Source organism: Oncorhynchus mykiss, chromosome 29 (assembly GCF_057628025.1).
Source record: "Oncorhynchus mykiss isolate SJ-2025 chromosome 29, ASM5762802v1, whole genome shotgun sequence".
In the NCBI taxonomy this organism is placed as follows: domain Eukaryota; kingdom Metazoa; phylum Chordata; class Actinopteri; order Salmoniformes; family Salmonidae; genus Oncorhynchus; species Oncorhynchus mykiss.
In genome coordinates this window covers 23,810,910-23,882,546 of record NC_143050.1, presented here as the reverse complement: position 1 = coordinate 23,882,546, position 71,637 = coordinate 23,810,910, and the positions used below count along the sequence as shown (strand labels likewise).

Sequence of the window (71,637 nt, the reverse complement as noted above, 5' to 3'; positions counted from 1 at the left end):
TTGTATTTTGACATCACTATCTTCGCCCTGAGAGCTCTGTATTAGAACTGTTACTCTCCTTTTTTAGTCCCACACCTGGAAGCTGGAGCTAACAGCGCCGGCAGACTCCCCGAAGATGGTGAGGTTGTTGGGGTCTCCTCCGAAGGCACGGATGTTCCTGTTTACCCAAGCAATGGCAGCGTGCTGGTCCCACAAACCATAGTTACCTGACATGGAAGACAGCTCTGTGAGCCAGCAGCAGTACTCTACCTACTAATTTCCCATGGGCAGATTCTGCATGTCAGGGCCGGCTCCAGGCATAATCAGTCGCTTATGGAACTCAGTCTGGGGTCTTAACTTACTGTTGAGAGTTTGATTAGTAGAATACATGAGGTGTGATTTCAAAATATTGTTGTGCATCAGCAGTTTTTCTCTTGTTATGTCAGTTACTGACAGTCACTCAATTAGCCAAGTCAGCTAAGAATGTATTGATTGGTAAGTTAGTCTAGACAGCTATCATTGCCGAATACTGATTAGGCATGCAGGGCATGTGCCCAGGGGACTTGACCTTCAGGGGGCCCCCATTGATTTTGTTTGTCGCTCTCACTCAGATATCATTAAATAAATTAAGTTTTGGCTAAATGTGTAGAAATTCAGGAAATGTTCATTAAAACTGGGAAAAAAAGTCTCTCCACACCATGGCCAAATGGGTAGAGTTTCTTTTTGAGTTACCTTTTGCGAGGTTGGAGACTTTGTTTTTGATGGAAGTTTCCATTTCTAACACATACAGTATGGACACGAAGTTAAAGCAATCACGACGCTGGCCAAATTACTCAAGATTTTACATCTGGGTTAAGAGAGATTATCTACCTACTAACATACTGTACATCTGCCTCCAACAGAATGGCTCAAGTTTCTGAAAGAGCCAGTTGATTACTAAAAGTTAAACAAACACAGTATTCTTAAACATTATTCTCATAAAGTGGATTCAGTCACCTGAGAATCAGTACATGAAGAAAAGATCAATGTCATACATCAGCTGATGTGACACCGATTGTGCCACGGCCATTTACCCACCCACCTAGCCAGCCAGCCAGCCAGCCAGGCAAAGCCTTGGTTGACACCTACCAGGTCCGCTGGCATCTCCAGAGCTGAGGAAGCCCAGGGTGCCCACACGGTAACCCAGGGTCACCACGATTACATTGCCTCTGTTAGCAATCTCCTCCCCGTCATACAGATAGTTATCCAGGAAGTTTGCGCCCATAGAGCCACCAACCTGGAAACCACCTCCATAGAGCCACACCATTACTGGCAGACCAGTGGAGACTGAAAGAAAGGAGGGATATTTCAATACATTTGAAGAATTACACCATATGGTCATATCATTATTAGTATTACTACACATCAGCAGGTCATACTGTATGATGTCTTGATATGTGGATGAAAGACTAGGGCTGACGCCTTATTATCTGGTGTCCTACTCTAGTGACAGGTAAAGACACAGGAACAGGTGTAGGATCTTAATTTGAGCCAGTTTGCTTAAGCAGGAAAATAATCCTGCAGCAACAGCAAATGTAAATTCTTATGTGGATTATAGTCAATGGACATTTTCGTTGAGGTTTATACAATTTTCAAAAGAGAAAATCAAGTCTGAAATTTCAAAGTGGAAATTACAAACTTGAGAAGCTTTTTTAACCTCAAATGGATTACAAGTTTAAGTTCACTACAACTGGGTGATCAAATTAAGATCCTACATTTGTACATAATACATACCGCTGCTGCCCTGAGGGACCCATATGTTCAGGTAGAGGCAGTCCTCTTGGCCACGGGTGTCTGACTGGAGCAGGTTCAGCTGCATACACCTCGGTTTGAACTTAGTGGCCTTGAGAACACCTGGAAGGAGACACAGGGAGAAGCAGTCAGTCAACTGAGATGAGTGTTAGTAAGAGTACGGTCTGATACATGCCTGTCCAATATTTATTATACAATCTGCTTCAGTATTACTACATTGTTTTGTACAAATAATATGATATTTCTTGCTGAATGGATAGACATCTGAGGCATTTCGTTTTTTGGTACCCACCATCCCATCCAGGGTGACGCTTGGGCTTCTCAAACTTGCCGGGCTTGTCAGCAAAGGGAATTCCTTTGAAGACGTCCATGGTGCGGAACAGTCCATCAGAATTGATGTTCTTCCCCTGCACCATGCCTCCCTCAGTGTACACCACTCCAAGCTACACATCCACACCCAAAGGGCAGATACGAACTCATTAAACATTCAGTAATATGTGCATGTGTAAAGTGTGAAACTGTTTTTATAATAGGCACCAATCTATTCAGTGATGCTGTTTTATGGATGTAGTGTCATTGTTTTTTGTTGTTTATTAGTACGAACTGTTGCAAAAAAGATGTTCAGCTGTTGAATTCACACTGCTTGTCAACCCATTGCTGATAAACATGTGAAAAAACACAAACGCAGGAGATGTTCTTAACTCTGATGTTTTAAGCCTTTGTGTTTTACTATTGTTTACCTTCTCAGTATAAACTATTTTATACTTAGTAGACCTTTTTTTGTCCAACTACATTTCTATAGTATCTTCTTCACCTCAACGAGCTGATCAAAACCACAGATAGTAAGAAAAAACATGGCTACATTAAAACAGCTACATTAACAAATATACTATTTGGACATTTGTTTCACTAAAAAAAACAATAATTAATTTAATTACAGTAAAGATCAATTGATAAAAACCAAATCAACTAAAATGGACTTACAGTGGCAGCAGAGGCGGACCCCAGGAACAGGGCAGCAGAAACCAAAATCCCCAGTGTCTTCATAACGGTCATCCAAAGACACCTGTCAGCACACCTTTTATACAGGAGGAGGCCCCTCCCATATTATACCATCACAGAGCTTTGTTTGTTGAGTTTTGTTCAAGTCCATAAAGGTGAAGTTTTTACTGCTCCTAGCAGAACTCGTTGAGGCAAAAGTGAACGTTTGTGCTCGCTAGAGCTGAGCGATTAGCGCTTTTTGAGATTGTTTTGGTTTGATTATGACATTCTTTTCACAGTTTTCAATTTCAATTATATATTTTTTTAATTATTATTTTGAAAATTAAATGTGTTATGCATTATGTGGGTTGAATGTTGTAACCCAGATTAAAATAATAAATGTTTAAACATTTTATTGGTCACATACGCATGGTTAGCAGATGTTATTGTGAGTGTAGCGAAATGCTTGTGCTTCTAGTTCCGACAGTGCAGTAATATCTAACAAGTAATCCAACAATTCCACAACAACTACCTAATACACACAGATCTAAAGGGATGGAATAAGAATATGTAAATCTAAATATATGGATGAGTGATGACCGAGCGGCATAGGCAAGATGCAGTAGATGGTATAAAATACAGTATATACATATGAGATGAGTAATGTAACATATGTAAACATTACTAAAGTGGCATTTTTTAAAGTGCATTGTATTAAGTGACTAGTGATTCATTTATTAAAGTGGCCAATGATTTGAGTCTGTATGTAGGCAGCAGTCTCTGTGTTAGTGATGACTGTTTAACAGTCTGATGGACTTGAGATAGAAGCTGTTTTTCAGTCTCTCGGTCCCAGCTTCGATGCACCTGTACTGACATCGCCTTCTGGATGGTAGCGGGGTGAACAGGTAGTGGCTCAGGTGGTTGTTGTCCTTGATGATCTTTTTGGCCTTCCTGTGACATCGGGTACTGTAGGTGTACTGTAGGGCAGATAGTTTGCCACCGGTGATAAGTTGTGAAACAGCGGTGAAACAGGATGCTCTCAATTGTGCATCTATAAAAGTTTGTGAGGGTTTTAGGTGACAAGCCAAATTTCTTCAGCTTAATGAGGTTGAATAGGCACTGTTGTGCCTTCTTCACCACACTGTCTGTGTGGGTGGGCCATTTCAGTTTGTCTGTGATGTGTACGCCGAGGAACTCTAAACTTTCCACTTTCTCAAATCAAATCAAATAAAATGTTATTTGTCACATACACATGCTTTGCAGATGTTAATGCGAGTGTAGAGAAATGCTTGTGCTTCTAGTTCCGACAGTCCAGTAATATCTAACAAGTAATCTAACAATTCCCCAACAACTACCTATTGCACACAAATCTAAAAGGGGTGAATGAAAATATGTACATATAAGTATAAAGATGATCGATGACCGAGCAGCATAGGCAAGGTGCAATACATGGTATAAAATACAGTATAATACATGTGATATGAGTAATGTAAGATATGTAAATGTTATTTCTGAAGTGAAAAAATGTGCAAGACTAGAAGTCCTTCGTTGACTGACAGCAAACACTTAATTGAGAAATCCCGTCCATAGTTCCTACTCCTACTAGGAGTAGTGGTGTTGACCAATCACCGACGAAGGGGCATAGACTTCAGCTACCGAACTTCCACTTGCATCATGAAAACATTTTGTGTGCACGAACAGCTGGAAAAAAAACCTGCTGAAGAGCATAACGGAAAAAAAAGATTGTGGACACATCTACTTATTCCAGGGTTTGTCTGTATTTGTACTATTTTCTACATTGTAGAATAATAGTGAAGACATGAAAACTATGAAATAACACATATGGAATCATGTTGTAACCAAAAAAGTGATAACAAATCAAAATATATTTTATATTTCAGATTCTTCAAAGTAGCCACCCTTTGTGTTGATGACAGCTTTGCATACTCTTGGCATTCTCTCAACCAGCTTCATGACGAATGCTTTTCCAACAGCCTTGAAGGAGTTCCCACATATGCTGAGCACTTGTTGGCTGCTTTTGCTTCACTCTGCAGTCCAACTCATCCCAAACCATCTCAATTTGGTTAAGGTCTGGTGATTGTGGAGTCCAGGTCATCTGATGCAGCACTCCATCACTCCCCTTCTTGGTCAAATAGCCATTACACAGCCTGGAGGTGTGTTCGGGTCGTTGTACTGTTGAAAACAATAAACTTGCTTCAAGAAAAAAATGTGTGTGCACAAACCGCCGAAAAGAAACCCGCCTAAGACCAAAACTAACAAAAACGTCACAAAATGTTGCCATAATATATGTGCCAACTGTTTTGACTGGGAGGCATACGGTATCGTCCCCTCTACCCAGAGAGTTGGGAACAGAGTAACATAAATATGGGAGGGACGTTGTCATTGTAGCTTCCATGGTGGGCCCTGGTATATGACATGTTTATTTTCAACTGGTTCAAGATGACAATGTCTTGATGTTCAAATCTTGACCTTGAAGGCATTTTTTAATTAACCAGGGACAGATTTAGACCTGGGATACCAGATGGTGGCAAAAATTATCAGGTAGAACAGAAAAACCTCAGGGTAGGATTTGCTTACCCCTGGTCTATAAGATGTTCAATCACATTACTAAATATTTTGCAGCTCATGTAACTCAATCTTTACAATCGATAGATTAGTTAGGTGTCAGAGAATATACAGACAGCAAAACAAATGGCATCCTGGTGGATGGTGTACTGGTATGTGACCTTGGGTATGGGCAGCAGTATGCATGGTGACAGAATTAGATAGCAGACATGCTATTTTTGGAGGTGTGTTGAAAGTGTTTCTTGTCACTTTTTCCATTGGTTATTGTTATGTGTACAATAAAGGAGGAAAGATCACTCCTCAACTTAAATACATTTATTCACACTAATTTGCAAATACACAAAAATGTAAGTTTTTGCAGTGAACGAAGCAAGTTTGTACAATTCTAGTCCATTTCTCAGGGCAGGGGTAGACCGTGTCCTTCCTCACATATAATCCAACATCTCTGTCTGCATCTCATTGTCACTCCTCTTCATCATCATGGACGGCTCTGACTTAGAATACGTGGACAACTACAAATACTTAGGTGTCTGGTTAGACTGTAAACTCTCCTTCCAGACCCATATCAAACATCTCCAATCCAAAGTTAAATCTAGAATTGGCTTCCTATTTCGCAACAAAGCATCCTTCACTCATGCTGCCAAACATACCTTTGTAAAACTGACCATCCTACCAATCCTCGACTTTGGCGATGTCATTTACAAAATAGCCTCCAATACCCTACTCAACAAATTGGATGCAGTCTATCACAGTGCAATCCGTTTTGTCACCAAAGCCCCATATACTACCCACCATTGTGACCTGTACGCTCTCGTTGGCTGGCCCTCGCTTCATACTCGTCGCCAAACCCACTGGCTCCATGTCATCTACAAGACCCTGCTAGGTAAAGTCCCCCCTTATCTCAGCTCGCTGGTCACCATAGCATCTCCCACCTGTAGCACACGCTCCAGCAGGTATATCTCTCTAGTCACCCCCAAAACCAATTCTTTCTTTGGCCGCCTCTCCTTCAAGTTCTCTGCTGCCAATGACTGGAACAAACTGCAAAAATCTCTGAAACTGGAAACACTTATCTCCCTCACTAGCTTTAAGCACCAACTGTCAGAGCAGCTCACAGATTACTGCATTACTGTCTTTCTCCTGGTAATAGAACTCTCAGGCCCAGAAGACTATGGTGCTGCAGAAAGCACAGATATACTGTATGATTGACATAGAAACAACTAAAACATTCACTGTGTCCTCATATTTGATTTAAATCTTACATCAACAAGTCAACAAAACAAACACTGTATACTCACACAAACACACTTATTTCATGTACAATTGTACAATTTCATGTACAATTCATTGATCCACATGTCATCTAACATACTAGATTGCACTCCTTATTGTGCCCACACCTGCACACCGGCAGTGGGGAAGTAACCAAAACCTCAGACAGACAGACTGTTGTGTCCAGAGCTAGAGGAAAGTATTCTCATGGTGACTGGACCTCATGGTTAATCTTGGACCACACTAGTTCACTTCACATCAGGGATAGCGGAAGTAGGGTTGCTGAAGGTGTGGCCGAACCCCCTGGTCAGCGAACCGTTGTTCAGAAAGTTCAGAAAATAAAGTGAAGTCAGGACATCAACTGTAGGCCTATAACCTCTCACATGTAGAATAATATAATATTAATTAACTCCTCCTGATTTAAGTCTTTCTTGCAGTAAATTCATATAGCAAATGATAATTTTGCCTAGGGAACAGGAGTGGAGAAATATGATTTAGTTCTTTCAGCATCTTGAGAGAATGTGACTCTGCGGTTAGGGTGTCACGTTCTGACCTTTATTTCCTTTGTTTTGTATGTAGTTAGTATGGTCAGGGCGTGAGTTGGGTGGGCAGTCTATGTTTGATTTTCTATGATTTGGGGATTTCTATGTTTCGGCCTAGTATGGTTCTCAATCAGAGGCAGGTGTCATTAGTTGTCTCTGATTGAGAATCATACTTAGGTAGCCTGGGTTGCACTGTTTGTTTGTGGGTGATTGTCTATGTTAGTGGCTTGTGTTCAGCACAGGTCTCATTTGTAGCTTCACGGTCGTCATTGGTTTATTGTTTTTGTATAGTGTTGCAGTGTTCAGTGTTTTCTTTATTAAAATTCACTATGAACACATACCACGCTGCAGTTTGGTCCTCTGATCCTTCTCGCCTCTCCTCTTCAGATGAAGAGGAGGAAGACCGTGACATAGGGACTGTGTATAAATGTTTTTCAGCAATATAAAAGCTGACAGTATTCCAACCAACCACATAAAATATGCATCCAAGAAGAACTTAATATTATCAGAAACAAGTTGGATCGTTTTCCCAGCCTTTAATTTCCTTAACCAGTCAAACTGAGGTTCTTTGGAAATTTTGAACAGAATCTTTCCGCTGTTTTAGAGTTATTGCATTTCCCCCCCAATCACTTAATTCCCTCGCTCCGTGAGAGAAGCAGAAATTTAAGAGAATCCAATCTATTTTACATTATCGGTCCTGGGTTTTTTTATTGTGGGTTGGGGGGCTGAGTTTAAGAAACTCCGGTCCAGTACAGAGAGAAATGGTAGAGAAGCTGCATCTATTTAAATAGAGGGGGCTGAGTTTAAGAAACTCTGGTCCAGCACAGAGAGAAATGGTAGAGAAGCTGCATCTATTTAAATAGGGGGGGCTGAGTTTAAGAAACTCGTCCAGCACAGAGAGAAATGGTACAAGAGAAGCTTCATCTATTTAAATAGGGGGGGCTGAGTTTAAGAAACTCTGGTCCAGCACAGAGAGAAATGGTAGAAGAGAAGCTGCATCTATTTAAATAGGGGGGGCTGAGTTTAAGAAACTCATCCAGCACAGAGAGAAATGGTAGAAGAGAAGCTGCATCTATTTAAATAGGGGGGGCTGAGTTTAAGAAACTCTGGTCTAGCACAGAGAGAAATGGTACATGAGAAGCTGCATCTATTTAAATAGAGGGGGCTGAGTTTAAGAAACTCTGGTCCAGCACAGAGAGAAATGGTAGAAGAGAAGCTGCATCTATTTAAATAGAGGGGGCTGAGTTTAAGAAACTGGTCCAGCACAGAGAGAAATGGTAGAAGAGAAGCTGCATCTATTTAAATAGGGGGCTGAGTTTAAGAAACTCGTCCAGCACAGAGAGAAATGGTAGAAGAGAAGCTGCATCTATTTAAATAGAGGCAAGTTGAGTAAAAAAAAATCCTACCAAATGTCGGAAATGATATGCAAAAAAACATCTAAATTAGGCATAACAACAATTTTTCCTGCACTACATCTGAACATTAATAAAAAGCAGCTTGACCTATGAGAAAGACTGTAGTCATCACTTGTTGTGTATTGTAACAGTTTTATCCCTCCCCAGGGGGTTCTCCTTCAACTCTTATGAAAGAACTGCAATTCAACACACACTCAAAACCACCTAAACACCATGAAGTCAAACTCTGCCAGGTCGATCATATGTGAATGCTGCACCAGTGTTACAGAGAGAGGTCTCACCTGGATTAAATATATATATATATATTTGTCCCTGGCCTTCACCCAATACCCCATAATGTCAGTGTAATTATATAAATATATATAAATATATATATTTAATTAAAAATGAAAAGCTGAAATGTCTTGATTCAATAAGTATTAAATTGGAAAGCCTAAAGAAGTTCAGTAGTAAACTTTCCCTTAACATGTCACATAATAAGTTGCATGGACTCACTCTCTGTGCAATAATGGCGTTTAAGAATCTGCCCTTTTGTGTTTAAGAATTTTGCCTAGAATGACATACCCAAATCTAACTGCTTGTAGCTCAGGCCCTGATGCAAGAATATGCATATTCTTGGTACCATTTGAAAGGAAACACTTTGAAGGTTGTGGAAATGTGAAAGGAATGTAGGAGAATATAGCACATTAGATCTGGTAAAAGATAATACAAAATAAATAACCAACCGTTCTTTTATACATTTTTGTACCATCATCTTTGAAATGCAAGAGAAAGGCCATAATGTATTATTCCAGCACAGGTGCAATTTAGACTGTGGCCACTAGATGGCAGCAGTGTATGTGCAAAGTTTTAGACTGATCAAATGAACCATTGCATTTATGTTCTAAATGTTGTATCAAGACTGCCCAAATGTGCCTAATTTGTATATTAATAACTTTTTATGTTAAAAATTGTGCACTCTCCTCAAACAATAGTATGGTATTATTTCACTGTAATAGCTACTGTAAATTGGACAGTGCGGTTAGATCAAGAAGAATTTAAGCTTTCTGCCAATATCAGATATGTCTATGTCCTGGGAAATTCTCTTGTTACTTACAACCTCATGCTAATCGCATTAGCTTATGTTAGCTCAACCATCCCATGAATGGGATACCGATCCCAAATAATTATTTTTAATGACTACCTCATCTCTGTACCCCACACATACCAGATACAATGTTATTTTACAGTAAACAAATTGACAACAGACGTTCAGCACTCTTATAGGCAAGGACATTCAACAAGCACAGCACTTACAAAAATGACTGATGATTGGCTGAGAGAAATTGATTGTTAAAAAGATTGTGGGGGCTGTTTTGTTAGACTTCAGTGCGGCTTTTGACATTATTGATCAAAGTCTGTTGCTTGAAAAACATATGTGTTATGGCTTTACACACCCTGCTATATTGTGGATAAAGAGTTACCTGTCACACAACACAGAGGGTGTTCTTGAATGGAAGCCTCCCCAACTGTAATGGCCCTAGGTGTAGCTGGTGTAGAGAGTCAGGCGCAGGACAGCAGATATGAGTAATCAAACGTACAAATAAACAATCACTCACAAAAACCATGGGGGGAACAGAGGGTTAAATAATGAACAGGTGATTGTGGGATTGAAAACAGGTGTGTGAAACAAAGACAAAACAAATGGAAAATGAAGTGGATCGGCGGTAGCTAGAAAGCCGGTGACGTCGACCGCCGAACACCGCCCGAACAAGGAGAGGGACCGATTTCGGCGGAAGTCGTGACATCAACAAAATCCATGTAGAATCAGGAATTCCCCAGGGCAGCTGTCTACTTTTTTTCGATCTTTACTGACGACATGCCACTAGCGTTGAGTAAAGCCAGTGTGTCTATGTATTCGGATGACTCAACACTATACATGGTAGCTACCACAGCGACTGAAATTACTGCAACATTTAACAAAGAGCTGCAGTTAGTTTCAGAATGGGTGGCAAAGAATAAGTTAGTCCTAAATATTTAAACAACTAAAAGCATTGTATTTGTGACAAATCATTCACTAAATCCTTAACCTGAAATACGTCTCGTGATGAATAATATGGAAATTGAGCAAGTTGAGGAGACTAAACTGCTTGGAGTAACTGTCATGGTCCAAACATATTGATACAACAGTAACTAAGATGATGAGAAGTCTGTCCACAGTAAGGTGTTCTTAACAGCACTATCAACAAGGCAAGTCCTACAGACCCTAGTTTTGTTGCACCTGGACTACTGTTCAGTTATGTGTCAGGTGCCACAAAGAGGGACTTGGCTCAGAACAGGGCAGCACGGCTGTCCCTTGGATGTACACAGAGAGCTAACAATAATAAAGTGCATGTCAATCTCTCCTGGCTCAAAGTAGAGGAGAGATTGACTTCATCACTACTTGTATTTGTGAGAGGTATTGACATGTTGAATGCACCGAGCTGTCAAACTACTGGCACACAGCTCGGACACCCATGCATACCCCACAAGACATGCCACCAGAGGTCTCTTCACAGTCCCCAAGTCAAAAACAGACTATGGGAGGTGCTCAGAGCCATGACTACAAGGAACTCTATTCCACATCACATTCCACAAATATTTCTGTATTTCATTTTCAATAAATGTGCTAAAAATACTAAAATAATTTTTTAGGACTTATAGGAAAAACAATACATTTAATTCCATTGTAATTCAGACTGTAACACAACAAAATACTGAATAATTCTGAATAGTTTTTGAAGGCAGTGTTGTTATGATGTTTTGAATCTTTCTGAATTGAAATCCATAGAAAGGTCCCCTGTGGGAAGGATGTTTGGCATATCATTGAAGTCTGTACCAAAAATCATTATTGAGAAATAAATGATTAAAGTTAGGTAATTTTTCACATACCCCAGCCTTCTTTTAGACACTACAACAATGATTATGTGGATGCTGTAGATGCCACAAAGCCATTCTTGGTGTCATGTGAAATCTTACTGTGTGCTCTGACCCATTTAATTATTGAAATTAAAGGCCAATCACAGCCCTCCTTTAGGATTGCATATTTAGTAAGTCACCAGCAGAAGGAGTTCCTTTGAATCCATTTTCCCATTCAATATATTGGTGTTGCTCATAAAATGTATCATAACTTGAAAAGTAGCAGAGCACCAACTCTGGAAATGTTATGTACTTGTAGAGTATATTGTTTAAAACAATATGCCAAATAATGAACATCAAAAAGGGTACTTAAGAAATGTAGGTTTATATTTTTAAAGAACCATAAACTAATGTACAGAAATTGTATTCTTAATCTCAACACTAGTCATATTTCAGAGCACACAGTACTGTTTAAAATGACACTACGTCTGGCTTTGTAGCATCTACTGACTCATTGTTGTAGTGTCTTAAAGAAGACCTGGGTAAATCCAAAAGGTAAAAAATGTCCCAACTTGAATTAGTTATTTCGCAATCGTTATTTTGGATACAGATTTCAAAAGGTACGCCAAACATACATCCCACAAAGGATCTTTCAACAGATTTTATTTCAGGAAGATCCAAAACAGAATAAATATTTTTTGGCCAATCTTGTCTGGAATCACCCATATACCATGTTGGATCTTACCTATCCACGTCTAGATCACAGAGCTGGTAGAACATCTGCCTGTGGGGGGGCAGGGTCCCATCTCAGAATTTGCATGAGGAATCCTGGACAAACAAGAGACATGGTAGAGGGGGGTTAGCATATGATGTCTTATTACTGTGACATTATTCTTGTGAGTACAGTGTATCGTGTAGAATGTGAAAAAGTTGTGGAGAAGTCTATAGTCTCTTACCTTGAGCTGGTATCTGGTTATATTTGCACTATGTCCACCAGCAGGGCCCTCAGGAGGTAAATCTGTCACATTAGCAGCCTGGGGCACTGAACAACAAAGAGGGACATTAGTGAGACAATCCTCACTAATACACACGGACACACACACGCAAGCACAAACCCAGTCACACACACCAGACATATACCCAGTATATGATATATTTGAAAGTTCTCCTCTTGGCCTTCACTGGCATGTCATTGATAGTATATCCTGAAGACAGTCACAGGGGGGGAAAACACAGTCTCATAAAACAACGCATGATTAACAAAGGCTGTGGAATAAATTGTCCCTCCAGATTAGATTGAACCAAACCTCCACCCTGCCCCCACTCCTCACCGTGCTTGGTACTGCAGCGGATCCTGAAGTCCAGCACCTGGTATTTCTTGGCCTCTGGTGTCATAGTCATATCTCACCTAGAGGCTCCTCCAGGGGAGGTTTTCGATGTATTTTGAATGGCAAATAAGAACAATGACGTGTTCCGTTGACTCAATCTTGATGTCGACCCAAACATCAGTGCCCAACCTCACTAATGCTATTGTGGCTGAATGGAAGCAAGTCCCCACAGCAATGTTCCAACATCTAGTGGAAAGCCTTCCCAGATGAGTGGAGGCTGTTACAGCAGCAAAGGGGGGGGACCAACTCCATATAAATTCTAATGATTTTGGAATAAGATGTTCGACAAGCAGGTGTCCACATACGTTTGGTCAAAGAGTGTATTGATCAAATAGATTTTCATGTTCATTTCAAGTCAAATGAATTGAATAGGACATGGCATGTAAATAGAGAGATGCCCTATTTCCCTTTATTGACCCCCTGCTGGTCTGGGTCTGCTCACCATATAGATTAGTTAGGTGTCAGAGAATATGCAGACAGCCAAACAATTGGCATCCTGATGAATGGTATACAGGTGCGTGACCTTGAGCTTGGGCTGTAGTATCCATGGTGACAGTTAGATAGCAGACATACGCTATTTGTGGAGGTGTGTTTCCTGTTGCTTTTTCCATTGGCTGGTCTAGGTCTCCTCACCATATAGTAGGCCATGATAGGGAGCAGCAGCTTCAGTTTATCAGGGTGGAGGTCCAGGTTGGCCTTGACCGCGTACCCGGACCAGATGGGCCGGCTCTCAAACATCTACACACAGTGTGGTTTGGGAAAAGTTAACACAGATGGGATATCAAAGCAATAGACTTAACATTTCCCATGTGCATATTTTCCATATCACATGTCTCAACAACAGCTTCTCTTTGACATATTTCTATTTCTCTTAAGGAGCCTTTATGAGAGAGAAGTCAGACATGAACGAGAGCTACATGATTCAAAATATATCCAATTTATCTCAGGAGATCAGAAAAATACCTTATTGAGCAACACATTTCTCATATGTGCAGACATTTGTCTTAGGAACAGTCTCTGGATATGGTGATGTAAAAAATATAGTCTAGGTGGGCAGGTAATGTCAGTGCTGTAGTGGTAAAACAATTAGGTGGGTAAACGCTCCCTTTATTTTCAATGCATTTTTTCCCCACAGAAAACCTCCTCAAGGCCTGAAAGCATCCATTGTAGTTCCCTCTAAATCCTAGAGATAAAATACAAACTAGCCTATAGGCTAGGGATCATCAACTAAATTCAGCCGTAGGTGGATTTTTATCTTCAGCTGTTCGTCAGAGGGCAGAAAGATAATGACAAATCATTTGTGGACTCCAAATATAATATTTGACTAAAACATAATCATTTAAAACCTTGTTTACATGTGTATATGATCACATATACTGTATCTCTCTATTATGTGTGGGGAATACTTTGTAACAGATTTCCAAAATTAAAATCACAGATGATTTGCTGGTGTTTTTACAATGTTTTATGTCAGAAAACTTTGGGGGCCAAATAAAATCACCTACTGGCCAAATTCGTCCCACGGGCCACCAGTCGGGGAACCCTGCTATTGCCTAACACCCAAGTAAATGTTTCAGTCTTAAAATAGCATTAGGATTAAAAAACAAAGGCTCAAACTGAAAAAAGCTATGTTCCTATGCATATGCAATTAACACGTCTGTGATTAACAATAATACAAATTGTATAAAACATCACCCGCTGTGTGTGACTTCCTGCAGTCTTCACAATAACCTCAGTAGCCCAATGCAAAGTATACTAACCTCCTTCAGTTGTTCCTCTGCCTTTATGTCACTGGGGTGAAAACACACTATCTTCTAGTTGACCTTGGCAGCCTCCAGGGGCTCCGTGGGGATGTTCTGGTCGTTAAAAGTGAGGAAGACGTTATTATGAGGCCGACGGGCTCGACTCAAACCAATCAGATTATCCCTGGAGACTGTTGGGGGACAATGGCCTTCTCTGCACGGAAGACACAAGACCACAATGGTTTAGCTAATAATTCCTACAGGTTGGCCAATGGCCAAGTCTATTAGCACCTGCATCTTTATAACTAAATGAGGGGCTTCCTGTCTTGCTCCTGTTGTTGAACACACCATTTTGTAAAGTTGTTGTTGGGAATTCTTATGCATAATTGCTGACACACATGTTGACTTCCATTGGCATATTTGTTTCTGAGCTGAACACACTTCCTCTGATGAGGGTGAAACTGTGTAGTGTAACACTGCTCCAATGCCCCTGCTTACTTGTGTTGGATTTCAGGTCGGTAGTTATAGTCCACAGCACTGTCCAGGCGAGAGAAGATGGGTGGAGGAAGGAAGAGGGGCACAAGCTGCTCAAAGAACTCATTATTCTCTGGTTTACGCAAGATGATCTTATCGTAGAGGGATGTGTGTGAGCCGTCCTTTGCAGAATGCACCGCAAGATACTGGAAGTCTGTCACCCCTGCAACAATTAACAATACAGAATTGCACTCCCCCCCTTGCCCTCAGAACAGCCTCAGTTTGTTGTGGCATGGACTCAACAATGTTTTGGAAAGCATTCCACAGGGATGCTGGCCCATGTTTGACTCCAATACGTCCCACAGTTGTGTCCAGTTGGCTTGATGTCCTTTGGGTGGTGGACCATTCTTGATACACACGGGAAGCTGCGTTGCCGTTCTTGACACAAACCGGTGCGTCTGGCACCTACTACCATACCCGTTGAAAGGCATAGAGATATTCAAGGTCAGATCTTTTTAATTTTACCCATCTACCAGCAGGTGCCCTTTTTTTTTCAAGGCATTAGAAAACCTCCCTGGTCTTTGTGGTTGAACCTGTGTTTGAAAATCCCTGCTCGACTGAGACACCTTACAGATAATTGTATGTGTGGGGTACAGAGGTGAGGTAGTCATTCAAAAGTCATGTTTAACATTGTTATTGCACACAGAGTGAGTCCATGCAAATTATTATGTGACTTGTTAGGCACATTTTTACTCCTGAACATATTTAGGCTTGCCATAACAAAGGGCTTGAATGCTTATCGACCATAAGATACCCAAAAGCCTTTTCTCCATCTTTGAATTGGCATTGCATGGGCATCTTATGGTGTGATATGGCAATGACACAAGATTATTGATATACTCGTGGCACACATGCCACAAATATTTACCATGCATTTTTACTGTTTAAAACTTGAATTATGTTCCCTCAAAGTTCACAGTAATAGGAGCTGGCAATAATATGGCAATATTATGGTGTGCCATGGTAATGACAATGGATTATTGATCTACCTTCTCCCACACATCTCACAAAATGTCTACCAGCCATTTTGACAGTGCCATTTTTGATTTAAGGCTCGTCAACATTCACTTTAATGGTAATAACTAGATTTTTTTTAAATGTAAGGAACGTGGAGATAGTAAAATGTTGTTATTTTACAATCATTTACTTCAAATGTTCTTTATTTCTTTAATGAAATACAAAGAAAACATAGAAAAACCTATCAAGCTGACTTATCTTGCTGTCAAGCTGTGTGTGTGTGTGTGTGTTTGTATGTCATGACCGTAAACACATATAAACACAATTTAACATTTGCTAAGCAGAACCCCGTGTAGTTTACTGCAGCTTCTAGTCTATGCTCACTCTACTGGTGAATTAAAATGATAAGGTGTGAAAAGGAAAAAAGCTTTGTTATCATTTCATTTACATTACAGCTTATTCTAAAATGGATTAAATATATTATAATTCTGATGATAATGGCATCAACGGAGAGGGCTGCCATGTTTCAAGCTCTAAGTAAACTTTGCAATATTTTGTTTTTATGTGTTATTGCTTACATTATTAGCCCAGGAAATGTTTTGTGTTATTACATACAGCCGGGAAGAACTTTTGAATATCAGAGCGACGGTAACTCACCAGCATTACCAGCAATGCGACCAGGAATACGAATTTCCCAGAACCATTTGTATCCCCCAGGGCAATTAAACTGATCCCAGAGGCTGTTCCAAAACTTTGCCAGCAGAAAAGACAGACTCAGAGCTAACTTTTAGTCCGACTCAGGAGGCGGGCACACCACCAACAGCTTCCAAGTATATTACTCGCTAATGTTCAGTCTCTGGATAATAAAGTAGATGAGCTCAGGGCAAGGATCTCCTTCCAGAGAGCCATGATGGATTGTAACATACTCTGTTTCACAGAAACATGTCTCTCTCGGGATATACTGTCTGAGTCCGTTCAACCAGTTGGGTTCTCAGTTCATCGCACAGACAGGAATAAATATCTCTCTGGGAAGAAGAAGGCCAGGAGTGTATGTTTCATGATTAACTACACATGGTGTGATTGTGATACCATACAGGAACAAGTCCTATTGTTCACCTGACCTAGAATACCTCACAATCAAACTGGAAACCACATTTCCTGAGGCTGTATTATTATTATTGTAGCTGGGGATTTTAACACAGCAAATTTTAGGAAAACATTACCAAAGTTTTATCAACACATTGACAGTAGTACTATCGCTGCTAAAACACTCGACTACTGCCACTCCAACTTCCAGGATGCCTACAAGGCCCTCCCCCGCCCTCCCTTAGACAAATCTGATCACGACTCGATTTTGCCTGACCAATCGGAATCCACGCTTGTTTTGATCACGTGAACTGGGATATGTCCCGGGTAGACTCCGAGAACAATATAGATGAATATACTGATATGGTGACTGAGTTTGTCAGGAAGTGGATAGGAGATGTTGTATCCACTGTGACTATTAAAACCTACCCTAACCAGAAACCATTGACAGAGGGCAGCATTCGGGCAAAACTGAAAGCGCAAGCCATTGCAAGGTGACTGGGAATATGGCAGTGTAGTTATTTCCTCCGTAAGGCAATCAAACAGGCAAATAGTCAGTATAAAGACAAAGTGGAGTCGCAATTCAACGGCTCAGAAACAAGACTTATGTGGCAGGATCTACAGACATTCACAGACTACAAAGGGAAATCCAGCCACGTCGCGGACACTGACTTCTTGCTTCCGGACAAGCTAAACACCTTCTTTGCCCGCTTTGAGGATAACAGAGTGCCACCGACGCGGCCCACTACAAAGGACTGTGGGCTCTCCTTCTCCGTGGTCGACGTTAGTAAGAGATTTAAGCGTGTTAACCCTGGCAAGGCTGCCGGCCGTGACAGCATCTCTAGCCGAGTCCTCAGAGCATACGCAGACCAGCTGTCTGGAGTGTTTAAGGACATAGTCAATCTCTCCGTATCCCAGTCAGTTGTCCCCACATGCTTCAAGATGTCCACCATTGTTCTTGTACCCAAGAAAGCAAAGCTAACTGAACTAAATGACTATCGCCCCGTAGCACTCACTTCTGTCATCATGAGGTGCTTTGAGAGACTAGTCAAGGATCATATCACCTCCACCTTACCTGACAACCTAGACCCACTTTAATTTGCTTACTGCCCCAACAGATCCACAGACGATGCAATCGCCATCACACTGTACACTGCACTATCCTATCCGGACAAGAGGAATACCTATGTAAGAATGCTGTTCACTGACTACAGCTCAGCATTCAACACCATAGTACCCTCCAAAATCATCATTAAGCTCAAGGCCCTGGATCTGAACCCCGCCCTGTGTGACTGGGTCCTGGACTTCCTGACAAGCCGTCCCCAGGTGATGAAGGTAGGAAACAACATCTTCACTTTGCTGATCCTCAACACTGGGGCCCCACAAGGATGTGTCCTCAGCCCTCTCCTGTACTCGCTGTTCACCAATGACTGTGTGGCCACTCACGCCTCCAACTCAATCATCAAGTTTGCAGACGACACAACAGTAGTAGGCCTGATTACCAACAATGACAAGACAGCCTACAGGGAGGAGGTGAGGGCCCTGGAAGTGTGGTGCCAGGAAAACAACCTCTAACCCAACGTCAACAAAACAAAGGAGATGATTGTGGACTTCAGGAAACAGCAGAGGAAGCACCCTCCTATTCACATCAATGGGACAGCAGTGGAGAAGGTGGAAAGCTTCAAGTTCCTCAGTGTACACATCATTGACAAACAGAAATGGCCCACCCTCACAGACAGTGTGGTGAAGAAGGAGCCTCAGAGCCTCTGGAACCTCAGGAGGCAGAAGAAATTTGGCTTGTCACCTAAAACCTCACAACATTTTACAGATGCACAATTGAGAGCATCCTGTCGGGCTGTATCACCGCCTGGTACGGCAACTGCACCGCCCGCAACCGCAGGGCTCTCCAGAGGGTAGTGCAGTCTGCCCAACGCATCATCGGGGACCAACTACCTGCCCTCCAGGACACCTACAGCACTTCAAGGACAACAACCAACCGAGCCACTGCCTGTTCACTCCGCTATCATCCAGTAGGAGAAGTCAGGTGCATCAAAGCTGGGACCAAGAGTTGCTCAGGTGCATCAAAGCTGGGACCAAGAGACTGAAAAACAGCTTCTATCTCAAGGCCATCAGACTGTAATAGCCATCACTAGCACATTAGAGGCTGCTGTCCTATAGATAGAGTTGAAAACACTGGCCACTTTAATAATTGGAACACTAGTCACTTTAATAATGTTTACATATTTTGCATTACTCATCTCATACATACAGTGGAGCAAAAAAGTATTTAGTCAGCCACCAATTGGGCAAGTTCTCCCACTTAAAAAGATGAGAGAGGCCTGTAATTTTCATCATAGGTACACTTCAACTGTGACAGACAAAATCCAGAGAGGAAAAAAATCCAGAAAATCACATTGTAAGATTTTTTATGAATTTATTTGCAAATTATGTTGCAAATTATGTTGGAAAATAAGTATTTGGTCAATAACAAAAGTTTATCTCAATACTTTGTTATATACCCTTTGTTGGCAATGACAGAGGTCAAACGTTTTCTGTAAGTCTTCACAAGGTTTTCACACACTGTTGCTGGTATTTTGGCCCATTCCTCCATGCAGATCTCCTCTTGTTGCTGGGCAACACGGACTTTCAAGTCCCTCAAAAGATTTTCTATGGGGTTGAGATCTGGAGACTGGCTAGGCCACTCCAGGACCTTGAAATGTTTCTTACGAAGCCACTCCTTTGTTGCCCGGGCGGTGTGTTTGGGATCATTGTCATGCTGAAAGACCCAGTCACGTTTCATCTTCAATGCCCTTGCTGATGGAAGGAGGTTTTCACTCAAAATCTCACGATACATGGCCCCATTCATTCTTTCTTTTACACGGATCAGTCGTCCTGGTCCCTTTGCAGAAAAACAGCCCCAAAGCATGATGTTTCCACCCCCATTCTTCACAGTAGGTATGCTGTTCTTTGGATGCAACTCAGCATTCTTTGTCCTCCAAACACGACGAGTTGAGTTTTTACCAAAAAGTTCTATTTTGGTTTCATCTGACCATACTACATTCTCCCAATCTTCTTCTGGATCATCCAAATGCTCTCTAGCAAACTTCAGACGGGCCTGGACATGTACTGGCTTAAGCAGGGGGACACGTCTGGCACTGCAGGATTTGAGTCCCTGGCGGCGTAGTGTGTTACTGATGGTAGGCTTTGTTACTTTGGTCCCAGCTCTCTGCAGGTCATTCACTAGGTCCCCCCGTGTAGTTCTGGGATTTTTGCTCACCGTTCTTGTGATCATTTTGACCCAGCCTTGAGTCTTCTTGCGTATGATGCTACAAGCTTGGCACACGTGTATTTTGGTAGTTTCTCCCTTTCTTCTCTGTAGATCCACTAAAACTCTGTCATGTTGGATAAGGAGTGTCGCTGCACAGCTATTTTCAGGTCTCTCCAGGGATGTTCGATCGGGTTCAAGTCCAGGCTCTGGCTGGGCCACTCAAGGACATTCAGAGACTTGTCCCGAAGCCATTCCTGCGTTGTCTTGGCTGTATGCTTAGGGTTTTTGTCCAGTTGGAAAGATAACCTTTGCCCCAGTCTCAGGTCCTGAGCGCTCTGGAGCAGGTTTTCATGAAGGATCTCTCTGTACTTTGCTCCAACGAAGGGCCATGTAAATAAGGTATTTCTGTTTTTTATTTGTACTAAATTATCAAAAATGTGAAATTCCACAAATTAACTTATAACAAGGCACATCTTTTACTTTAAATACATTCCAGGTGACTACCTAATGAAGCTGGTTGAGAGTGCCAAGAGTGTGCAAAGCTGTCATCGAGGCAAAGGGTGGCTACTTTGAATAATCTCAAATATATTTTGATTCGTTTAACACCTTTTTGGTTACTACATGATTCCATGTATTATTTCATAGTTTTGATGTCTTCACTTCTATTCTGCAATGTAGAAAATAGTTTTGACTGTTACCCTATATATCACATCTGTTGCTTCATTGGCCCGTGCTATTGTTTGAATTCAATACCAGATTGATCTCAGTTTGTCATTGTCAGAGTAGCCACTCATTTCAGTCAATTGTGTGGTATAAAAACAAATCTGTATCTGGTGGGCTCACTTAACCACGGTAAAACAAATCCTACTGATGTAATAGTTTGCAGGCTTTTCGTCAGATGTGGCATACATGTTCTGTAGGTCTTGAGGCAGAGTGCCTTGGAAACAAGCTGCAACACTTGGGAGATGGGCCACGCCTCCGACAAGTGAGAAGTCAAGCTTGGGATGAGTGCAACACAATCGTCTTTACAACATTGCTTTTACTTTCATCTCTCCTTTCTATACTCAGCATTGGTGGGTGCTTCTTATTGATACATGGATCTAAACTCTGATGTGTGAGTGGTTGTCTGAAGTAGGCTATAAAGATGCCACTGGTAAAGTTCCTATGCAATAGTTGCAGCTTTTCTCAGTTTCTAGGCTCAGGTTCTACCTGATCCTTCATCCCAACAAATGTCAACCTGCTCCTGGTGACTGTGAGCTACTCATCTAATGTCTGGCACACTATTGGAGGGATGCAACACCATTCTTCCATGATAAATTCCATGATTTGGTGTTTTGTTGATGGAAAACTCTGTTTCAGTCGCCACTCCAGAATCTCCCAAAGCTATTCAATTGGGTTGAGATCTGGTGATTGACTGACACATACGTTAAACCCCCTATGCTCCTTTGAGACCCCTTTTTCAAAGTCACTTAGCGCTCTTCTTCTAGCCATGGTAGTAGCCAAAACAATCGGTACATGGGTATTTTTACACATTACCCTAAGCAGAGGTGGAAAAAGTACTCAATTGTCATACTTGAGTAAAAGTAAAGATAACTTAATATAAAATGACTCAAGTAAAAGTGAAAGTCACCCAGTAAAATACTACTTGTGTAAAAGTCTAAAAGTATCTGGTTTTAAATGTACTTAAGTACAAATGGTGGAAAAAGTACTAAATTGTCACACTTGAATAAAAGTAAATGCTATACATCCAAATCCTTACAATAATATTTTATAATAATAATAGTTTTTTTTTTGACAGCCAGTTAGTGAAGTAAACGTTGTCAAAAATATAAATAGTAAAGTACAGATACCCCAAAAAACTACATATTTAGTACTTTCCAGTAATTTTACATAAGTACTTTATACCACCGACCCTAAGCATGATGGGATGTTAATTGTTTAATTTACTCAGGAACCGCACCTGCTTTCAACAAACTTTGTATCCCTAATTTACTCAACTGTATCCTTTATTTTGGGAGTTACCTGTCGCGTCAGTGATCTCTAGTGGCAAAACGATTTAATGCAACTAATCAGAGAAAAACAACACCAATGTAAATTCTGATGACAGAACTTCGATGTATAAGTTTACCCCAACATACTGTTTCTTTCACCATCGGGCTTGTGTATATTACTTGGTAGGAGTTTATAATGTCTATATAAGATAATGTCTTGACAAATACAAACAAAATACTTTTCACTGGTGGACAGAGTGGTATACTAGCAAGCAGGATCAAAGAGTTAGTCAGCAAACTTGCCTAAATATAAGTTTTATTCTTTTGAAAGATAAGCTTGAAATGGGCATAGTCTAATTGACTCAACAACCAAAAACACATGTATACGTTTAGATGTATTAATGAACCAGAAAATCTGGTTGTTTCTCAAAGTTAGCTGGATAACTCATTGATCCTGATTTGTCGTATACCCCTCTGGATAGTATTAAAAACAGAAAACAGGGTAGACTTCTTAATTGCATTAATTTAATTTGCCAATGAAAAAAATTGTTACAATCAGAAATGCATCTGGTGATACTGGTAACCTTGCATTTGTGACATGACAAGACCAATTTGTATAGCTGTGAATGATGCATCAGGGAGCCTGTGCTCAGTGAGAGCTTTCTCAGACGGAGGGCAGGCTGGGAAAAATGTTAGACCACCAGTTCACAAAGCGCACCCTCATCTTCTCATGGACGTAGTTCTTGTTCATTTGGGCATTGATCTCCAGGTATTTTTGCCCAGAGGTGGTGTATGCAGGCCAGGTCACAGGCACCTTCGACTCCCCGTTGTTGGGGACATAATGGTGAGAACATTAGATATATTATAGTTTTCGTGAGGATAACATCCCTTATACAGTAATCCCATCCAGTGGGGGAGACAAAAACATGATTGCATTGCAGCTCTTTTTTACCCAGTCCTGGCGAAGTTGGTCCAGTAGGCAATCAAGTATCTGGAGACGTCACGGTGGCTGGGCCAGTATGCCAGGGGTGTTGTGAAGGGCTTGCCGAACACATACTGCAGGTCATCAGCATGGTCAGCCTCCATCCAGCTGGGGTAAGGTTGGACTATCCCGGCCATGCGGCTGGGCTCCGAAAAGAGGTAGGAGTAGGTGCGTGCAGATCTGGAGTAGGGCAAGGACAGGAGAAATTACTAGATATCAGATATGTAATGCTAGGGTGGGAAACAAACTGGGTGAGAAGGGCGTGCTACAGTAACAATGAGGAAGACTAACTGGGCATTAGAGGCGTGCAGGTAGAGAGCAACCTGGGTAGGAACCAGGAAGATGTAGTCAGTTTCGATCATAACAACGGTCTTCTTGATTGTCTTCTGGCTCATCTCCCCAGTCAGCCGTGTACTCTGCGAAAGCGTTTTTTGTAGCGGCGTCTCCCTTCTTAGTCAAAGAACTCAAGAGCAGTTTCACATCTGACCTGTAGTGAGAAAGAGGAAGAGAGATGCACTATATATACAAAAGTATGTGGACACCCATTCATATTACTGAATTTGGCCATTTCAGCTACACTAGTTGCTGACAGGTGTATAAAATCGAGCACAAAAACATTTGCAGTAGAATGACCTTACTGAAGAGCTCAGTGACTTTCATTGTGGCACAGTTACAGGATGCCACCTTTCCAACTAGTCAGTTCATCAAAATGTATGCCCTGCTAGAGCTGCACCGTTCAACTGTAAGTGCTGTTATTGTGAAGTGGAAACGTCTAAGAGCAACAACGGCTCAGCCTCGAAGTGGTAGGCCACACAATCTCACAGAACAGGACAGCCGACTGCTGCAGTGCATGGTGCGTAAAAACGGTCTACCGAGTTCCAAACTGCCTCTGGAAGTAACGTCAGCACAAGAACTGTTTATCGGGAGCGTCATGAAATGGGTTTCCATGGCCGAGCAGCCTAAGATTCCCATGCGCAATGCCAAGCGTCGGCTAGAGCGGTGTGGAGCTCGCCGCCATTGGACTCTGGAGCAGCAGAAACATGTGATGAATCACGCTTCACCATCTGGCAGTCCAACGGATGAATCTGGGTTTGGCAGATGCCAGGAGAACGCTACCTGCCCGAATGCATAGTGTCAACTGTAAAGTTTGGTGAAAGAGGAATAACGGTCTGGGCTGTTTTTCATGGTTTGGGCTAGGCCCCTAATTTCCAGCGAAGGGAAATTGTAATACTACATTTAAAAAATGACATACTAGAAGATTCTGTGCTTCCAACTTGGTGGCAACAGTTTGGGGAAGGCTCTTTCCTGTTTACGCATGACAATGCCCCCATGCACAAAGCGAAGTCCATACAGAACTGGTTTGTCGAGATTGGTGTGGAAGTACTTGACTGGCATTTACTGGAGGCTGTTATAGCAGCAAAGGGGAGACCAACTCCATATTAATGCCTATGATTTTGGAATGAGATGTTCGACGAGCTGGTGTCCACATACTTTTGGTCATAGTGAATCTCTATATTGTTTTATGTCCTATGGGATTCGTGAAGAAATATGACGAGTTAACCGGGAAAGTGACCCTGTCAGGTAGCTTTCATTCATACATAGCACCCAGCCTAGCTAATGCGATGCTGTGCAATATTCCTTATTTTTTATAACTTTTTTTTCTCTTTCCTCCATTGATTTAGTCATCCTAATTTTAGCCATCCTACAAGGGTAAAAACACCAATGACTTTTGAATGGATGATGGTAGAAACAGGTTTGAGGTTTGGACCATTGGTTTTCTTGGAGGAGTTTCTACAAAATTGACACATTATTTTACCCATTGGTCAAAATATGCATTTCTGATTGGATACCCTAGAGATAAGGCCCAACAGATATATCAACCCCTTCTGAATCTCACTGTGTTAGGGACCTGGCTGAACTGATAACCCTGTCCTTTATTATTTGATTCTACTTCTACTTGTTAGACTCAGTTGGTTCTGTAAAATCTGCAGTTCCATTTCAGCTACACCATGCACATGGCCAACACCGAACAGAGTGCCATCTTCCTCCCAGGTAACCAATCAGCCCTCTTCCTCCCAGGTAAATAATGTCAGGGCCAGTGAAGAGGTGGGCATCCATGCTGTTGACCCCAGTGAGGTGGTCGCTGTCAACGGCATTGTGGAAAAGGTTGCCTGGGTGATCTGGCAGGAAGTCCCCATCGATCACAGGGGAGAGGGACCAGGTTGTCTACCATGGGGGCTAGAGAAGGCAGGCAGAGACAGACATACCTCTTGATGCTCTCAGCAGGACATGGTCATCACCAAATTACTGTGTAAAATGGTGGGCTGAGGAGACGTGAGCATCCGGCTAATGCTCATCTATACAGGTATCATTACAGGCATCAATGCATACAAATCACATCCTCCTCAGTGTCTTTCTCACAGCGTGCCACAGCCCCGTACATTAATCTCAGTGAATACTCACTGGAGGGAGAAACACCCAGGGCCGTGGTACCGGCCAGAGTGAGAACATTAGCATCAATAAGTTTCAGGCAGGCCATCATCTGATCATCCTTGGGGCAGCCCACCATTTCTCAGCAACCTAAAGAGACAGAAAGGGGGATGAGACATCCCTTTAACAGTGTTAAGAAACATATTATATTTTTTATCTTGAATAAAAGTGACTCCAAAATTACACAATACATTATTTACATTAGCCTGATGCTAAATTTATACTTAGTAGACCTTTTTTGTCCAACTACATTTCTATAGCATCTTCTTCACCTCAACGAGCTGATCAAAACCACAGATAGTAAGAAAAAACATGGCTACATTAAAACAGCTACATTAACAAATATGATATTTGGACAAAAAAAATTTGGACAAAAAAAAATAATAATAATTACAGTAAAGATCAATTGATAAAAACCAAATCAACTAAAATTAACTTACAGTGGCAGCAGAGGCGGACCCCAGGAACAGGGCAGCAGAAACCAAAATCCCCAGTGTCTTCATAACGGTCATCCAAAGACACCTGTCAGCAACACCTTTTATACAGGAGGAGGCCCCTCCCATCTCTCTAGCCATATTACACCATCACAGAGCATGTTCTGTTCCAGACAGACTTTCACAATGTCCATAAAGGCGCGTGCAGATTAGGTTCTTACTGCTTGTAGCAGAACTCGACGAAGCGAAAGTGAACATCTGTGCTCGCTAGTGCAGAGCAATTAGTGCTTTTTGAGTTTGTTTTCGGTTCGATTAAGAAAAAGTTAGCACGGTTTTCGATTTCAATCCTTTAAACATTTTTTATTAAATGCACTATGCATTATGTGTTAACAATCATTTATTCACATGACTTTAAATGACTTCACTTTAATAACATATTTCAGTTGTGTATATTACATTTAATTGAATTGTATTAATATTATTTCATTCCAAGTCATCATGTCATTTCTATAGAGCTACTGCCCAGTGTTTCTGCTGCAGGCATTTATTTATATGTGGCATTGTGGCATTGCACCACGGGAAAATGATTGCCGTCGCGGCAAAGTAAATATGGAACATAAAAAAATATTTCTGCAGAGGTGCACATTGAAGATGCTAGAACAGCTCTCATTTACTCAGTATTATCTGTAATTATGGCAGCATCCACATTAATGTAGAAGTGTTTAGAAACATATTACATTCTTAACTTGAATAAAAGTGACTCCAAAATTACACAACACATTATTTACCATTCATTTCTATTGGGCACAAAATGATATGAAACACAACCAAAATAAACAGTAAATGCATCCAAAAAGCTTGACATGATCATTGTGTACTAGGAATATGGGATCATTTTAAATCCAGAGCCAAAACAATGAAAAAAGTTGTCACTCTCCCAATACTTTTGGAGCTCACTGTATTTACCTAGTCAGCTTGTTGTTGTGTGTTTTATTCAAGATAAATATTCCTCTCGAGGCGCATTCAGGAGTGCCACAGGGAGGGAGACATGCATTCTTACAAGCAGTCAATGCACAACAATTCTTGAAATAGCGGAGGAAAAAACAGCAGTTTTAACAGCCTTTGTTGAAAGGAGGGGGATACCAGCTTTCCATTCCTACTTGATTTATTTCTCAACTCATAAATAAGCTGGAACTGCACCATCTTAAAGTAGGAGTTGTCAGCAGCAGCATGGTTGTGAGTGCATAGGGGAGAGTGGGTCTAAACAGGGGTCAATTGTAGAGTAACTTGGGTTAAAATACCTCCTACTTTTTTTTGCTGCCTATGCTGTCTGACAAAAATCACTATTTTAGTTGTTTTTCCAAAGTAAATAAGGCATACTTTTATGACAGCTGAATAAAAACTATCAATCACTTAGATCATGTATTTTCAGGTAGAGAATTCACGAAGCAACTGCTGTCTATTGTGTGTCTGCCTCCACACATACAGAACAAGTAAGAGCACAACTACTTATGGTCATTGTAGTTAATAACCATGTTTTTTTTCTCTCGCTACTCCCTACTATATTGCACAGGTCGGGCTTGATCTGATTTATATCTAGAGAAACTACACATTGAGCTCACAGAAAAAAAAATACGAAATGGAATTTAAATAATTGAACCCAATGTTGGTCAATTAATTGTTAAAAAAAAGAAAAAATCCTGACCTGTTCACCGGACGTGCTACCGGTCCCAGACCTGCTGTTTTCAACTCTCTAGAGATTCAGTCAACCTCCCAGGGTAGTTACAAACAGCACAGGAATGAAATCATCAACATGTATTGATCACGTTTACTAATACTGCAGAAATGGCAGAAACATATAGATCGGATGTAGTGATCACAATATAGTAGCCATATCTAGGAAAACCACATTTCCAAAGGCTGGGCCTAATATAGTGTATAAGAGGTCGTTAAATAAGTTTTGTAGCGATTCTTATGTTGATGATGTAAATACTATTTGCTGGTCTGTGGTGTGTAATGAGGAGCAACCAGACACTGCACTTGACACATTTATGAAATTGCTTATTAGTTACTAAAACATGAACCTACTGTATTAAGAAAATGACAAAAAAAACTTTTGAATCCACTTGGATTGATGAGGAATTGAAAAATGTAATGGTTGAGATGGATGAGGCAAAAGGTATGGCAAATACAGTGCATACGGAAAGTATTCAGACCCCTTGATTATTTCCACATTGTGTTACGTTACAGCCTTATTCTGAAATGGATTACATTGTTTCCCTCCCCAATCTACACACAATATCCCATAACGACAGAACAAAAACAGGTTTAGAAATTTTTGGAAATGTATTCAAATTAAACAACTGAAATATCACATTTACATAAGTATTCAGACCCTTTACTTTGTACTTTGTTGGATCACCTTTGGCAGCGATTACAGCATCGAGTCTTCTTGGGTATGACAGTACAAGCTTGGCACACCTGTATTTGTTGAGTTTCTCCCATTCTTCTCTGCAAATCCTCTCAAGCTCCGTCAGGTTGGATGGGGAGCGTCACTACACAGCTATTTTCAGATCTCTCCAGAGATGTTCGACCAGGTTCAAGTCCGGGCTCTGGCTGGACCATTCAAGGACATTCAGAGACTTGTGCCGAAGCCACTCCTGCATTGTCATGGCTGTGTGCTTAGGGTCGTTGTCTTGCTGGAAAGTGAACCTTTGCCCCAGTCTGAGGTCCTGAGCACTCTGGAGCAGATTTTCATCAAATCATCTCTCTGTACTTTGCTCTGTTCATCTTTCCCTCTTTCCCCAGTCCCTGCCACTGAAGGAAAAAAAACCATAGCATGATTCTGCCACCACCATGCTTCACAGTAGGGATGGTGCCAGGTTTCCTCCAGATGTGACCCTTGGCATGAAGGCCAAAAAGTTCAATCTTGGTTTCATCAGACCAGAGAATCTTGTTTATCATGGTCTGAGTCATTTAGGGTGCCCTTTTGCAAACTCAAAGCAAGCTGTATGTGCCTTTTACTGAGGAGTGGCTTCCATCTGCCCACTCTACCATAAAGGCCTAATTGATGGAGTGCTGAAGAGATGGTTGTCCTTCTGGAAGGTTCTCCCATCTCCATAGAGGAAATCTGGAGGTCCCTGACAAAGGCCCTTCTCCCCTAATTGCTAAGTTTGGCCATGCAGCCAGCACTAGGAAGAGTCTTGGTGGTTCCAAACTTATTCCATTTAAGAATGATGGTGGCCACTGTGTTCTTAGGGACCTTCAATGCTGCAGAAATGTTTTAATACCCTCTGTAAATAAGGTATGTTTTTTATTTTTAATAAATTACCTAAAACTTGTAAAACATTTTTTAAAGTGTTCTATTTGTCATTATGGTATATTGTGTGTAGATTGATGAGGGGAAAATGTATGTAACCAATTTTAGAATAAGGCTGTAACGTAACAAAATGTGGCAAATATGGTCTGAAAACTTCCCGAATGCACTGTAAGGCTGGCTGCACAACCGATTTTCAAAAGTACTGCAAATTTAGAAATTATGTGACTAAACTGAATAAAAATAAGAAACTATACGATGAAACAAATATAAATTATATAACGAATGATAGTAAAAAGCTTTGGAACACCTTTAATTACATTTTGGGCATAAAGGCAAACTCCGTGCCATCATTCATTGAATCATGTGGCTCATTTATGACAAAACCCACTGATATTGCCAACTACTTTCATGTTTTTTTCATTGTCAAGATTAGCAAAGTTAGGCATGACATGCCAGCAACAAAACGATGACACTATACATCCAAGTATATTTGACCAAATTATGAAAGACAAGCATTGCAATTTTCAATTCCATAAAAAGGAAGAGGTGAACATATTATTGTTGTCTATCAACAATGACAAGCCACCTGGGTCTGACAATTTAAATGGAAAATTACTGAGGATAATAGTGGACAATATCTTCAATTTAAGCCTACTAGAAAGTGTGTGCCCTCAGGCCTGGAAGAAGCAAAAGTTATTACGCTACCTAAGAATAGTAAAGCCCCCTTTTACTGGCTCAAATTCCCAACCAATCAGCCTGTTATCAACCCTGAGCAAACTTTTGGAAATAATTGTGTTTGACCAGATACAATGCTATTTTACTGTAAACAAATTGACAACAGACTTTCAGCACGCTTATAGGGAAGTACATTCAACAAGCACAGCACCTAAACAAATGACTGATGATTGGCTGAGAGAAATCGATGCAAAAAAATATTGTGGGGGCTGTTTTATTAGACTTCAGTGCGGCTTTTGACATTATCAATCATAGTCTACTATTGGAAAAACATATTTAGGACTAACTTATTCCTTGCCAGCCATTCCTTAACAAACTGCAGCTCTTTGTGAAATGTTAGTCATTTCAGTTGCTGCAGTAGCTGACGTGTATAGTGTTGAGTCATCTACATACATAGCAATATTGGCTTTACTCAGAGCCAGTGGCATGTCGTTAGTAAAGATTGAAAAAAGTAAAGGGGCCTAGACAGCTGCCCTGGGGAATTCCTGATTCTACCTGGATTATGTTGGGAGAGGCTTCCATTAAAGAACACCCTCTGTGTTCTCTTCGATAGGTAACTCCTTATCCACAATATAGTGGGTCTACCGGATGACTCAACACTGTACACGTCAGCTACTACAGCAACTGAAATGACTGCAACGTTTAACAAAGAGCTGCAGTTAGTTTCAGAATGGCAAGGAATACGTTCATCCTAAATATTTCAAAAAACTAAAAGCATTGAATATGGGACAAATTATTCACTAAACCCTAATCTCAACTAAATCTTGTAATGAATAATGTGGAAATTGAGCAAGTTGAGGTGACTAAACTGCTTGGAGTAATCCTGGATTGTAAACTGTTATTATCGAAACATATTGATACAATAGTAGTTAAGATGTGGAGAAGCCTGTCCATAATATAGCACTTGTCTGTTTTTTTTACAACACTATCAACAAGGCACTACAGTCCCTAGTTTTGTTGCACCTGGACTACTGTTCAGTTGTGTGGTCATGGTGCCACAAAGAGGGACTTGGCTCAGAACAAGGTAGCATGACTGGTCCTTGGATGTACACAGAGAGCTAACAATAATAATATGCATGTCAATCTCTCCTGGCTCAAAGTGGAGGAGATTGACTTCATCACTACTTACATGTTGAATGCACCAAGCTGTCTGTTTGAACTACTGGCACACTGTTCAGACACCCATGCATACCCCACAAGAAATGCCTCCATAGGTCTTTTCATTGTCCCCAAGGCCAGAAAAGACTATGGGAGGCGCACAGTGCTACATTGAGTCATGACTACATGAAACTCTCCCACATCAAATAACTCATGCAAGCAGTAAAATGATTTTAAAATAAAAATACACATTATGGAACAGCGGGGACTGTGAAGAGACACAAACACAGGCACTTGCACACACGTATATTTTGAGTCGTAGATCTGTGGTAGGAGTGGCCTAAGGGCACACAATGTGTTGTCAATGTATTGTAATGTTTAAAAAATTGTATAACTGACAATTTTGCTGGACCCCAGGAATCCATAATAAATACAAATCAGAGCTCATCTCGTTACTAAATATTTTGCAGCTCATGTAACTTAATCTATACAGTTTAGAGATTAGTTAGGTGTCAAGAGAATATGCAGACAGGCAGCAAAACAAATGGCATCCTGGGTGGGTATGGGCAGCAGTATGCATGGTGACAGAGTTAGACACAGACACATGCTATTTCAACATGTAAGTAGTGATGACGTATGCAGTGTTTCTTGTCACTTTTCCCATTGGTTATTGTTATGTGTACAGCCAGAACCTCACCAACTGATTATTGTTTATTGATAACTGATACACTTCTCCTGAATACATTTTTCCATTGTGGACAATAAGGAAAGATCACTCCTCAACTTAAACACATTTATTCACACTAATTTGCAAATACTTTTTTGTGTATGTTTGTATAGAGAACGAAGCAAGTTTGTACAATTCCAGTCCATTTCTCAGGGCAGGGGTAGACCGTGTCCTTCCTCACATATAATCCAGCATCTCTGTCTGCATCTCATTGTCACTCCCCTCTGAGGGATGAAACTCATCTTCCTCATTCTCCTCTTCATCATCCTCTCCACTTTCTGGAGTCTTTCGCCTGGTAATAGAACTCTCAGGCCCAGAAGAGTATGGAGCTGCAGAAAGCACAGATATACTGTATGATGGACTAAAACATTCAATGTCCCCATAATTGATTCAAATCTTACAGCAACAAGTCAAAAGATACACACAAACTCACTTATTTAATGGACAATTCATTTATGCACACGTTATCTAACATGCTATACTGAACAAAAATATAAAAAGCAACATGTAAAGTGTTGGACCCATGTTTCATGAGCTGAAATAAAAGATCCCAGAAATGTTCCATTCGTACAAAAAGTTATTACTCTCAAATGCTGTGCACAAATTTGTTTAAATCCTTGTTAACATTTCTCTATTTGCAAGTTAATCCATCAACCTGACAGATGTGGCATGTCAAGAAGCTGATTAAACAGCACGATCATTACACAGGTGCACCTTGTGCTGGGGACAAAAGGCCACTCAGAAATGTGCCGTTTGTCACATAACGCCACAGATGTCTCAAGTTGAGGGTGTGTGAAATCGGCATGCTGACTGCAGGAATGTCCACCAGAGCTGTTGCCAGAAATTGTAATATTAATTTCTCTACAATGTCATTTTAGAGAATTTGCAGTACGTCCAACTGGCCTCACAACAGCAGACCACGTGTATGGCGTCAAGTGGGCGAGTATTTTGCTGATGTCAACATTGTGAACCGAGTGCCCCATGGTGGCGGTGAAGTAATGGTATGGGCTCGGCCTAAGCTATGGACAATGAACACAACTGCATTTTAGCAATGGCAATTTGAATACACAGCAACCATAACGAGATCCTGAAGCCCATTATCGTGCCACTTATCCGCCGCCATCACTGCGTGCTTCAGCATGATAATGCACAGACCCATGTCGCAAGGAACTGTACACAATTCCTGGAAGCTCAAAATGTCCCAGTTCTTCCATGACCTGCATACTCAGACATGTTACCCATTGAGCATGTTTGAGACGTGTACGACAGCGTGTTCCAGTTCCCGTCAATATCCAGCAACTTCGTACAGCCATTAAAGAGGAGTGGGACAACATGGTACAGGCCACAATCAACAGCCTGATCAACTCTATGCAAAGGAGATGTGTCGTGCTGCATGAGGCAAATGGTGGTCACATCAGATACAGACTGGTTGTCTGATCCATTCCCCTAAGGTATCTATGACCAACAGATGCACACAAATTCAGCAAAAATAGAAACGTCATCCCACTGTTAACTGCGTTTATTTTCAGCAAACTTAACATGTGTAAATATTTGTATGAACAGAAGACTCAACAAATTTTTTATTTCACCTTTATTTAACCAGGTAGGCTAGTTGAGAACAAGTTCTCATTTACAAACAGAGTTACACAGGAAACAAACAAAGTCAATAATACAGTAGAAAAAGTCTATATACAGTGTGTGCAACTGAGGTAGGATAACAGAGGTAAGGCAATAAATAGGCCGTAGTGGCAAAATAATTATAATACAGTAATTAAACACTGGAGTGATCGATGTGCAGAAGATGAGTGTACAAGTAGAGATACTGGGGTGCAAAGGAGCAAAAATAAATCAAATAGATAACAGTACGGGGATGGGGTAGTTGGATGGGCTATTTACAGATAGGCTATGTACAGGCGCAGTGAGCTGCTCTGACAGCTGGTGCTTAAAGCTAGTGAGGGAGATATGAGTCTCCAGCATCAGTGATTTCTGCAGTTCTTTCCAGTCATTGGTAGCAGAGAACTGGAAGGAAATGCGGCCGAAGGAGGAATTGGCTTTGGGGGTGACTAGTGAAATATACCTGCGGGAGCGTTTGCCCGGCTGATTTGTAGGGGTCCAGGTTTTGCAGCTCTTTCAGAACATCAGCTTTCTGGAACTGAGACATACTGAACAAGTTCCACAGACATGTGACTAATACAAATGGAATAATGTGTCCCTGAACAAAGGGGGGGAGGGGGGGGGGTCAAAAGTAACAGTCAGTATCTGGTGTGGCCACCAGCTGCATTAAGTACTGCAGTGCATCTCCTCCTCATGGACTGCACCAGATTTACCAGTTCTTGCTGTGAGATGTTACCCCACTCTTCCACCAAGGCACCTGCAAGTTCCCGGACATTTCTGGGGGGGAATGGTCCTAGCCCTCACCCTCCAATCCAACAGGTCCCGGCCGTGCTCAATGGGATTGAGATCCGGGCTCTTCGCTGGCCATGGCAGAACACTGACATTCATGTCTTGCAGGAAATCACGCACAGAACGAGCAGTATGGCTGGTGGCATTGTCATGCTGGAGGGTCATGTCAGGATGAGCCTGCAGGAAGGGTACCACATGAGGGAGGAGGATGTCATCCCTGTAACGAACAGCGTTGAGATTGCCTGCAATGACAACAAGCTCAGTCCGATGATGCTGTGACACACCGCCTCAGACTATGACGGACCCTCCACCTCCAAATTGATCCCGCTCCAGAGTACAGGCCTCGTAACAATCATTATTTTGACGATAAACGTGAATTTGATCCCTGGTGAGACAAAACCGTGACTCATCAGTGAAGAGCACTTTTTGCCAGTCCTGTCTGGTCCAGCGACGGTGGGTTTGTGCCCATAGGTGACGTTGTTGCCGGTGATGTCTGGTGAGGACCTGCCTTACAACAGGCCTACAAGCCCCCAGTCCAGCCTCTCTCAGCCTATTGCGGACAGTCTGAGCACTGATGGAGGGATTGTGTGTTCCTGGTGTAACTCGGGCAGTTGTTGTTGCCATCCTGCACCTGTCCTGCAGGTGTGATGTTCGGATGTACCAATCCTGTGCAGGTGTTGTTACACGTGGTCTGCCGCTGCGAGGTCGATCTGCTGTCCGTCCTGTCTCCCTGTAGCGCTGTCTTAGGCATCTCACAGGACGGACATTGCAATTTATTGCTCTGGCCACATCTGCAGTCCTCATGCCTCCTTGCAGCATGCCTAAGGCACGTTCATGCAGATGAGCAGGGACCCTGGGCATCTTTCTTTTGGTGTTTTTCAGAGTCAGTAGAAAGGTCTCTTTAGTGTCCTAAGTTTTCATAACTGTGACCTTAATTGCCTACCGTCTATAAACTGTTAGTATCTTAATGACCGTTCCACAGATGCATGTTCATTAATTGTTTCATCGAACAAGCATGGGAAACAGTGTTTAAACCCTTTACAATGAAGATCTGTGAAGTTATTTGGATTTTTACGAATTATCTTTGAAGGACAGGGTCTTGAAAAAGGGATGTTTTTTTATTTTGATGAGTTTATGTATTCCCAGTTATGTGAAATCCATCGATTAGGGTCTAATGAATGTATTTCAATTGACTGATTTGAAACTGTTTGAAGTTGCCCGTTGCGTTTATATTTTTCTTCAGTATAGATGCACTCATTGTTCCCACACTTGCACACCGGCAGTGGGGAAGTAACCAAAACCTCAAACAGACAGACTGTTGTGTCCAGAGCTAGAGTAAAGTATTCTCATGGTGACTGGGCCTACAGCATGGTTAATCTTGGACCACACTAGTTCACTTCACATCAGGGATAGGGGAAGTAGGGTTGCTGAAGGTGTGGCCGAACCCCCTGGTCAGATGGGCGAAATAGACATCAACTGTAGGCCTATAACCTCTCACATGAAGCATAATATAATATTAACTCCTGCTGAATTATGCATTTCTTGCAGTAAATTCATAAACCAAATGTTAATTTTGTCTCGGGAACAGGAGCGTAGAAATGCTATCTTTTTCAGCAATATAAAAGCTGACAGTATTCCAACCAACCACATAAAATATGCATCCAAGAAGAACTACAATATTACCAGAAACAAGTTGGATCATTTTCGCAGCCTTTCATTTCCTTAAAACCAGTCAAACTGAGGTTCTTTGGACATTTTGAATAACAAAATTGCCTACCAAATGTTGGAAATTATATGTAAAAAGTATAGGAATAGCAACTATTTTTTCATGCACAACATCTGAACATTAATAAAAAGCAGCTTGACCTATGGGAAGGACTGTAGTCATCACTTGTTGTGTTTAGTAACAGTTCTATCCCTGACCAGGGGGTTCTCCTTCAACTCTTATGAAAGAACTGCAATTCAACACACACACTCAAAACCCCCTAAACACCATGAAGTCAAACTCTGCCAGGTCGATCATAGGTGAATGCTGCACCAGTGTTAGAGAGAGAGAGGTCTCACCTGACCTCTTGGCACGGATAACCTGCTTGATCATGGAGGACATGATATCTCGGAGGTCATCAGAGGTGTGGGACAGACACCAGCCATCCCTCTCGTCACACTCCTCCTCCTGGCCATCGTTCCGACTGATCACGTTCCTTATGCTGAGCCAGGAGCAGGGTCATAACATTTGACACAAACAGACAACATGCAGAGACCTTTGCCACTGCAATTCCAAAGGAGATTGGTCCAAATATACAGTGACTTCAGAAAGTATTCTCACCCCTTGACTTTTTCCACATTTTGTTGTTACAGCTGGAATTTAAAATTGATTAAGCTTAAGATGTTTTTTGTCACTGGCCTACACACCAAAACCCATAATGTCAAAGTGGAACTATGTTTTTCAAAATGTTTACAAATGAAAAGTTGAAATGTCTTGAGTCAATAAGTATTCAACCCCTTTGTTATGGCAAGCCTAAATAAGTTCAGGAGTAAACATTTGTTTAACAAGTCACATAAGTAGCATGGACTCACTGTGTGCAGTAATAGTGTTCAACATGATTTTTTAATGACTACCTCATCTCTGTACCCCACACACTCCCGAGTGGCGCAGCGGTCTAAGGCACTGCATCTTAGTGCTAGAGGTTTCACTACATACCCTGGTTTGATTCCAGGCTGTATCACAACTGGCCGTGATTGGGAGTCCCATAGGGGGACACACAATTGGCCCAGCGTCATTCGGGCTAGGGTTTGGCCGGGGTAGGCCGTCATTGTAAATAAAAATGTGTTCTTAACTGACTTGCCTAGTTAAATAAAGGTTAAATAAAAAATAAAAAAAAACATACAGATAATTGTAAGGTCCCTCAGTCGAACAGTGAATTTCAAACAGATTCAACCACAAAGATCAGGGAGGTTTTCCAAAGCCTCTCGAGGAAGGGCACCTATTGGTAGATGGGTAAAAAAAATAAAAAAGCAGACAATGAATATCCTTTTGAGCATGGTGAAGTTATGAATTACACTTTTGATGGTGTATCAAAACACCCAGTCACTACAAGGATACAGGCATTGTTCCTAACTCAGTTGCCAGAGGGGAAGGAAACCGCTTAGGGATTTGACCATGTGGACAATTGTGACTTTAAAACACTTACAGGTTTTAATGGCTGTGTTCCGAGAAAACTGAAGATGGATCAACATTGTTGTTACTCTACAATTCTAACCTAATTGACAGAGTGAAAAGGAGGAGGCATGTGGGAAATGAAATCACCTTTCAACAGGGCAATAACCTAAAACACAACGCCAAATCTACACTGGAGTTGCTTCCCAAGAAGAATGTGAATGGTGTGGCCGAGTTACAGTTTTTACTTAAATCTACATGAAAATCTATGACAACACCTGAAAATGTTTATCTAGCAATAATCAACAACCAATTTGACAGAGCTTGAAGAATTTTGAAAACAATAAAATCAGGAAATGTTGCACAATCCAGGTGTGGAAAGCACTTAGAGACTTACCCAGAAAGACTCACAGCATTAATCAATGCCAAAGAAGCTTCTACAGAGTACAGACCCAGAATTGTGAATACTTATGTAAATGAGATATTTCTGTATTTTTCAAAAAAAAAAAAATGTATGACTGTCATTATGGGGTATTGTGTGTACATGGGTGAGAAAAATAATACATTTAATTCATTTTGAATTCAGGCTGTAAAACAACAAAATGTGGAATAATTCAAGGGGTATGATTACTTTCTGAAAGCACTGTAGTTATGTTTAGACTGTATTATTAAATAAATCCAAAGAAAGGTCCCTTGGGGGAAGGATGTTTGGCATACCTTAGAATAATTAATAAAGTTAGGCAATTTTTCCACATTTTGGCCTTACACACACACCTTATTTTAGACACTACAACAATGACTCTATAGATGCTAAAAAGCCATTATTGGTGTCATGTTAAACCTTACTGTGTGCTCTGACCCGTTTAATTATTGAAATGAAAGGCCAATCACAGCCCTCCTTTAGGATTGCATATTTAGTAAGTCACCAGCAGAAGGAGTTCCTTTGAATCCATTTTCCCATTCAATATATTGGTGTTGCTCATAAAATGTATCATAACTTGAAAAGTAGCAGAGCACCAACTCTGGAAATGTTATGTACTTGTAGAGTATATTGTTTAAAACAATATGCCAAATAATGAACATCAAAAAGGGTACTTAAGAAATGTAGGTTTATATTTTTAAAGAACCATAAACGAATGTACAGAAATGGTATTCTTAATCTCAACACTAGTCATATTTCAGAGCACACAGTACTGTTTAAAATGACACTACGTCTGGCTTTGTAGCATCTACTGACTCATTGTTGTAGTGTCTTAAAGAAGACCTGGTAAGGCTAAAATGTTATACATCATTTTTTAAAAGGTATGCCAAACATCCTTCCCCCAAAGGACCTTTCTATTGATTCTATTTCAGGAAGATCGAAAACAAATGTATTTGGGCCAATCTCTAATGGAATCGCCCGTATACTATGTTAGATTTTACCTCTCCACATCCAGATCACAGAGCTGGTAGAACATCTGCCTGTGGGGGGGCAGGGTCCCATCTCGGAATATGTATGAGGAATCCTGGACAAACAGGAGACAGGGTAAAAGGAGGTCGGTCTCTGAGGTCTTATTACTGTGACATTCTTGTTAGTACAGTATAATATTTATAGAGTGAGTAAGTTGTGGGGAAGTCTATAGTCTCTTACCTTGAGCTGGTACCTGGTTATATTTGCACTACGTCCACCAGCAGGGCCCTCAGGAGGTAAATCTGTCACATTAGCAGCCTGGGGCACTGAACAGCAAAGAGGGACATTAGTGAGACAATCCTCACTAATACACACGGACACACACACGCAAGCACAGACACACCAGACATATACCCAGTTACCCACCTGCTTTGTTAAGTGTGATTGGCAGGGTATAGTTGAAAGTGCTCCTCTTGGCCTTCACTGGCATGTCATTTATAGTATATCCTGAAGACAGTCACAGGGGGGGAAAACACAGTCTCATAAAACAACGCATGATTAACAAAGGCTGTGGAATTAAATTGTCCCTCCAGATTAGATTGAACCAAACCTCCACCCTGCCCCCACTCCTCACCGTGCTTGGTACTGCAGCGGATCCTGAAATCCAGCACCTGGTATTTCTTGGCCTCTGGTGTCTTGCAAGGGTCGTAGCCAAATCTCACCCAGAGGCTCCTCCAGGGGCCTGTCACCTAGAGGATACACATATCAGATTTCAATGGAATTTGTATGGCAAATAAGAACAATGGGCTGTTCTGTTGACTCACTCAATGATTATATTGCGAGGACTCGTTCTGTTTTTCCCACTACACTTTTATTTAATATTCTATTGACCAAATAGATGTTCATGTTTGCGTCTTCTTTCTCTCTTGCCACCATCCACTTCTACTTCTCTCAAGAGGTTCATTTCAAGTCAAGTGAATTGAATAGGACATGGCATGTAAATAGAGAGATGCCCTATTTCCCTTTATTGACCCCCTGCTGGTCTGGGTCTGCTCACCATATAGATTAGTTAGGTGTCAGAGAATATGCAGACAGCCAAACAATTGGCATCCTGATGAATGGTATACAGGTATGTGACCTTGAGCTTGGGCTGTAGTATCCATGGTGACAGTTAGATAGCAGACATATGCTATTTGTGGAGGTGTGTTTCCTGTTGCTTTTTCCATTGGCTGGTCTAGGTCTCCTCACCATATAGTAGGCCATGATAGGGAGCAGCAGCTTCAGTTTATCAGGGTGGAGGTCCAGGTTGGCCTTGACCGCGTACCCGGACCAGATGGGCCGGCTCTCAAACATCTACACACAGTGTGGTTTGGGAAAAGTTAACACAGATGGGATATCAAAGCAATAGACTTAACATTTCCGATGGTATTTTTCTATGGAAATTGTACACATAGGAACATCCTTTATACATGGTGATGTGTAAAAAAAATTGTAAAAAAAAAGTTTTTAAAAAAATAGGTGGGCAGGTAATGCCAGTGATGTAGTTGTAAAAATGAAAATAAGCGGGTAAACTCTGATCACCGGTCGTGGTGAAAAAAGTAACGCTCCCTATACTTTCAATGTACAGTACCAGTCAAAAGTTGACACACCTACTCATTCAAGGGTTTCTTTATTTTTAGTATTTTCTACATTGTAGAATAGTGAAGCATCAAAACTACACATGCGGAGATCATCCGTTCACCTACTCTGCGTCTCACAAAGACACGATGGTTTGAACCAAAAATCAGACCAAAGGACAGATTTCCACTGGTCTAATGACCATTGTTCTTATTACCTGGCCCAAGCAAGTCTCTTCTTATTGGTGTCCTTTAGCAGTGGTTTCTTTGCAGCAATTAGACCATAAAGGCCTGATTCACGCAGTCTCCTCTGAACAGTTAATATTGAGATGTGTCGGTTACTTGAACTCTATGAAGCATTTACTTGGGCTGAAATTTCAGAGGCTGGTAACTTTAACGAACTTATCCTCTGCAGCAGAGGTAACTCTGGGTCTTCCTTTCCTGTGGCGGTCCTCATGAGAGCCAGTTTCATCATAGTGCTTGATGGTGTTTGCGACTGCACTTGAAGTAACTCAATGTTCTTGATGATGGACTGTTATTTCTCTTTGCTTATTTGAGCTGTTCTTGCCATAATATGGACATGGTCTTTTACCAAATAGGGCTATCTTCTGTATACCACCCCTACCTTGTCACAACACAACTAATTGGCTCAAGCGCATTAAGGAAAGAAATTGCACACATGAACATAAGGCACACCTGTTAATTGAAATGCATTCCAGGTGACTACCTCATGAAGCTGGTTGAGAGATGCAAAGCTGTCATCAAGGCAACGGGTGGCTACTTTGGAGAATCTCAAACATAAAATACATTTGTTTAACACTTTTTTGGTTACTACATGATTCCATGTGTGTTATTAGGGGCGGCAGGGTAGCCTAGTTGTTAAGAGCGTTGGACTAGTAACCGGAAGGTTGCAAGTTCAAACCCCCGAGCTGACAAGGTACAAATCTGTTGTTCTGCCCCTGAACAGGCAGTTAACCCACTGTTCCTAGGCCATCATTGAAAATAAGAATGTGTTCTTAAATGACTTAACTGACAAATAAAAAATTATTATTATTCTACAATGTAGAAAACAGTAAAAATAAAGAAAAACCCTTGAATCAGTAGGTGTGTCCAAACTTTTGACTGGTACTGTATTTCTCAACAAAAAGGTGGGTAAGCTGTTGGGCAACAACAACAAAAAAATTGGGTCAACTGTGTTCACCCTCCACTAGCACACTGGGTATCGTCATCAAGGTCTGAGAGTGTCCATTGTAATTGCATCTAAATCAGAGAGACCAAATACGAACTACCCTACAGACTAATAACGCTTAAGTAAACACTTCTGTCTTGAAATAGCAGTAGAATAAAAAAAACAAAGGCTCAAACTGAAAAAAAGCTATGTTCCTATGCATATGTGATTAACATAATAAAAAATTGTTTCAAACATGAAAACATGCCCCCCTGCTTTTGACTTCATGCAGTCTTCACAATGGCTTGTGAATAAACCTCAGTAGCCCAATGCAAAGTATACTAACCTCCTTCAGTTGTTCCTCTGCCTTTATGTCACTGGGGTGAACACACACTCTCTTCCAGTTGACCTTGGCAGCCTCCAGGGGCTCAGTGGGGATGTTCTGGTCATTAAAAGTGAGGAAGATGGCATTATGAGGCCGACGGGCTCGACTCAAACCAATCAGATTATCCCTGGAGACTGTTGGGGGACAATGGCCTTCTCTGCACGGAAGACACAAGACCACAATGGTTTAGCTAATAACCCCTACGGGTTGGCCAATGGCCAAATCTATTAGCACCTGCATCTTTATAACTAAATAAAGGGCTTCCTGTCTTGCTCCTGTTGTGGAACACACCATTTTGTTGTTGTTGGGAATTATTATGCATAATTGCTGACACACATGTTGACTTCCATTGGCATATTTGTTTCTGAGCTGAACACACTTCCTCTGATGAGGGTGAAACTGTGTAGTGTAACACTGCTCCAATGCCCCTGCTTACTTGTGTTGGATTTCAGGTCGGTAGTTATAGTCCACAGCACTGTCCAGGCGAGAGAAGATGGGTGGAGGAAGGAAGAGGGGCACAGGCTGCTCAAAGAACTCATTATTCTCTGGTTTACGCAAGATGATCTTATCGTAGAGGGATGTGTGTGAGCCGTCCTTTGCTGAATGCACCGCAAGATACTGGAAGTCTGCCATCCCTGCAACAATTCACAATATACACTGAGTATACAAAACATTAAGAACACCTTCCTAATATTGAGCAGCAGTATCAAGGCTTAAAAACCCTTCTTTAATCCATCTCCTCCTCTTCATCTACACTCACTGAAGTGGATTTAACAAGTGACATCAATAAGGGATCATAGCTTTAGCCTGGATTCACCTGGTCAGTCTGCCATGGAAAGAGCAGGTGTTCTTAATGTCAACAAATACACAATTAAGAGTAATAACAGCACAGAGCAGAGTAGGGAGGCAATGGGAAGGAATCATAAAGCGATATCAAGGGGTCACAGACACTCAAGTGTTTGAAGTTTAAGAAGTTGAACCTTGGAATTTGTATGTTGTCCCAATGACACCCAGGATGTCCATGCTGATTTGGGCTTCCTTGGGGTTGCCTTTACGCACCCTCCTTTTCATGCGCAGCAGCAGGTTGGTGGAGGGGTAACGGTTTCCACAGACAGGGTGACAGAACGGGTCCTGGGGACGAAAGCGAAGTTCCAACCGTCTGCTGGGGTCAGCATAGGTCTGTGGAGAAGCACTTCCTTTTTAGTTCATCATCAATATTATGAACAACACAAATAGTGGTGGTGATTATGGGAACAACAACATGTGAGTAGGTATGTATGTCTGAAATAGCTAACACCAGTTACCTACAGTAAACTAATATGGTGTGAATTATAAAATGTCTCATTAAAATATGTCGCTAGCTATATAAACATTGCAAGCAGAGTAACGTAGCAAGCTAGTGAATAAGTCGCGCATGCGCTGATCGGCGTGTGTAGCTAGCTAGAATTGCTTGCTCACCTTGGACATCCCTTGTATACCCCCAATACTTTCCAGCATCTTGTCCACATTGGAGATAATACCTGGATATTCCACACAGACGAGTTTATTGTCCTCTGATAGGGAAAGAGTCGACGAACTCTCAGGCACAACACTGGCAGTGAACGTCTCATCACTTGTGCTGCCGGAGCCAGTTATCTCTTTCATTGTAAAATTCAAATCGTCCAACCCCGATGCTGCCATCTCACCTTTGGATAAATAACTGTCACAGTTTGAGTTGATTGCGTTATTTGAATGCCTTTAAGTTGACTAAATAGCTAAACAATTTACAGATTGAAGTGTGGTTTTCTGATTCGTAAAAAGCTCAAACATTTCGACCAATAAATCCCTACGGGTGGAAACAATTGGACGTGTTTATAGTTCCGACCAGAGAGAATGATTAGACTTGACGAATATCGGCTATGGAAGAAGCATGTTTGATGTCAGCTCCAATATTTAGTTTATCCCTATAAACCTCTTAGGCTATATTCAGCCAGGTCTAATAATTCTCACTACGGTCAGTATTATGCGTGATCCTTGGAACAGCCCAAGTATCCTGATAGCACAGACCCTCAAACTAGATCTGAAGTCTAAGCAATTTCAAGCCAGAAGGGGGCAGGAGAGAGACAGACTAGTGTAACGATTGTCAGTCTGTACTGCAAGAAAAAAGGCTATACAATTAAGTTAAGGTCAGGTTTTGGTTTAAGCATCAGGGGTGTCCTTGTGGTCTCTCTCGTGCTGCTAACTTTCCTTCACCTACCAACTTCCCCATACTGGGCTTAAACTAGTGATCCTCTACTTGACATTCCAACAGGTTGAACCACCTGAAAGCTATCAACTGGATGGCTCCATCCAGGACATTTCAAGCTAACGTTGGCTGTGGAGTGAGTTTATGGCACGTTCTTAATTGCGTTACACTAGCTACAAGTCGAACGGACATTTCCACCACTTTATAAACAGTTATTAAGCTTTTAATATATATGCGCTAAAGACTTCATACACATTTTGATGTTTTATCGCTTTTGTTAGTCATACTGCACTATTCCTCGGACAGAAGATGGCGCCGACAGAGAAAGGCGATATCTTACGAGCTCCAACCCAACTTTGCCATTAAGTTACTTTTTTTCGTGTTTAGGTGGGCCATCTGGTACTCACTTCCGGTGTGCTCCCACGCAAATCAAGTACTGTACTTTGGTAAAAAGACAAATAAGGTTCCGTTTGCAACACTGATGTAAAAATGGTATCCACAAGTTCATTTGACTCTGGGGAAGTAGATAAAGGGACTCACTGTCAAAATCCTGAAATCTCCCTTTAATGTATACTTCGGTCTTACACATAAAATTGAAATGTTTGGATATTGTCTCAGATTGATAAAGCCACTTGTAATTTTCCTCACCCTATTGATACATTTTCTCTTGCCAACTTGAAATGCTATATCAGTTGTATCACCATTTTAAAAGTTTACTTTACGCTAAACTCCAATTTGGGATCCTGCCCCCAGAGTTTTCTTGTTATTTAGAAAAGGAGTGATCTGGTCTTGCTGTTAGAAACTTTGAAACAGTGGTTTGTGCATTTTGTTTCATGTCCTCCCTCAAGTGTGGTGTAATCTGTATAATCTCACATCCTCCATCAGAAAGAGAGAATCTGATTCTACAGAGGAGAAGTAATATTAGATCAGCAAAGCAAGTTGTGTTAAAATATGTTGGAAAGGCCTACAATTTAGCAATGTTCTATTTAGTGAAAGACATTTCTGTTTACTTTTTTAAAATCCGACTTCTGTGCCTTAAGGGCAATATAAGCTAATATGATGTGACTCAAGATAAACAGTATATGTTTTCCATTGGCTTCTTGTTTTTTTTGTAGGCTTGATGATGGCTGGTGTCCTTCTGATAGATAGTCAAGTCGTGAAACTTTTGTTTTGACGTCCTGTTTCAGTTTTACCACTTCAGATTCATTCCAACACAGTCACAGTGTATATTACAAATAACTATATTTCACTCCATCCCCTGAAATGGAGATGATTTTGGTGTGTAACGGCTGTTTGAATAAGAACCCTAGTGCCATGCTTTTCTAGAGTTGAGCAAGATAAGGCATTTGTACTTCCTGCGTCAGGACGTATTATGAAGTTCTGTGCTTTGCGTGAGATGAGACGGTAGAAGAGGTCATGCTGGGAGAAACAATTTGTCATGTGGTGTGGTGGAGCCGGGGTGTCACACGGAGTGGGATCTAGCACCTCTGTCTATTGGTCCGTGCTCCTGTGTCTCCCAGATTACGGCTGTGTTGGGTGCTATCTCTGTGGAGGGACTGCATTCCTCCCTGTCGAGCCGCTGGCATGTTTCCGACCGTTACAGTGTGGGGCAGCCATGATAAGACTATCACACACCCACCATTGCCCAGCAAGGCCTGCTGCATAGCCCCAGATTTCACCCTCTCTCTTTCCACCTCTTTCTCTATCTCTTTTAAATTTTCACTCTTTCCTTGTTGACCCTGCTCAGTCCTCACTCCTTTTTCATCTTCTCTCTCTTCCCTCTCTCATCTTCTCTCTCTCAATGCATCATGTGCAGTCAGAAGCCCATGCCTTGCAGCTGATTGTGTGGCGGTTGGAAAGGCAAATCCATTTTTGGATGATGAACTGCCTCAGAGCTGCATCGAAGATGGCTGCTGCCATTATTGTCATTCTGATCCACTGCACTCTTCCCCCTGCTAACTGTCATTCAAATGGTATCACCCGTCCGCCACTCTCATGATCAGAGACCTACGTTCTGTGTCTAGGCAAATGGAAGAAAGCTGCCTCAGTTTGGCTTATTCTTTAGTACACTAGTACAATAGCATTGAGAGTCAAGGCTAAACATAAACATGTACAAGTCAAATAAATTTAGCAAAAGGATGATATGAATGTTGTATTAGCAAAAGTAGATCAAATCAAACTTCATGCCTCTTCAATGTTTTACCTCTTCAGCTTTCCCAGCTGGGTTCTGGAGAAGAGCATGACTTTACCTTCATTTGATGCTTTACACAAACAAATAATCCACTCCCTGGATTTAAATAATGGTTGCCTTTTATCTTCTCTTCTTTGGTAATCTGCATGTGTTAGACTTGGCCTGGTCACTCCTCTCCTTCTCTGTCTCTTCTCTATCTCATATCATCCAGTACCTGGCTCTGAGGTCATAAACATGGATGATAGGGTTCTTTGTCCTTCAGTTGATTTGGAGTGGGGAAGTTCATGTAGCTAGGGATGTGTAACTTAAAAATATATATATATTGTCAATTCATACTTTCCATGGACTTTCTATGTCAAGCATTGCTAACTGTAAATATAATACTATATGACTGTACATCGATGTTATGGCTTCCATTGCTTGAAACAGAGTAAATACTCAGTGTATGCTAATTAAAGTAGTACATAAAATAGTACATATTTTTTAAGATATCCGTTCTTCAACATGTCTGCCCTAGCTTTTAGCCTCGGGCTGGCACACCTTTCCACCTTCCAACCCTTTACCAGGGCACAGACCAGGGATATTTTGCATACTCATTTGCAAGACAAATTTAATTAATCTTCTGGCTCTCCACCTGTGTGTGTGTGTGTGTGTTTGTGTGTGTGTGTGTGTGTGTGTGTGTGGTTAGGTTAAGAGTGTGTGCAGATGTGTGCCATGATTTTCTTGTGTTTTACAGGGTCTTTCTTGGCTGGGTGGAACAGATTTTGAGTTTTTTTCTTGTTTTCTGTTAATGTGTTTGTCAGTGTTAAGTCGGTTTCTGGTATCTGATTCCTCCATAAGCTTGCTGGCAAGGCAGTAGGCATGGGCCGTTAGACAAATTAGTGCTGCACAATTGAAAAGAAAGTAGTTTGCTTTGTTGATTTCACCTTTTGTTTCATTATCTTTTAGTTAAAAAAAAAAGAAATCAAACGAGGGGAAAATAATTTGTCTTGATTTAGCTTAAGTTTGTTGTTGAGCTGGAAGTGTTTAACGATGTTAATTTTAGCTTTACTTAGAGTGGACAGTTTTACATGGAAGTTCCAGAGAAACGTACAGTTTAGTGCTTTGAAGGATTAGGATGCCACTGTGCCCCAGGCCGGCACAGGAGATGCAAATGAAGAGGGGGAGGAGAGAGAGAGCATAAAAGCATACAATAATTAATATATGCTATTGAGACGTTACTATATTGTGTTGTTTTAATTAAAACCCTGCGTTGTGTTGTACTAAATGATAAAAAGCACTCACACACACCTGTATGCGAATGTTGAAAAGGGAAGTTCAGCTCAGGTGTGTGTGGGTGGACCTGGTCCCCTAATTGTCCCAGTTTCCCCCCAGGCTACAGTCTGGGCTCCACCCCTCCAATGCAGGACCCATGTCCTGTTTGTTTCGGCCCGCTCGTCCTGCTCCTCTCTCTGCCATTGGCTGCCTGTACAGCATTTTGATTTGCTCTGTACCCTCACACCAGGATGCAACCATAACTGTTTCTCCTGAGCACAACGGAACCTGTTGCCTGGGTTATATAAACACTAATTTGCATGGCATCACAGATTTGTTTACCAACTGTACCAGACAGTGGACAGGCTGTATGTTTCATTCCACAACCAAAACACTGATTTCTGTAACAAACTCATACTGCTGCTGTGACCATGTATGGGTGTTGTATTTTTCACCCCCTGAAATGACTTTCCTGCCAATTTCTCTGTGAGTGTTAATTTGGTGGTTTAAATCTGGAACCCTCCAAACAGGATTTCCGGAACACCAGGGAATTTATTGGAAGTTCATGGAATTCTGCTACCCTGCAGCATAAAGTGGGAATTGAATATATTTTTGTTAGAAATTAGAAAACAGTGGTAGGTCTAAAACCTCAACCTGATTTAACACATAGTTGTACTTGGCCAGCTACGTATACAGTATTTGATGACAGATTTTTACTAAGAAATGGTCTGATTTGACTGTAACAGCTTAAATGGCCTAACTGAATTTGGTGTTTGAGGAAGGTGTTGTGTCTTCATGAGAAGTGCAATGTGCATGTCAAAGCAAACCTGTCAGAATGGATGGGTGTGGTACAGTATGGGGACAGGCTGTCTGAGTACTCCATCCTCTGTCTGTCTGTTGTCATACAGTATATCCAATATCATAACACAGAGGGAATACACTTCTTCCCACTTGAAGACCAACAGTGTGACTAACTAGAGATGAAGTTGAATGTGCAGACCTTTGCTTACGGGTGTGAAGAACTGCATCATACATGGGGAAGGCCTAAGCAGTTTGTATATTAGTGATTGAGATTATGGAAGGATTAGGGGGATTGATCCTCCCTCTCCGCTCTTGGTGAGCATAATGGCATGCATGGACAGTCCATTCCTCTGTGTGACATTTGAAAACCCGGTGGACTTGAGATTTGCATGGTTTTCCAGGTATAGATTGGAATGATCTCTGACTGGTCATGCTAGAGATTTCAGCCCCAGACAACATGAGCTCAGCCTTGCAGAGGACTGCTACAGAGCCAGTTGGAAGACAGTCTGCATGCAATCTGCGCCATGAGTAAACGGTCACACATAAAGGCTTTACCATGAGCCATCTCATCTTACTAAGCTAACATGCTGCTTGCATTTGACCTTTTGACTGTTTTTTGCCCTTTTCTTCACAATGTTCGTCAACTTGTCACACGACAGTGAATGCATGATTATGTTAAATATGGGCGGAGTGCGAGTTGTCTTTTCTCCGCAAACCACAGTGATTACGAGGATTATAATAAAATCTCACCGTTATTTGGAGAGCATTTGTTCATTCGTACCATTGCTTCCTTTTATTTGACACAAGATTCATTTATAACTATAGTATGAATGGCAAACGCACTCTTTGTGAACATATGAAGCTTTTTCTTAAATACATTATGCAACAAATTCACGAGACCTATCTCTCTTCACATTTGACTTTAAAGGCCTCTGTCATAAGTATACAACATCATAATGCACCCAAAGGATATCAGTTTAATTATATTTTATTCCAAAGGGCTGTTCCTCAAGTGATAGCAAATACTTTATGAAAAAAATATCTTCATAATTTGCCTTGTCCAATTTATGCTGGTTAGCTGCTGGCTCTGATTGACTTAAAAATGTATTTTCACAAGAAGGATAAGATTCAATACGATATGTGTAAAACAAAATGATTGTGTCCGTAGTGGCCATTTTGTGTCATGATGCACCATGATGCTCACCACTAAGGCACATGTTTGGTCTTTCTTTCCCTTTCTTTGCTATGTTGTTTTGCTAAGGCACTCTTTCCTCTTCTTCTCTATCCATTGTTCTCAACCTCGTCACTTCAGGCCATGCTGGCTCTCATGGTGTCTGCGGAGGTCCACCTTGCGTTGGAAGCCCTTGGCACAGATCTCACAGCCAAAGGACTTAAAGCCTGTGTGTTTACGACTGTGTGTGATGAGGTTGGAGCTCTGGCTAAATGCCTTGCCGCACACCTGGCATTTGTGGGGCTTCTCACCTAAATAGACACATACAAAGACATGTTTAAACAGTGGCATTATCAAATCTATCAGAATCAAATATCACAGTTTCATTTTGTATTGATGCTCTTGCTGTACATGTAGTATATATCTGTACATGTTATGCATATATCTGTGCTGTAAAGTCAGTATCAGTGACTGGGAGGAAAGAATCGTGCCATTGTTAAGATTTGTCAAACATTCATTGTAGACATATTCCACCTGCACAGAGCTCCTTTCACAGAGGCCTTGGCAAAGTAGGAAAACCAGATATGCAAATCAGATGGACATTTGTTTAAGTTTATTTTTCTGATTCGTCGGCAGTTATATTACTCTAGGAAACCATTCATGTTAACAGCACCTAGAAAGCAGAGAAATACAGTGTGAGGCAATCACTAACATTGCTTTTTAGTTTTCTGAGAAATTACAGTACAATCAAATCAGTGGTTGGATCCCTAACGTTGATGCTCTGTGGATGCTCTTGTCTCCTCACCTGTGTGGATGTAGGTGTGTTTCTTCATGTCCGACTTCTGGTGGAACCTCTTTCCACAGTACTGACAGGGGTAGGGCCTGGTGTCGGAGTGGATGAGTAGAGAGGGTGGAGGAGCGCTTGAATGTCTTTCCACACATCTTGCATTCAAAACGTATTTTCTTTGTTTAAGGAAACATGTACTTAATTTATCATCTCCTCTAAAATATCATTGTCATGAAAGTATGTACCTTAGGCTACTTTTCTATGGAAGTATACACATAACTTAGGGCAATTTGGACAATGTGCCAGAGTACACATCTCTGGTTGTCTGTCTTGTCTCCTTAACCATCTCCAACAGGACACTGTGCATTGTGGGTACCTGTGAGTGAACGTTCATGTGTTGCTCCAGACTGACAGCATGACCAAAGGTTTTCCTGCAGATGCTGCAGCCGAATGGTCTGGTCCCGCTGTGGGAGCGTCTGACATGCACCTCCAAACCATGAGGGGTTGAGAACACCTGCCGTGGCAGAGGAGGACAGGGCTAGGAGGAGCTTACCATGAAGTCACAATGTCAATGTGTAGTCTTTTATTTATTTATTTATTTTATTTTTATTTCACCTTTATTTAACCAGGTAGGCAAGTTGAGAACAAGTTCTCATTTACAATTGCGACCTGGCCAAGATAAAGCAAAGCAGTTCGACACATACAACGACACAGAGTTACACATGGAGTAAAACAAACATACAGTCAATAATACAGTATAAACAAGTCTATATTGTCAGGTGCGTGAATGAGGACCCAAAAGCGAATTAACAAACAGAGTTTCTTTAATGATGAACACACGTGGGCTCAGATGGACAGGTAGATTCCGACAGGACAGGACAAGGTTGCAGCAAACACGATGATAGTCTGGTTCAGGCATGAGACACACAAACAAGAATCCGACAAAGACAGGAGCAGAAACAGAGAGAGATATAGGGACCTAATCAGAGGGAAAAAGGGAACAGGTGGGAAAAGGGGTGAATGAGGTAGTCAGAGAAGACAAGGAACAGCTGGGGGAAAGAGGGACAGAAACGGTAACCTAGTACGACCAGCAGAGGGAGACAGGGTGAAAGGAAAGGACAGAAAGACACAACATGACAATACATGACATATATACGATGTGAGCAAATGAGGTGAGATAAGGGAGGTAAAGGCAAAAAGGCCATGGTGGCAAAGTAGATACAATATAGCAAGTAAAACACTGGAATGGTAGATTTGCAATGGGAGAATGTGCAAAGTAGAAATAAAAATAATGGGAGTGCAAAGGAGCAAAATAAATAAATAAATAAAATACAGTAGGGAAAGAGGTAGTTGTTTGGGCTAAATTATAGGTGGGCTATGTACAGGTGCAGTAATCTGTGAGCTGCTCTGACAGTTGGTGCTTAAAGCCAGTGAGGGAGATAAGTGTTTCCAGTTTCAGAGATTTTTGTAGTTCGTTCCAGTCATTGGCAGCAGAGAACTGGAAGGAGAGGCGGCAAAAGAAAGAATTGGTTTTGGGGGTGACTAGAGAGATATACCTGCTGGAGCGTGTGCTACAGGTGGGAGATGCAATGGTGACCAGCGAGCTGAGATAAGGGGGGACTTTACCTAGCAGGGTCTTGTTGATGACATGGAGCCAGTGGGTTTGGCGACGAGTATGAAGCGAGGGCCAGCCAACGAGAGCGTACAGGTCGCAATGGTGGGTAGTATATGGGGCTTTGGTGACAAAACGGATTGCACTGTGATAGACTGCATCCAATTTGTTGAGTAGGGTATTGGAGGCTATTTTGTAAATGACATCGCCAAAGTCGAGGATTGGTAGGATGGTCAGTTTTACAAGGGTATGTTTGGCAGCATGAGTGAAGGATGCTTTGTTGCGAAATAGGAAGCCAATTCTAGATTTAACTTTGGATTGGAGATGTTTGATATGGGTCTGGAAGGAGAGTTTACAGTCTAACCAGACACCTAAGTATTTTGTAGTTGTCCACGTATTCTAAGTCAGAGCCGTCCAAAAATAAACATATCCAGGTGTTAGAATGGCCAAGTCAAAGTCCAGACCTGAATCCAATCGAGAATCTGTGGAAAGAACTGAAAACTGCTGTTCACAAATGCTCTCCATCCAACCTCACTGAGCTCGAGCTGTTTTGCAAGGAGGAATGGGAAAAAATGTCAGTCTCTCGATGTGCAAAACTGATAGAGACATACCCCAAGCGACTTACAGCTGTAATCGCAGCAAAAGGTGGCGCTACAAAGTATTAACTTAAGGGGGCTGAATAATTTTGCACGCCCAATTTTTCAGTTTTTGATTTGTTAAAAAAGTTTGAAATATCCAATAAATGTCGTTCCACTTCATGATTGTGTCCCACTTGTTGTTGATTCTTCACAAAAAAATACAGTTTTATATCTTTATGTTTGAAGCCTGAAATGTGGCAAAAGGTCGCAAAGTTCAAGGGGGCCGAATACTTTCGCAAGGCACTGTACCTTGTCACAGGTGATGCAGTGATAAGTTCCCGAGGTGGGGTAGTAGTGTGTGCTGCAGTCCAGAGGTTGCTGGGGTTCAGGGCTTTGGCTGACTTTAGCCCCAAACAGGCTGCTGGAGTGCTGCAGGAGGGAGTGGGGGAAACCCATCGGACAAAGGTCATAGGTACAGAGTCCCAGGTGTAGGAGGGCTTGTAGTATGCAGGGAGCTCTGCCATGTGAGCCTCTGAGGGTAGAAGTAATAAGAAAATTGACTCAATGAACACTTCCTCTGAAAAAACATTCCGAATCATATGTTGTCCCATTTAGGACCAATAAGGTTCTATTATATTATATTCCCAACGATTTTTGTCTCTTCACAACATCCCAGCCCAGTTGGAGGGTCTCTCACCTGATAAGTAGTATGGTGGTGGAGCACGGGTAACAGGTTGTCCTGTTGGGTTAGGGTGAAAGGGGACTGGCCGTTCAGGCTCCTGTTCATTTTTCATGTAAGAATAGGGTCGGGATGAGTGGGCTGACCCAGTGACTGAGGCCTGACTGGAGACTCTGGACTTTTTGGTTCTGACAAGATCAAATCAAATAGAATGTATTTTTTTTGTCACATGGACCGAATACAACAGGCATGGAGCCCTTTTCCAACAATGGAGAGTTAAAAAGTAATACAATAAAATGTTTTATATGAAAAACGTTTATCTGTGAAAATGTACATAAATGTACAGGTAACTGCGAAAATAAAGGAACCACTTGAGTAAGTGATGGATAGAAGGTATATTAAAAACAGGTTCTTCCACACAGATGTGGCTGTGGTTCCGGAGTTAATTGAGCAATTAAAACATCCCATTATGCTTACGTTCATGTATACAAATTCCCAGTTTCCCATTATGTTGGCAATCATGGCTAGAAGAAGACATCTCAGTGGTCATGTCCTAATAACCATACTAGCATACTAAATAGTAAGCAAAATAAAATAATTTTATAGTGTGCGAAATTTAGAAAATTATTTCAATGAACTGATTTCCTTATATGAACTGTAACTCAGTAAAACATTTGAAAATGTTGCGTTTATATTTTTTCTTCAGTATAGTACACTAGTATGGGTATTCGGACACGGCAAGTGACTTTGAAACAGGGGTCTCAAAGGGTTTAAAGTGTGTGTGTGTGTTGCCAGATCTCAAGCTAATGGAACACTATGGGAGATTCTGAAGTGGCGCCTGAGACAGACCAACAAACAAAAGACAAAATTATGTTATTTCTCGTGAAGGAATGGTGTCGCATCCCTCCAATAGAGATCCAGACACGTGTACCATCTATGCCAAGGCGCATTGAAGCTGTTCTGGCGGTTCGTGGTGGCCCAACGCACTATTAAAACGCTTTATGTTGTGTTTCCTTTATTTTGGCAGTTACATGTACAGTGCAAACTCTGACGGCTATTCTTCAGAATAATGTATCTTTTGCATATCCGTGAAACCAGCCCTAACCGCTCAGTTTCAATTGGACGATACTTCGTCTAATAGTTCAACAGGTGTTGCCTCTGTCCTCAATTTTATGTATTTTCTATGATGATGTTAATGAAACATACATTTATATAAGTCCCACCGCATGCTGCAACTCATAATTATGGATTCATTTTCCTCAAGTCAAATAAATGTAATTTGTTTTTCATTTTTTTGCAATAGCCTATAGTGGTGCAGATAATTTAAAAAAAATACTGATGTCTGTGATGCACATGTGAGTAAAGGAAATGTAAACTTGTCATTGTCAATTGATGAATTATAAACTGTGGCAATGCATGAAATAACTGGCAAATAATTATACACTTCTCATAATACACGTGTAAAGGTATTGATTGATGTGTCTCCATGATAATCTTGGCATTCTAACTAACCTGTAAATGCAGGGTCCCTCGGTTCGGCTTCATCTTCGTAAGATTGGTGCACATTGTAATAATTATGGCAAATGCTTATAGGCAACTCCAAATATTTGAGGTATTATGAAGGCCTAGGCCTAACATGTTATAATGCAGTTTACGAGTCTGTGAACTTTCAAAATTTTTAGGTGGGCTGATATAAACATTTTGAAGGAGCGAGTTTGAGCGAGGGAAACAATGGGCTAAATAAATTATTATATGTTTAGGTAGGTTGTTTGACTTTATGCTGACACGAATGTTTTAAATGTAGGCTAAATAAACTGTAGTCCTACATGAATTGTACATTTAAATTACCAAGCGATACCAACTCATTCCCAGAATATGCCACAAATAAATATGCTGTCAAGTCGAATACAACAGAATGATCAATCAGTATTTGAGTTACCTATTTAAGTATGTAGGCTTATCATGAAATAACGCTGAAAAAGACTGAAATAAAAGCATGTGATAGATAGGCTTGTGATGTTTAAATAATAATAATACATTACTGACTTGGATAGGCTAATTGTAAAATGCATTAATTTATTTATACCCTAAATTAATCTATCGTAATTTTATTTTTTCGAATTATCAATACAAATGTACATAAATGATATGCTACAGGAAAAAAATCGTTATAATAATATGCACTTGCTGCACTTACCGTTAGTTCATAACAAGTAGGCTAGGTAGGATAGTGGTCGTATTACTGTATATTACTGTATATATACTGTAAATATTTCCTAAAATCCTTTCGCAAAACTCAGAATCCAAACCACTGTAAGACATCGCACTTTTTGCTCTTTTCTTTTCCTCCCCTCCCTGATTTTCAATCAGATAGTGTTGTGGTGGAATCTGACTGTGGTTTCAACCAATGAGAGCCCCACTCACAGGTGGAAATTTGCGTAGAAAAACACATATGAACGTAGACACAGCTCCTCAAACTGTTACAAACGATTTTAAGTTTCAAACAGTTCACAAATAAATTGAAATAATTATTGAACATCATGTCTCCCACGTGATTATATTTTGTTTGGCATATAATGGTTTTCAAATTGGAAGGAACAAAGGTAATTTCACCAATTACAGAATACTTTACAGCTATTAAAATCGATTAGAGAAATACAAATAAATCCAATCCAAAAGTTTAACACATTAGCCTACAACTTGTAATATTTGATTTACAAGATTTACAGTAGTCGTTACATTCTCTGTGTTGTGTAAATAAAATTGGCAATACATTGTCTTGGGTGATTTAAGATTTAAATAAGCAAAACTAGACACCAGCTCCTCCATAGATACACACACCAAACCAGTCTCCGATTATTCATGTTTACACAGTCTTGTTTGCACTGGACTGTATTTGGTGTACCTGTCCATCAGTTACTGACATAGCTTAGATTTGTTTCTCATAACTTTTGTCAGACAGTAGGTCTACTCTATCCAAACTGTCATAAATATGTATATTAATGGATCAGTGCGTTGAAAATAATGAAAATATTATTTTGAATAAAACAAATACAATGAAGTTATTTTGTGTTACAATAACAGTAAAACAATGGATGTAAGATTTGTAAACGACACTAATATACTGAATCTTGCCAAGACGAGTATTTAAGTGCATGAACTCACACCGCAATGAAGTGCAGAGGCACACTTGCGACATCACGTGGCAGTTTCTGGTCAATACATTTTTCTCATGCAGGACCCTCACAGAGAATTACACAGATATCATGTTTGTTTTTGTCCCACTATGTCGAATTAGTCAATTTTCTACTACTTCTGATTTGGCAAATAAACTAAAAGAGTGCCTAGTGTTTGCTGACTAGTATAATTAATTGGCTAATCCCTCCTAATGACCCGGATGGAATCATGTGATCCTGCCTTAACCCAAAGGAAGTCCCACCCACTTAACTACTTTACAATTTTTGAAGCCCTCAATGGCGACGTTTATGCCAGAATAGGTTTTATTAATCTAAAGTCCTCTATCTAACTCTATAGAGCCTTCACAAGTCTCTAGTCTAGCGTCTAGATCACCAGTGGTGATAGTTTGTTAGCTTTCATTCTTGAAAGAACAGCCAGCTGCCACCCAATATAAGCCCAGGCAGGGTAAATGCACTCCGATATAGATCATGGTTTGATTAGAGCAACCACTCAACTTCAGGGGACAAATTAAACATAAAGAGAAATAAAATCAGCAGAGCTATGGCACCAAACTCTAGACTGAAGGGCTATCCCAGCAACCCCTGCGATGTATAGCCAAAGCAACAGTTCAAGTTCAAGATGGATTATTAATCATATATGATATATGTAGAATACACAGTGCAACGAAATGCTTACTTGCATCTTTACCTCTTGACAATGCAGCAACAGTAGAGTAGTAGACTAATTAAGTGAATAAAAGAGTACAAAAAATTAAAGCTCAATGGATAGAAATAGGATTAAAATGAGCTCAAATATAATACCAGATGGCACTCAAACGAATTTAAGATATTTACACGTGCCAGGGAATTGTGTAATAGATTGTGCGATATTAAATAGACATAGTGTTGTAAAATAAATAGGTGTCCAGTTGCAGCATTCATGTGGTGTGTGTGTGTTCGTGCTTATGTGAGGGAGTGCATGTGTGTAAAATGCAGGGAGTCAGTGCAAGAGACTGTTGTGCCTGTGGTCAGTCCCGGTTCAACAGCATCCGCTATCAAAATAAAAATCATCAAAATAAAAGTCATCCAATTACGGCCCCACAAAATGTACCTAAGATGATGATAATAATTTCGGGGGTGCTTACATTTGTCTTGTTACACATAATTGTGTAGTGGAAATGTCTTTCTTGCATATCCCAACTCCCCCAGAGATACCAAAAGAGAGTGGGGTCACAGCCAGGGTCCCCATTGTCCACCACCCCTGGAGCAATTGGGGTTTAATGCCTTGCTCAAGGGCACAGTGACATATTTTTTTCATCTTGTCAGCACCAGGATTTGAACCAGCAACCTTTTGGTTACTTGCCCAACGGTTACAAGCAAAAATGTTTGTGGTTGCTTATGTTTTTCCTACATCACACATATACGTATTATACATATCCCAGTGGGGTCAAAGCCAGAGTCTACCTGAAGAAATTTGGATTAAGTGCGTTGCTCAAAGGGCCAAGAGCAGCTCAAAAGATTTTTCACCTTGTCGGCTAGGATATATAACCTTTCGATCACTGGCCCAAAGCTCTAACTGCTAGGCTACCTGTCATCTCATACTGCCATTGTTCGTTCCATAACACGTGTGGACTGCAGAAACTCTAATAGGTAAACAGGACTGTGTATTTTATCCCTTGCCTACTTTGCACTTTTCAGGACACAATTTAGTTAATAAAATGAAGTGTCTATAAAAAGCTAATAGAAAGAGGGGAGGCATGGTTTACGGGCGGCAGGTAGCCTAGTGGTTAGAGCGTTGTGCCAGTAACCAAAAGGTTCCTGGATTGAATCCCAGAGCTGACAAGATAAAAATCTGCCCTTCTCCCCCTGAACAAGGCAGTTAACCTACTGTTCCCTGGTAGGCTGTCATTGTAAATAAGAATTTGTTCTTAACTGACTTGCCTAGTTAAACATAAAACCATGTCTTCTCTCTTTCCAGCTATTTTTTGGGTTGTGAAATAGGGGACCCTGTGTGAAATAGGTTGGGAACTCCTGAACTAGATTGATGTTCACAAGTCTTTCTTAATCATATCTGTAGTAACTGTAGTCAAGGAAATCCTAATGATGGGCCCCAAAAAGTAGTTTAAACTGCTTTGAGTGGAATGCTTGGTTTATGTTGGGTAATGTTTGATCTGTATAAATATGCCTATGTAGGCTAATAACACTATCAGCTAACATTTAGAAAATATTTCTGTGTTGCATATTTCAATTTGTGAGGTGAGTATGGGATATGGGAGTTATTCAATATAGTGCTACAGATAACGCCTAATGTGTCCATTCTGTTGAGCGCATGCGCTCACTACCTGAGTCACGCGAAAACGCATTACATATAAACTCATCCCTCCACCTGAGAAAAACAATGCTTAATTTCTCGTAGAGTGAGGAAATTAGTCGTTTGGTGCACTAAAATATGATTACAGCAGAATGGAACAATTTGAATAAGCGTAGCTGTAGCGTTATTTAGATAAATAGTGTGCAACTGCAGAGTCTGAATGTCTCAGGGATTACTTTGCGTGCGAGTCAGCGGAGGCTGCTTGCAGAGGAAGGGGCTGTGAGGTGTTCAAGATGGCGGCGCCCTGTGGAGTGCAGCGACTCTGACAGGTAAACAGGTCCATGTATTGAGGTACTTAAATATATAATGCTGAATTTCAGATGTTAAAATGTCATTAATATAAGGCGTGGGTATTATTATGTGTTTCTGATGTTCTTTCATGACTGTCAAATGCATGTTTAGTTTCCCTTCGCCGTAGCTGTTTATAATGACTTTTTTTGGACTGTCAGCTAACGTTAATTCTATTTCTGTAGACTATGACAATAATGGTTTGAGTCATAGCTAGTTAGCTACTTTCATGACCATGCATCTTTTGAAATAGTTTTCAGCTTGCCAAGATTAACTAATGTAAGATACTCGGATACAACAAACCGAGCCCTGCCCATTGTTCCCCCTGAGTTGTTTACGACAGTAAGTGGTCATTCCAGATAACGTTAGCTAGCTACAGTAGTCTGCTTGCTGGCGACGCAACTAGCTAGCGTTTAGCCAATAATACTCAACTCCTCGATACTGTAGTTGAGAATTCTTGGCTAGTTTGCTTTTGACTGCAGAGTGATTTTTACATGGCCAGTTACAGGTGAATGATGTAACGTTCGCTAGCTAGATACATTTGTTGTATTCAGCTGCAACTTCTTGCAATCTTGCAGCTGCTTTCAGTATCACATTTTGAGAAAAGCTTGGGGCGTAGGCGTCAGGTACTAATTTAGCTAGCTAACGTTATATCTCATTGCATTTTATATTACAGCACATTCCTACTTGTAGGCATATTCTGTTGTATAACTAGATGGTCATAGGTAATTCATCATATGCAACCGTAAATAAAAATGAATATCATAGTGTATTTGGTATGTAGCTACTATACACCTCTAAATTATGATACAAGTTGCATTACTAGGCTAGATAGGGTGTCCCTTTGCAGTTGGCTATTTAGTGCAATAGACTAACTCATTATCCTCCTTCCTGAGCACTGGCATCGAATAGTTCCTGCAATGCAACTTTTCAGGGAAGTCAGGAACCAATATACACAGTCAGTTAGGAAAGCAAAGGCTAGCTTTTTCAAACAGAAATTTGCATCCTGCAGCACTAATTACAAAAGTTTTGGGACACTGTAAAGTCCACCCGCTGCATAAACTGGCCTAAGCCCCCCCCCCCTTCACCCAAATCCAGACAGCTGATGTTCTAAGAAAGCTGCAAAGCCTGGACCTGTACAAATCAGCTGGGCTAGACAACCTGGACCCTCTCTTCCTAAAATTATCCACTGCCATTGTTGCAACTCCTATTACTAGTCTGTCCATCCTTTCTTTTGTATCGTCTGAGACTTTCAAGATTGGAAAGCGGCTGCAGTCACCCCCCCTCTTCAAAGGGGGAGACACTTTAGACCCAAACTGTTACAGACCTATATCTATCCTGCCCTGCCTTTTCTAAATTCTTCGAAAGCCAAGTGAACAAACAGATCACTGATCATTTCAAATCCCACCGTACCTTCTCCGCTATGCAAATCCAGTTTCCGAGCTGGTCACGGGTGCACCTCAGCCACTCTCAAGGTCCTAACCGATATCATAACTGCCATCGATAAAAGATAGTACTGTGCAGCCGTCTTCATCGACCTGGCCAAGGCTTTCGACTCGGTCAATCCCCGTATTCTTATTGGCAGACTCAAGAACCGTGGTTTATCTAATGACTGCCTCGTCTGGTTCACTAACTACTTCTCAAATTGAGTTCAGTGTGTCAAATCGGTGGGCCTGTTGTCCGGACCTCTGGCAGTCTCTGGGGGTGCCACAGGGTTCAATTCTCAGGCCGACTCTTCTCTGTATACATCAATGATGTCGCTCTTGCTGCGGATGATTCCTTGATCCACCTCTACGCAGACGACACCATTCTGTATTAGAGGTTGACCGATTAATCGGAATGGCCTATTAATTAGGGCCGAAGTTTTCATAACAATCGGTATTTTTGGACACAGACTTAAAAAAAAAAATGTTTATTTTATTTTAAACACTTATTTAATCTTTATTTAACTAGGCAAGTCAGTTAAGAACACATTCTTATTTTCAATGACGGCCTCGGAATGGTGGGCTAACTGCCTCGTTCAGGGGCAGAACGACAGATTTTCACCTTGTCAGCTCAGGGGATCCAATCTTGCAACCTTACAGTTAACTAGTCCAACGCTATAACCACCTGCCTCTTGTTGCACTCCACAAGGAGACTGCCTGTTACGCGAATGCAGTAAGCCAAGGTAAGTTGCTAGCTAGCATTAAACCTAACTTATAAAAATCAATCATAATCAGTAGTTAACTACACATGGTTGATGATATTACTAGTTTATCTAGCGTGTCCTGCATTGCATATAATCTGACTGAGCATACAAGTATCTGACTGAGTGGTGGTAGGCAGCCACAGGCTCGTAAGCATTCATTCAAACAGCACTTGTGTGCATTTTGCCAGCAGCTCTTCGTTGTGCGTCAAGCATTGCGCTGCTTATGACTTCAAGCCTATCAACTCCCGAGATGAGGCTGGTGTAACCGATGTGAAATGGCTAGCTAGTTACCGTGGTGCACGCTAATAGCATTTCAAACATCAGTCGCTCTTAGACTTGGAGTGGTTGTTCCCCTTGCTCTGCATGGGTAACGCTGCTTCGAGGGTGGCTGTTGTGTTCCTGGTTCGAGCCCAGGGAGGAGCGAGGAGAAGGACGGAAGCTATACTGTTATACTGGCAATACTAAAGTGCCTATAAGAACATCCAATAGTCAAAGGTTAATGAAATACAAATGGTATAGAGGGAAGTAGTCCTATAATAACTACAATCTAAAACGTCTTACCTGGGAATATTGAAGACTCATGTTAAAAGGAACCACCAGCTTTCATATGTTCTGAGCAAGGAACTGAAACGTTAGCTTTCTTACATAGCACATATTGCACTTTTACTTTCTTCTCCAAAACTTTGTTTTTGCATTATTTAAACCAAATTGAACATTTTTCATTATTTATTTGAGGCTAAATTGATGTTATTGATGTATTATATTAAGTTAAAATAAGTGTTCATTCAATATCGTTGTAATTGTCATTATTACAAATACAAAACATCGGCCGATTAATGGATATCGGCCTTTTTTGGTCCTCCAATAATCGGTGTCGGCGTTGAAAAATCATAATCGGTCGACATCTAGTCTATATAGATCTGGCCCTTCTTTGGACACTGTTAACAAACCTCCAGACAAGCTACAATGCCATTCAACATTCCTTCCGAGGGCCTCCAACTGCTCTTAAATGCTAGTAAAATGAAATGCATCCTCTTCAACCGATCACTGCCTGCACCCGCCCGACTAGCATCACTACTCTGGACGGTTCTGACTTAGAATATGTGGACAACTACAAATACCTAGGTGACTAGTTAGACTGTAAACTCTCCTTCCAGACATCCAAAATTAAACAGATTCTGCTTCCTATTCCGCAACAAAGCCTCCTTCACTCATGCTGCCAAACACACCCTCGTAAAACTGACTATCCTACCGATCCTTGACTTCGGCGACGTCATTTACAAAATAGCCTCCAACACTCTATTCAGCAAATTGGATGTAGGCTATCACAGTGCCATCCATTTTGTCACCAAAGCCCCATATACCACTGCGACCTGAGCAGCTTACCGATCGCTGGCTGTGTACAGCTGCAATCTGTAAATAGCCCATCCAACCAACTACCTACCTCATCCCCATATTTGTTTTAGTTGTTCTGCTCTTTTGCACACCAGTATATCTACTTGCACATCCTCATCTGCACATATCACTCCAGTGTAAATTGCTAAATTGTAATTACTTTGCCACTATGGCCTATTTATTGCTTTACCTCCTTACTTCATTTGCAAACACTGTATACAGATTTTTCTATTGTGTTATTGACTGTACGTTTGTTAATTCCATGTGTAACTCGGTGTTGTTTTTGTCACACTGCTTTGCTTTATCTTGGCCAGGTCGCAGTTGTAAATGAGGACTTGTTCTCAACTCTCCTACCTGTTTAAATAAAGGTGACATTTTAAAAAATCAGGTCCATTGTTGCAGATTGTGGTTAGGACTAGGGATCAATGACAGAATTATTATAAAATCCTAGTCCAGTTGAGTCCATAGATCTAGCCTAAGGCTTCAAATTGATTTTGTTTGTGAAATGATTTGTGAGAGAATGAGGGTGGCGCTTAACGGCTTGCACACAGCCAAATGTAATTTCCAGTGTTTACATGGAAGTGCATGGGGCTGCATAAAGGCTCTTTGTGTTCTCCAGAGCTGCTGCTGCTTGAGGTCACTCCGAGGGTTGTTCCTGGTTGTGCCACTGACTGAAAACACCCTAATTCAATTCAACACACCCGTTAGGCTCCCGAGTGGTGCAGCGGTCTAAGGCACTGCATCTCTGTGCTAGAGGCGTCACTACAGACACCCTGGTTCAAATCCAGGCTTTATCACAACCGGCTGTGATTGGGAGTCCCATAGTTGGCCGGTGTAGGCCAACATAAATAATAATTTGTTCTTAATTGGCTTGCCTAGTTAAATAAAGTAAAACAAATATTAAAACCCTAGATCAATGCTAAGACCAAGGAGCTAATTGATACCTTTGGAGACTAGTGGGGGAGAGCCTCAGTAACAGAGTAGTCTATAGGCTAACAGTTGTGCCTGCCTGTCAAACTTTCTTCTCAGCAGGGCCACACACTGACACCATAAAGATTAAAACGGAGTAGCCTAGTTTCAAGATGGAGTGTCAGAAATAGGCTAGGCATTGGAATGGGACTAGGATTTAAGAAAACAATAACATGCTTGCTGTTTTTCAACTGAATTGTGTCTTCCGCATTTAACCCAACCCCTCGGAATCAGAGGTGCGGTGGCTGCCTTAATCGACATCCACATCTTCAGCGCCCGGGGAACAGTGGGTTAACTGCCTTGCTCAGGGGCAGAATAACAGATTTGTACCTTGTCAGCTCGGGGATTCGATCCAGCAACCTTTTAATGGGTGATTGACATCCGGGTGATATTGACCTGCCTATCATAAATATTTATGCCCACTTGCAGCTGGAGATTTGGATGCCTCCTTTGGCCTCTTTTCCTTTGAAAGGTTGAGTCACTGAGACGGAGAGAGATTCTGTGAACGCTCAGAATATTATGACAAACCGCTGTTAGCTGGAGAGGAGATTATTTTCTCTGACTCTTGTATTAAGCATGGTTGTTTAAGTTGTGGGCACAGAGATGACTAAGATTGTGTTTTTGTCTGTTCCATTGGGCCAAGTGGGGTCTGAGAAATGTATTAGAATTTGTCAGTGTTTCACTGCTTTGAAACAACTATTGTGCTAGATTTCTCATGGCAATATCAAAAGCACACTGTACCTATCGGTGGCCTTTTACGTATATACCCTTAGCAATTGGGAGATGCATTGTAACAAGCCTAATGATACCATTATGTATCTAGCTACAGTAGGATAAGTGTCATTAATAACATTGACATTTTCCTTAATTTTGTCTGTGCGCTGTGACTTTTTTTTAGATTTAGGCTTTACAAGGGTCATAATCATATGTTAATACAATTGATGCTTTTCTAGAATCCCGGCAGTGTGAAGTTGTATCTAATAACCTCCATATCACTGAAGTTCTCTGACTTGTGTTGAGTCAGGTTTGACCCTGTCCTGTTGCTTGCCCTGTCCTGTAGTGGTGCCTGGAGACTGTATTGGCCGGAGGCTCAGGGAGCCCTCCAGGCAGGACACTGTGAGAGACACCCCCTCCTACCACCACCTCCCCCTCCACCACTGTCACCATGGCGAGAGAGCAGCCCAACGTAGGGGACCTCCTCCCTCTCCTGGAGTCCTCCGACATCCACCAATTGGAGGAGATTAAAGGCCTTATCAATGAGCATCTCAGCACTGGTGAGAACTTGGCTTTTTAATAAGTTGTTTTTGGACTTGGTCAGTCAACCTTGTATCCTGTACTCTGATTGTTTTAGAGGGCTCTGGTCATTTCAATTATGCAGCCATATTGTGGACCATAATGTGGATGTTGGGACTATGTTAATTATTCCCTCCTCTCTGTGCAGAGCGAGGGGCCATGCTGCTGAATGGACTGGTGGACTACTTCCTGGAGACTAATTCGGCCCAGGCCATTCATATTCTCTCCTCAGTCAGAGAGCCACATGATAAGGTGAGATCTGCCGAACCCCACCATCACCTTATATTGCAAGAGACTGTAACCCCATTTTTCATCAGATGTTAATTCAATAACTTAAACTCATGCATTGTGAAACAATGAATACATATGATTGTCTTATAGCTCAATGTTTTTAATTTACCCACCACAGCACCTACTGGACAAGATGAACGAGTGTATGACCAAACAGGCCTGCCGGCTGCCTACCCTCACCCTGCTAGGCCATGTGGTCCGCAAGCAGCCGTCCTGGATCCACAAGATCGCCCGCTACCCGCTGCTTCTCTCACTGCTTAAATGCCTCAAGGTAAGAGGGACAGATGGGCCATTGGCCACAGAGGTCTCCTATATAGATGGCTTTTGTTAAAAATAAAAAAAAATACCTGGAAGCACAAGCTTATTAAATCGAGTGTCCTGGACATCTTTCATATGTATGCTAATGTTGAGTGTTTTTCTTCCCGTTGTGTACAGACGGATTTAGACGTGGTGGTCCTCATAACTGGAGTCCTGGTCTTGATCACTCTGCTCCCCATGATCCCCCACGCTGGCAAACAACACCTGTATGAGTTCTTTGACATCTTTGGTCGCCTAGCTTCCTGGAACCTGAAGAACCCAGGTAATCCCTGAGAAAAGACTCCGAGGAGCTATTTTATTAAGATAGAAGACAATAAAAATATTGAAAATGGTTGAGAGCCAGGCATGGTTTTAGATGGACTGTTTTGGTTCACACTGCCTCTGACCTGACATCATGTTACTCTTGCTTCCCCCAGGGCACATCTCCGAGGTGTACCTCATCCACCTACACGCCAGTATCTACTCGCTCTTCCACCGTCTCTACGGCATGTACCCCTGCAACTTTGTGTCCTACCTGCGCTCCCACTACAACATGAAGGAGAACGTGGACACCTTTGAGGAAGTGGTGAAGGTGAAAGAGTTGAGATTTTGAGCAATCTTTAATTTAGATTTGTATTCTATTGATTTTGGCTTCAGGAAGATGTTCTACCCATAGAAATTGATCTAATCCTTTGTGTTTTCCCCAATATTTTTTTAATGTATTTTGCAGCCAATGCTGGAACATGTCCGTATACATCCAGAACTAGTGACTGGAACTAAAGACCATGAGCTTGATCCCACCAGGTCAGTCAATCACAGCTCTCCAGCTTCACTCACTTGTTTTTGCACCATATTCTGTCAACCCAAAAAATATCTTATCTGCTGACAAATTAGAGATTAATATTATTACATAGTTTTCCTCAATGTGATTGACCATGCTGGACCTCTGCAGGTGGAAAAAGTTTGAGATTCATGACATCGTTATAGAGTGTGCCAAAGTGTCTCTGGACCCCAAGGAGGCGTCGTGTGAGGAGGGCTATGCGACCATGCCCGGGAACTTCTACCCCCACCCAGAGCTTCGGCCACAAGAGTCCGTCTCCAGCCCCTACACAGACTTCCACAACAGCTACGGTGAGAACACACCCCCCTCCCTCACCTCCCATTGGTGGATAGGAATGTCATAAGTTTGATTGGTGTTCTCACTGTTCATTGTTCATGTCTAAAATGTGTTCTGTTTTTCTGAGTCACGTGAATGCTCAGACTATTAATCATCTGAAATGTGTCTAATGTTGTTTGGCTGCCAGACGTGTTAGTTGGAGTGTAATTATGACTTGTCATGAGGTGATGGTGTTGTTGATAATAATGGTGAATGAATGGAAGATTTAACACATGGATATGGTAGTCAGTGAGTCAGACTGATTTTATTATTTTCCTCTCCTCCCCACAGGAAGCTCCTCTTCAACCCCTTTCTCTACCCCCCGCCAGCCACTGCCACCTCCCCTGTCCCTGGCCCCTCTCCCAGGGACACAGTCCTTGTATCGCAGCCCCCAGACCTCCAGAAGTCAGGTAACAAAGTCACACAGCATTTCTGTTGCACAATATTTCACTGCACTGACCTATAGTAATTGTCCAGATTAGTCCCTAGATGGAAACAGGATTTGTTGGAGACTGTCAGCCTGAGTGGGTAGCCACTGCTATCTGCTGCTTCTTCTCTAATTCACTTCTTGGTTTGCAGAGTTTGTTTACACTTGATATATTGGCTGTGTCAGATGCTGGTTAGTCAATTGTCCCTGATCCCACTGCACCCCCCCCCCTCTCTGGGCCTATGAATCGCCCCCTTTATTTCAGAGAGGAGTGGTGGGAGGGAGTGCTTCTGGGTGGGTGGGTGGGGCTTTGAATCATCGGCGCGGGCGGTGGTGTCAGGCCTTAGAAAGCGGAAAACATGCCCCCGCCCTGCCACTCTACTATGGTCTGTCACAGGAGCTGGTTGCCCTGGCGACACTGTCTGTCCCTCTCTTTGTGAGCCACCCACGCAGGGGGTTCTGGTGTTCAGCCCTCTGGGTCTGTCTGAGGATTCGTCGGTAGGAAACTGAGATCCTGGAAAACACTAACCTAATTTACAGATACAATTTTGTAGTATACTACATCTGTCATTATCAAACATTTCAGTATAATTATGTGCAATTATCACTTAACCTGTAACATTGAATGTCTTCCTATAGAACTCTAGCTGTGAACTCGACTCCACCTGTGGGGTAAAGGAACTTTGGAGCCCTTCCTCCCAGTGTGGCATGGCCACTCCCCCTTCCTCTAGGGGCATGTCACCCAACCAAGAGCTCTCCCACAGTGCCTCTCACCTCCCAGGCCCCCGTGTCCACAGCACATCAGGTGACAAGGGATCATTCAACTATTACAACATAGTCAGGTCCATTAACAAGTAATACAAAATATATGGGTTGAAATGATTGCCTCTCCTGCTTTCAGTAAACTAACACCCTCCCCTTGCGATAAATGTTTTATTAGATATGAGAACACATTGGGAGGGATCTTAGACCATTCCTCCATACAGAATCTTTCCAGATCCTTGATATCCTTCATCTGTTCTTATGGACTGCCCTCTTCAATTCAAACCACAGGTTTACAATGGGGTTCAAGTCCGGAGACTGAGATTTTATTTTTTTATGGACAATTAACCATTTCTTTGGATTTTGATTAGTGCTTGGGATGATTGTCTTGTTGAAAGATTCACTTGCGGCCAAGTGTCATCCTCCTGGAAGAGGCAACCAGCTTTTTGGCTACTTGGTAAAGTTCATGATGCTGTTGACCTTAACAAGGGCCCCTGCAGGACCAATAGTCTAATATCCCTCCCAATGTGTTCTCCAATCTCATAAAAGATTTGAGAAAAGGTTTGTCTTTACCCTCGCAGGGTGTGTTGAAAACAGGGGTGCCAATAAGTTTGACTACAAAATATTTCTCTGAGCAGTTGTGTTAGCATAAAATATAATTTCCCCCCCCCCTTTTTTTGCATACAAAATAGCTCAGTATTTATTTTTTGCTGATCTTTATCAGGTCGATAACTAATGGTTCCCTTGACTGAATTAAGTGTTGTGGGATTGATATAGATTGAATAAACAATATTGATTTGTATGATATGCTGTAGAAAATGATCCCAACATGTGTCTTTACAGCTTTATACTATGACGTACAATCTGTCTTTTCTGTTTACACTATTTCTATTGATTAAGGATCCCCATTAGTTCCTTCCATGGCAGCACCTACTCTTCCTGGGGTTTATTAAGGATCCCCATTAGTTCCTGCCATGGCAGCACCTACTCTTCCTGGGGTTTATTAAGGATCCCCATTAGTTCCTGCCATGGCAGCACCTACTCTTCCTGGATTTTATTATGGATCCCCATTAGTTCCTGCCATGGCAGCACCTACTCTTCCTGGGTTTTATTATGGATCCCCATTAGTTCCTGCCATGGCAGCACCCACTCTTCCTGGGTTTTATTATGGATCCCCATTAGTTCCTGCCATGGCAGCACCTACTCTGCAACGTTAAGGCAGTTATGAAATGTCGTAATAGTTTAAACTTTAACATTTTACCCAATACATTTAATGTGTTCCCTCAGGCCACTACTATAGGGTGGCAGGTAGCCTAGTGGTTAGAGCATTGGACTAGTAACCGAAAGGTTGCAAGATTGAATCCCCGAGCTGACGAGGTAAAAATCTGTCGTTCTGCCCCTGAACAACGCAGTTAACTCACTGTTCCTAGGCCGTCATTGAAAATAAGAATTTGTTCTTATCTAGTTAAAGGTCAAATAAAATACTCCACGATCACATATTTACAATACAACATCCGTGTGTGTGTGTCCACAGTTCCCGCTTTTCCATAAGGTATATTTTTATGTTTAAAAAAAAATCTGATTCTACTGCTTGCATCAGTTACCTGATGTGAAATAGAGTTCCATGTAGTCATGGCTCTATGTAGTACTCTGTGCCTCCCATAGTCTGTTCTGGACTTGGGGATTATGAAGAGACCTCTGGTGGCATGTCTTGTGGGGTATGCATGGCTGTGTGCTAGTAGTTTATACAGACACCTCAGTGCATTCAGCATGTCAACACTTCTTACAAAAAACAAGTAGTGATGAAGTTAATCCCTCTGCCACTTTGAGCCATGAGGGATTTTAAATGTATATTATTGTTAGCTTTCCGTGTACATTTAAGGGCCAGCCATGCTGCCCTGTTCTGAGCCAATTGTAATTTTCCGAGGTCCCTCTTTGTGGCACCTGACCACACGACTGAACAGTAATTCAGGTGTGACAACTAGAGCCTGTTGGTCCTGCCTCGTTAAAAAGGCAGAGCAGGGCTTTATATGGACAGATTTCTCCCCATCTCAGGTACTGTTGTATCAACATGTTTTGACCATGACAGTACACAATCCAGGGTTACTCCAAGTGGTTCAGTCACCTCATCTTGCTCAATTTCCAAATGATTTATTACAAGATTGTTGTGGTTTAGTGAATGATTTGTCCCAAATACAATGCTTTTATTTTTTTTTATATTTAGGTTTAACTTATTCCTTGCCACTCATTCTAAATCTAACTGCAGCTCTTAAGTGTTCCAGTGATTTCACTCGCTGTGTAGTAATCTACATACGTAGACACACTGGATTTACTCAATGCCAGTGGTATGTATTTAGTTAAGTTTGAAAAAAGTAAGGGGCCTAGACGGCTGCCCAGGGGAATTCCAGACTCTACCTGGCTTCCATTAAATAACACCCTCTGTTTTGTTAGACAGTACTCTTAAATTAGCCACCTTCACACTTTATGCGTGTCTGCACCATAGAAATAGACTGGCATTGGAAAGCAATTGCCTTTATACTATACCAGTCAGCGGGGGTAATGTGGTGAAGAAGTGTCCCACACTACCTCGAAGTGGCTTGGGAATGTCAGATTTGATACCAGAAATGTCTCTTTACACTTCAAAAATGTGTTGTGGAACCAGTTTCTCTATTAAACCGATTTAAAGCTGGAATAGTCTAAAAGGCATATTACCGCATGTGTGCTTTAAATAGATTTGATAGGGGGGGATTTTTTTGTTATTAACACTAGAACTGCTGCGCCTCGATTGGACCCCCCCTGACTGCACCATTCTAACAGTGTAATTAATATATTTCATATATGCTATTGCAAAATTAATCATTTGGTTGTGTTTATGAAGGCCTTGGGTAACATTAGAATACATTTATTTGTTTTTAAAGTAATACAGTAGGATTATGTAAAAACTAAACAGTTTTAATCAGGTGTTCAATAAAACATTTCTGTGGACTGTGTTTAGTTACAACTTGAAAGCATAGGTGTTGGAACACGGTAACACTTTTTTTATAAATAAAATACCCCAAACACCAAAATGAACGGTCCAAAGGATTGAATATTAATTTCTTTACCATAAGCTACCTCCCAATGTTGTTTTAGAGAATTTGGCAGTATATCCAACCGGCCTCACAAGCGCAGACCACATATAACCATGCCAGCCCAGGACCTTCACATCCGGCTTTCTTCACCTGCGGATCGTCTGAGACCAGCCACCCGGACAGCTGAGGAAACTGTTTGCCCAATCAAAGAATTTCTGTACAAACTGTCAGAAACCGTCTCGGGGAAGCTCATCTGCGTGCTCGTCATCCTAACCAGGGTCTTTACCTGACTGCAGTTCAGCATCACAACCAACTTCAGTGGGCTAAGGCTCACCTTCGATGGCAC

The 71,637-nt window shown here is 41.4% G+C and overlaps 4 protein-coding genes and 2 pseudogenes across 9 annotated transcripts in view; 1 reads left to right on the top strand and 5 right to left on the bottom strand.

The window, feature by feature from the left end:
- The window catches only part of LOC110509852 (bile salt-activated lipase), a 6,913-nt gene extending 4,016 nt beyond the window's left edge, over nt 1–2,897 (bottom strand). The window contains exons 1-5 of the mRNA XM_021591012.3: nt 2,755–2,897; nt 2,063–2,213; nt 1,753–1,872; nt 1,108–1,305; nt 76–206 (exon numbers count right to left, since the gene is read on the bottom strand). Of these exons, the coding sequence (XP_021446687.1) occupies nt 76–206; nt 1,108–1,305; nt 1,753–1,872; nt 2,063–2,213; nt 2,755–2,826 (672 nt within the window). The 5' untranslated portion in view covers nt 2,827–2,897. The remainder of the gene's footprint in view (nt 1–75; nt 207–1,107; nt 1,306–1,752; nt 1,873–2,062; nt 2,214–2,754) is intronic.
- A 10,355-nt stretch (nt 2,898–13,252) lies between these two features.
- On the bottom strand, nt 13,253–16,130 carry LOC149970395 (general transcription factor 3C polypeptide 5-like; annotated as a pseudogene). Its single transcript, XR_016493138.1, has 4 exons — nt 16,124–16,130; nt 15,069–15,267; nt 14,589–14,784; nt 13,253–13,566 (listed from the first exon to the last, which is right to left on the bottom strand). The product of XR_016493138.1 is annotated as a general transcription factor 3C polypeptide 5-like (transcript).
- A 6,779-nt stretch (nt 16,131–22,909) lies between these two features.
- Nucleotides 22,910–26,386, bottom strand: LOC149970394 (bile salt-activated lipase-like). The gene is made up of 2 exons (XM_090226217.1): nt 23,680–26,386; nt 22,910–23,568 (listed from the first exon to the last, which is right to left on the bottom strand). Exons 1-2 carry the CDS (start codon nt 23,781–23,783, stop codon nt 23,355–23,357), a joined length of 318 nt encoding a protein of 105 aa, XP_090082343.1. The 5' UTR covers nt 23,784–26,386; the 3' UTR covers nt 22,910–23,354.
- Nucleotides 26,387–32,243: 5,857 nt separating this feature from the next.
- LOC110509855 (general transcription factor IIIC, polypeptide 5) lies at nt 32,244–44,948 on the bottom strand. The gene is made up of 11 exons (XM_021591014.3): nt 43,769–44,948; nt 43,291–43,489; nt 42,747–42,945; nt 42,272–42,467; nt 40,390–40,494; nt 39,776–39,890; nt 39,568–39,648; nt 39,382–39,467; nt 39,174–39,256; nt 36,659–36,801; nt 32,244–32,520 (listed from the first exon to the last, which is right to left on the bottom strand). Exons 1-11 carry the CDS (start codon nt 43,988–43,990, stop codon nt 32,369–32,371), a joined length of 1,581 nt encoding a protein of 526 aa, XP_021446689.2. The 5' UTR covers nt 43,991–44,948; the 3' UTR covers nt 32,244–32,368.
- Nucleotides 44,949–49,546: 4,598 nt separating this feature from the next.
- Nucleotides 49,547–54,557, bottom strand: LOC110509347 (uncharacterized; annotated as a pseudogene). The gene is made up of 6 exons (XR_016493137.1): nt 54,539–54,557; nt 53,626–53,795; nt 53,238–53,460; nt 51,115–51,252; nt 50,757–50,914; nt 49,547–50,262 (listed from the first exon to the last, which is right to left on the bottom strand). The product of XR_016493137.1 is annotated as an uncharacterized LOC110509347 (transcript).
- Nucleotides 54,558–59,103: 4,546 nt separating this feature from the next.
- The window catches only part of LOC110509856 (hamartin), a 22,406-nt gene continuing 9,872 nt past the window's right edge, over nt 59,104–71,637 (top strand). For 2 of the 4 annotated variants that reach the window (XM_021591019.3, XM_021591015.3), the window contains exons 1-10: nt 59,104–59,423; nt 65,055–65,268; nt 65,436–65,539; nt 65,697–65,849; nt 66,014–66,158; nt 66,313–66,467; nt 66,606–66,679; nt 66,828–67,006; nt 67,323–67,441; nt 68,098–68,263. In XM_021591019.3, the coding sequence (XP_021446694.2) occupies nt 65,160–65,268; nt 65,436–65,539; nt 65,697–65,849; nt 66,014–66,158; nt 66,313–66,467; nt 66,606–66,679; nt 66,828–67,006; nt 67,323–67,441; nt 68,098–68,263 (1,204 nt within the window). In that variant the 5' untranslated portion in view covers nt 59,104–59,423; nt 65,055–65,159. Of the gene's footprint in view, nt 59,446–65,054; nt 65,269–65,435; nt 65,540–65,696; nt 65,850–66,013; nt 66,159–66,312; nt 66,468–66,605; nt 66,680–66,827; nt 67,007–67,322; nt 67,442–68,097; nt 68,264–71,637 lie in introns of all 4 variants that reach the window. The other 2 variants (XM_090226845.1, XM_021591017.3) reach the window with 2 other exon arrangements.

Coding starts and splice junctions, on each gene's coding strand:
- LOC149970394 (XM_090226217.1), bottom strand. CDS start 23,783: ATGAGCCAGAAGACAATCAAGAAGACCGTTGTTATGATCGAAACTGAC. Junction 23,569..23,679: donor CTGCACGCCTCTAATGCCCA/GTTAGTCTTCCT, acceptor GCCCTACTCCAG/ATCTGCACGCACCTACTCCT.
- LOC110509855 (XM_021591014.3), bottom strand. CDS start 43,990: ATGGCAGCATCGGGGTTGGACGATTTGAATTTTACAATGAAAGAGATA. Junction 40,495..42,271: donor CAGAGGAACAACTGAAGGAG/GTTAGTATACTT, acceptor CACTGTGTGTAG/ATGTTTGAGAGCCGGCCCAT. Junction 36,802..39,173: donor TGTGATCTGGATGTGGAGAG/GTAAAATCTAAC, acceptor CTCCTGGCTCAG/CATAAGGAACGTGATCAGTC.